Source organism: Cynocephalus volans, chromosome 10 (assembly GCF_027409185.1).
Source record: "Cynocephalus volans isolate mCynVol1 chromosome 10, mCynVol1.pri, whole genome shotgun sequence".
Classification (NCBI taxonomy): Eukaryota; Metazoa; Chordata; class Mammalia; order Dermoptera; family Cynocephalidae; genus Cynocephalus; species Cynocephalus volans.
The window spans coordinates 96,568,613-96,633,916 of record NC_084469.1 but is presented as its reverse complement, the minus strand read 5'-3'; the positions used below and the strand labels follow the sequence as shown (position 1 = coordinate 96,633,916).

The 65,304-nt window shown below is 53.8% G+C and overlaps 2 protein-coding genes across 4 annotated transcripts; one reads left to right on the top strand and one right to left on the bottom strand.

Moving 5' to 3' along the window:
- Positions 1 to 23,874: 23,874 nt before the first annotated feature.
- Positions 23,875 to 39,064, bottom strand: LOC134387514 (basic proline-rich protein-like). The gene is made up of 8 exons (XM_063109969.1): positions 39,052 to 39,064; positions 37,466 to 38,813; positions 37,331 to 37,401; positions 36,879 to 36,962; positions 35,337 to 35,696; positions 34,918 to 35,019; positions 24,848 to 25,264; positions 23,875 to 23,981 (listed from the first exon to the last, which is right to left on the bottom strand). Exons 1-8 carry the CDS (start codon positions 39,062 to 39,064, stop codon positions 23,875 to 23,877), a joined length of 2,502 nt encoding a protein of 833 aa, XP_062966039.1.
- SEMA6B (semaphorin 6B) lies at positions 37,670 to 65,084 on the top strand. Of its 3 annotated transcripts, none has more exons than XM_063109603.1 (17): positions 37,670 to 37,895; positions 52,845 to 52,988; positions 53,175 to 53,298; positions 54,680 to 54,740; positions 54,891 to 54,953; positions 55,286 to 55,387; positions 55,810 to 55,900; positions 56,364 to 56,483; positions 56,783 to 56,871; positions 58,912 to 59,129; positions 59,984 to 60,115; positions 60,334 to 60,483; positions 61,002 to 61,184; positions 61,271 to 61,420; positions 62,208 to 62,285; positions 62,414 to 62,472; positions 63,162 to 65,084. In XM_063109603.1, exons 2-17 carry the CDS (start codon positions 52,868 to 52,870, stop codon positions 64,082 to 64,084), a joined length of 2,664 nt encoding a protein of 887 aa, XP_062965673.1. In that variant the 5' UTR covers positions 37,670 to 37,895; positions 52,845 to 52,867; the 3' UTR covers positions 64,085 to 65,084. The 3 variants fall into 3 exon arrangements, with proteins under 3 accessions (XP_062965673.1, XP_062965674.1, XP_062965672.1); XM_063109602.1 differs by lacking the exon at positions 37,670 to 37,895 and adding an exon at positions 51,940 to 52,117; XM_063109604.1 differs by lacking the exons at positions 37,670 to 37,895; positions 61,271 to 61,420 and adding an exon at positions 51,939 to 52,117.
- Positions 65,085 to 65,304: the final 220 nt, after the last annotated feature.

Here is a 65,304-nt window from a genome sequence, read left to right as displayed (position 1 = left end):
AGTAAAAAGCAAGATGTAGGGTACAGACAGGCCTCTTCTAGTCTACAGTTTGGACTTGGGAGAGGTTGGGCTGCCAAGGTCCAGTACCCTGCATCATACTTAATGAATTGCCATCACTAAACTGAGAGAATTTCAGGTGATGACAAATGTAAAGAAAATACAAGAAGGTGATGGAAAAGAAGGTGACCAGGCAGCTTCTTTAGCCAGGGTGGTCAGGGAGGACTTCACAGAGGAGGTGACATTCGAGCTGGGACCTGAAGGTTGAGGAGGAGTTGGCCCTGAAGATGCATGGGAAAGGTGTACCAGGCAGAGGGGACAGCAAGAACAAAATCCCTGGGGAGGTGACAACAAGCCTCAGGTGGTTCCAACACAGGGTGACCAGGGCTGTGACAGAGGACACCCAGGGTGTTGGAAGACCCCAGAGGTGGTTTCTAGCTCAGGCAGGAGGACAGGGCAGGCTTCAGGGAGGAGGCGACTGAAATCCGGGTATGCTTTATACCCATCCAGCCTTGTCAATTGTTAGCAAAAATGCCCCCCCTCACCATGTCCCCAGAGAAAACAACACCTGAATTGTGTCATTTATTTTTTCTAAGGGGAGTGAAAGTGAATATGACCAACTCAACATCCATCCGCTTTTTAAATTTAGCCCAATGCACATGGAACTTGGCTTGGGGAAAACAAGGAGTTATAAAAATATAATTCCATTCCTTGTGACGGGCAGTGGAGTCAGGCGGGAAGAGATGGGGCAATTCAGAGGATGGGGAGATAGAAGATCAGGAGCAACCACAGAGTTGGGGCTGCTGGGATGGGAGACTCCAGGGTCCCAGATAGAGTTGCTGGGACAGGGGACTTCAGGGTCCTAGACCCGTGTATCAGGCTCACCTCCTGCCCTTCCCAGTCCATAGGTCCCCATGTCCTGCCTTGTCATCCCTCTCCTCTGCCCAGGGGACGGCCCCCAGTCCCTCCCACCTCCTCCAGTCCTGCCCCCCCCAACAGCTCGGTCCCCACACAGCCATGACCAGAGTGGCCAATCTAAAATCCAGATTCGTTCCCATTCCAGGCTGCCCCAGACCTCCCATGATTCCACACTGCCCTGAGAAAGAAGCCCAAACCCTGCTCTCCTTGTCCTACTCTGTACCCCCAGCCAGAGAAAACCACTCTCCAGCATCGATCCCACCTCCAAGCCTTTGCCTGTGCAGTAAGCTTAGCCTGTCCTTCAGCCCTTCTACAAACGGACCCTAAAAAGTCATGCATGTTGTCTTAGCCCTCTTTGTCTGCGTAACAAACCACCCCCAAATTTGGATGCTTCAAACAGCACACATCTGATGATCTCACAGTTTCTGTGGGCCAGGAACCCGGGCACAGCTGACCTGGGTCCTCTATTTTAAGGTTTCGCAAGGCTGTAGTCAAGGAGACAGCCGGGGTTGTGGTCTCATCAGAAGGCTCAACTGGGGCAGGATTGGCTTCCAAGTCTATGCACGTGCCATTCAGTAGCTCATGGGCTGATAGCTAGAGGCTGCCCTCAGGTGCCTTCTCCATCAGAGACAGACAGACAGACAGGACAGACAGACAGACAGAGAATGAGCCAGCCAGCAAAACGGACATTACAATCTTACGTCACCTAATTAACCTCAAAAGTAACATTCCATTACTTTCGCTATATTCTACTGGTTAGTAGTGAGGCACAGGCCCCACCCATACCCTGCTGGAGGGGATTACAACATGGCATGAATACCAGGAGGTGGGGATTTTGGGAGGGCCATGCTAGAAGTCTGCCTGCCACACATCCTCACACACCTCCCTTCCAAGAAGTTCCGCCCAGCCCTGGAGGTAAGAGCGAGAGCTTATCAGCAACCTGGCTGTCCAGTACCTGAGGCTTTAATTAAGGATGCTGTTTCTGATCATGCAGTGGAATACTATGCAGCTGTTAAAAGTGATCGGGCAGGGCCGGCCTGTGGCTCACTCGGGAGAGTGCGGTGCTGATAACACCAGGGCCACGGGTTCGGATCCTATATAGGGATGGCCGGTTAGCTCACTGGGTGAGCGCGGTGCTGACAACACCAAGTCAAGGGTTAGGATCCCCTTACCGGTCATCTTTTAAAAAATAAATAAATAAATAAAAGTGATCGGGCAGATTTTAATGTATAATATTATCCTGGGACTGTTGAAAAAAACGTATGTTTTTCCTGCCCTCCCCCGTCCTTCACTTACACTGCTCCAGCCACACGGGCCTCTTCGCTCTTCCCCAGTACACCAGGCTCAGCCCTGCCCCAGGACCTTTGCACGTGCTGTGCCTTCTGCCTGGAACTCTCTTCCTTCAGATCTCTTCACGGTTCCCTCTCTCTTCTCCTTCAGGCTATGTTCAAATGTCACCTTCTTAGACAGGCCCTCCCTGACAACTCTCTGTCTAAAATAGCCCCATCCCCACCTTACCTTATTTTTGTCCATAGTAGTGGACACCACTTAAAGTTATATATTTATCTTGTGAACCTTCCATCTCCCCCACTGGAGTATCAGTCCCATCAGGGCAGGAACTTTTTGTTTTGTTCCCTCCTGTTTTCCATCACCTAGCACACAGTAGGTGCTCAATAAATATTAATTGAACAAATAAATTTACACACACACACAGATTCCTTAATTAATGTCTGCTTCCCCCGTACACTGGGAGCACTGAGAAGGCAGGGCCAGATCTGTCTGTCCCCACGGTGTACCCAATGAATGAATCCCCTGCTACCTCCGATTCTGTGTTCTAGACTCTAGGGTCCCCAAGACCCCCGAGGCTGGGGTAAACTCTGATGAAGTTTGGGAGCCATAGGGGCCCTTCCAGGCCAGAGAGACACAAAATCCTAAGGTCAGCCCCTTTCTTTCTTTCCTTCCTTCCTTCCTTATCTCTCTCTCTCTTCCTATCTTTTCTTTCAGTGGCTGGCCAGTAAGGGGAAGCCCTCCTTTCCTGAACACCCCCCGCCCCAGACCTTGGATGTCAGTGGTCTCCAGCCTGCCTGTCAGTCTCATCCCTGTTGCTAGGCAACCCCATGCCCTCAGCAACCCCCGCCCCCCCATTCACACTCCTTTCTTGGTTAAACAGACAAGCTGTTCCCACCAGCCTCACCCCTAGCCCGTGCCCCACTAGCCACCCCTTTCTGAACCAAATCGGCCTCTGGATGGGGTGGGTCCCACCTCTGGATGGAGCGGCCCCGCCCCCATCTGGCCCCTTCCCTCTCCTGGAAACAGGTAAGTCTATGGCAGTTTCCAGGATTTTGTCGGTGCCGTGTTCTAAAGATGGGAGCACCTTTCCTGTGTTAGCTCGATGAATCGTCACCTAGCGAGGTGGCCCTGGCATTGTCCCTCTATGGATGGAGAAGCTGCAGCTCAGAAACACGGAGTCACCTGCTGCAAATCACACAGCAAGCGGGGGCGGCTGGACCTCGAATTTGGAGCATGTGGGGTCTCCCCCACCAAGGCTGCAGGAGGGTCCCAGGCCAGCTGCTGTGTCACCTTGGGGAGGCTCCTCCGTCTGTAGTTTCTCCACCCTCGCCCCCAGCCAGGCAGGGAGAAGGTGAAGCCTCCAGATCCGTTTCAATTCCATCTCTCAGGGCTGGCAGGTTAGTTTAGTCGGTTAGAGAGGTGTTATAACACCAAGGTCAAGGGTTCAGATCACGGTGCTGGCCAGCAACCAAAACATCATAATAATAATAATAATAATAAAATAATAAAATAATAAAAAATAAAGAACCAACACACAGGAAAAGAAAAAAAAAACTAAAGAAAGAAATAAGGAAAATCAGAGATACTCGTATTTCCCTGGATAAGGAGAGATCACCGTAGAGACCTGGGAGTGACAGAGAGCGTGGCGTTACAGGCTCCGAGGGACGTTTGGATCATCGATGTCTGAGCTGCTTTTTCTTGTATCCTTTCAGCTTTTTCTTGTATCCTCTGTATGCAGGCGGATCTTGGCCAATGCTGGAGCCCCAGAGGCCTCCCCAAGGCCACCGGCCAGCCCCTCATGGTCAGGCTGGGGTGGAAGAAAGCTGGAGCTGTGTGTGGGGGGGGATAGCAGAGGGGAACGGGGAAGAGGGGCTGCAAGCTGGCCTCTTGAAGGAGATCTACTGCCAGGAAGAAAAGACTTTGGGGAAAAGTGTTCCTGGCGGAGGGAGAAGCATGTGCAAAGGCCCAGGGGTGGAAGAAAGCCCGTGCTCTTAAAGAGGGCAGGATTGTCCTCTGGCTCATACTGGATGGGTGTGTGGGGGGTTGGTTTATAATGGAGATAAGACAGGAGAAGCCTCCAGTCCCATATACCCCAAAACACAGGTATTGGAGCCCAGAGAGGCCTCAGCCCTGGTTAGGTGCGTGAGGGGCCACCAGGCTGTGGGGAGATAGAACTGGACACAGCTGAACACTGACCAAGGGATCAGGACTGGGGTAGTGGGAGGGACCTGGGGAGCCCAGAAGAGCAGAAATGGGTGAGACAGACATTCAACCCCTAGGATAATATAATCATTTCACAAGATGATGTCATAGCAGGTGGTGGAGGTGGGGTTATTTTAGCCAGGGACAGCTGCTAGGAGGAGGTGACATTTCAGCTGAGAACTAAAACAGGAGAAGGAGCCAACCAATGGAGATACCTGGGAGAAAAATGTCCCAGGCAGAGGGCACAGCCTGTGCAAAGGCCCTGAGACAGGACCATGCCCAGCATGTGGAGGAGGCCCATGTGGCTGGAGCAGAGTGATTGAGTTTGGATGTGTTGTCCCCTCCAAAACTCATGTGGAAATTTGATCTCCAATGTGGCAGTGTTGGAAACTGAGTCATGGGGGCGGATCCCTCATGAATGGATTAATGCTCTCCCTGGGGGAGGGGGGATTAATGAGTGAGTTCTCGCTCTGTTAGTTCCCACAAGAGCTGATTGTTTAAAGGACCCTGGCACCTCCCCTCTCTCTCTTGCTTCCTCTCACCATGTGATCTGCTTGTGCTCGTCAGCTGCTGCCACTTTCCGCCATGAGTAGAAGCAGCCTGAGGCCTGTGCCAGATGCAGCTGTCCCAGAATCGTAAGCCAAATAAACCTCTTTCCTTTATAAATCACCCAGTCTCAGGTATTTCTGTTATAGCAAAACAAAATGAACTAAAACAGAAAATTGGTACCGAGGAGTGCGGTGTTGCTATTCAGATACCTGAAAATGTGGATGCAGCTTTGGAACTGGGTAATAGGCAAAGGTTGGAGGAGTTTGGAGGACTTAGAAGAAGAGAAAAAGATGAGGGAAAGTTTGGAAGATTTTAGAGATTGGTTAAACAGCTGTGACCAGAATGTTGATAGAAATGTGGACTGTAAAGACCATGTGGATGATGAGGTCTCAAATAGAAATGAGGAACTTATCAGGAATTGGGGCAAAGATAACCCTTGCTACACCATAGCAAGGAACTTGGCTGCATTGTGTCCATGCCCTCGGACTTTGTGGAAGGTGGGACTTAAGAGTTATGAACCAGAGTATCTGGCGGAAGAAATTTCCAAGCAGCAAAGCATTAAGGATGCTGCATGGCTACTTCTAACAGCCTATGCTGAGTTATGGCAGAAAAGGCATGATGTAAAGCCAGAACTTAAAACAGGAGCAGAGCATAAAGATTTGGAAAATTTGCAGCACGGCCATATGGTAGAAAAGCAGAGAGCATGCAATGGTGCAGCCCAGTGACCATTAGCTAAGAAGATTAGGACAAAGGAAAGGGATCATCAAGCAAAGGAGGAAAAGGCCCTGAAGGCATTGCAGAAGCCTCTGGGGCCAACCGTTCCATTTCAGGCCCAAAGGCCTAGGGAGACAGAATGGTCTTGGGGAACAGGTCCGAGGCACCCTCCATGGGCTTGCTGCCCAGGGCCACTTGGAGAAGCTGCTTCCAGCACCAGCACCCCAGCAGCTTTGGCTGCTCCAGCTGTGGCTAAATTGGCCCCAGGTATGGCTAGACCTGCAGCTTTGGAAAATAGAAGCCAGAAGTCCTGGCGGCATCCACGTGGTGTCAGGTCTTCAGTCTCACAGAATGCCAGAGCTCGGAAGGCTTGGGAGCTTCCACCCAGATTTCAAAGTATGCATGGAAAAGTCTGGGGGCCCAGGAAGAGATCTGTCACAGGGGTGGAGTCACTGCAGACAACCTTCGTTAGAGCAATGCCAAGCAGAAATGTGGGGTCAGAGTTGCAGCAGAGAAACCCCAACAGCGCCAGGCCTAGTGGAGCCATGAGAGCGGGACCACTATGGAGACCCCAGACCTGTGGAGCTACCAGAGTGGAACACCAGCCTGGGAGAGGTGAAGTGTGGCCTGAGACCAGGAAAGCCATAGGAGCAGAGCTGCCCAAGGACTTGGGGACCCAACCCCCACACCCGTGTGCAGAGGAGATCAAACATGGAATCAAGGTACCTGATTCACCAGCCTTGAGATTTAATGTCTGCCCTGCTGGGTTTCGGACTTGTCTGGGGCCTGTTTTTCCTTTCTTTTGGCCTATTCCTTCCTTTTGGAATGGAAATGTATACCCAATGGCTGTTCCACCACTGCATCTTGGCAGTAGATAAATTTGGTTTTGTTTTTCAAGTTCACAGCTGGAAGAACTTTTGCTTTTGGTCTCAGATGAGACTTTGAACTTTGGACTTTTAAGTTGGTGCTGGAGCAAGCTTAGACTTTTGGGACTGTTGGGATAGAATGATTGTATTTTGTATATGAAAGGAACATGAGTTTTGGGGGGCCAGGGGAGGAATGATGGAGTTTGGATGTGTTGTCCCCCCCAAAACTCATGGAAATTTGATCCCCAATGTGGCAGTGTTGGAAACTGATTGAGTCATGGGGGCGGATCCCTCATGAATGGATTAATGCTCTCTCTGGGGGAGGGGGGATTAATGAGTGAGTTCTCGCTCTTTTAGTTCCTGCGAGAGCTCGTTGCTTAAAAAGACCCTGGCACCTTCTCTCTCTCTCTTGCTTCCTCTCTCTTGCTTCTTCTCTCTTGCTTCCTGTTGCCATGTGATCTGCTTGTACCTGCCGGCTCCCTGCCACTTTCTGTCATGAGTAGAAGCAGCCTGAGGCCTGTGCCAGATGCAGCTGTCCCAGAATCGTAAGCCAAATAAACCTCTGTTCTTTATAAATTACCCAGTCTCAGGTATTTCTGTTATAGCAACACAAAACGGACTAAAACACAGAGTTGGGGGGGGGAGGCAGAGAGGGGATGGGTCAGGTTGTGCAGGGTCTTGTAGGCTGCAGGAGGACTTGGGCTTTTACCCTGAGGGAGGTGGGAGCCTTGGAGGGCTGTGGGTAGAGGAAAGATCTAACTTAGATTTTAAATTGATCATTCTGAATTCTTTTGTGTAGAAAGAAAACAAAAATCTTGGGCAAAAGTGACAAAACATTCACTGTGTTGGTCTTTGCATGATATTATTCTCTGGACTTTACGTTATTTTTAAAAACTTCTCCAAAAAAGAAACAAAAAGAGAAAAAAAAAATTCTCCAAATATAAATCAACTAATAAATGAGCAACAAGTTGAATCTTACTTGTGGGTCTCCAACTCCAGCCCAGTCCAGATGCACTGACTCTGAGCAATCCAGACCTCCCTCTGGCCTGTACCCTAAACACTTTCCTGGGGCAGGGACCCCATCGCTGCCCCCCCCACACACACCTTGAGTGTCTCAAGCAGGGAGACTGGTATCTTCCCTCAACTCACCGACAAAACGCCTCAGCTCTGAAGGCCTAATTGTGCATGAAATCCAATCATATTATCAGGCCCTGATGAGCAATTCCCGAGATTATTTAGCTCAGTGAAGTAAATAATGACATTACCCTGTTGCATTCTCTCACAAGCTCATTTTGTGGTCAGCCTAGCTGCAGAGTCCCTCCTCATTTCAGTCCAGTTGCCTGTGGGGTCTTTTGCCTCTGCACCCTGAGTGGTGGGACTGAGGGAGAGAGTGGAGAATCGTGATTCCCCAGATGTTAGCACTGGAGGGTGCATTCCTACAGATGGGGAAACTGAGGCCCATAGCAGGACCTACCTGAAGTCACATAAAGAGTTAGGGTTTCTGGAATCTATCTCCACTTCTTCTGTCATCCTCTAAGCAAAGAGTGACACTCATGGACAATCCCCACCCCCACCAGTCTCATCTCCATCCTTGGGTGTGCCAAGGCTGGACTTCAATACCAGACATGAATGACATGCAAATGAAAGAGGGGTCAGGTGTGCATGCATCCTAAATCCTTGTCTCATTGGGAAGAGCAAAGAGATGTTGATTACCTTTCTGTTATGATAAGTTAAGTACACCTGTTGAAGAGTATAAGGGTGACTACTCAAAGAACAGAAATAGAATAAATAATTTCTGAATCATTAGAGAGGAGAATAAAAGAAAATAAAGAAAATCTGACAAATTCAGCAGAAGGTTGAAGAAGAAGTAAAGAGGAAGCAACAGAAAAAGAGTCATGTTAAATAGAAAACACAATCAAAGAAGGTGATGAAAATAAATCCGAAAATGTTGTTTAATGCAATAAATATAAACGGATTAAAGTCACCACTTAAAAGACAGAGGCTCTCAGAATTAGATACATTAAAAAAACAAACAAAATCCATCCCTATGTTTTTTGCTTTTTGGATTTTTTTTTTCTTTTTTTGGTGGCTGGCCAGTATGGTGATCTGAACCCTTGACCTTGGTGTTATAAGGTTGCACTCTGACCAAATGAACCAACCGGCCAGCCCCCTATGTTCTTTTGAAGATACATCTAAAACAGAGCAATGTATAATCAACAAATAAACTGCAAGGAGAAAAGAAAAAAGAGAAAGAGATGGATGGTAACCTAAAAGGAACTTAAAGACATGTCAGCCAATTATGTGTGTGAACCTTGTTTAGATCCTGCTTGAAACAAACTATAAAAGAAATTATGACATGTTTAACATAATTGGAAATTTAAAGACTGATGGGATATTTGATGATATTATGGAGTTGTTAGAATTTTAAGCATGAGTCCTTATTTTTTAGAGATAAAAATTAAAATATTTGTGAATAAATTATATAATGTCTGGAATTTTCTTCAAAATAATACATAAATGGGGTAAAGTAAGAGGGAGCAAAGATAAAACAAGATCAGTGATGAACTGATAAACATTGAAGTTGATAATGGGCACATAGGGGGGGTTCATTATATTATTTCCTCTGCTATTTTTCTTTTTCCTTTTCTTTTTTGGTGTTATAACACAGAACTCTAACCAACTATTTCCTCTACTTTTACATAATGAAATTTTTCGCAATAAAATGTTTTAAAAAGAATGATGCAGAACCGTTTGAAAATCAAAGCATAGAAAAAGATTCACCAGGCAAATATGAAACCCCAAAGGGCCTTCAAAATAATAAACCAGGGCTGGCCAGACAGCTCACTTGGGTAGAACATGGTGCTCATAACACCAAGGTCAAGGGTTCAGATCCCCATACTGGCTAGCCACCAAAATAAAATAATAATACTAGTAATAAATCTAGTCCCTATGTGGACAGAGCTTTATCAACATCATCCACCTTATAGTCCCTTCTTCCATTCGTCAAAAGAATCCTTTCTCTTTTTGGTACCCCTGGCCCTTTGCACATGCTGTACCCCCTCTGCCTGGGCCACTTTCTCTCCCCTTACTATTCTTATCCAGCCTTCAGGTGTCAACTTCAACAGCCCATGCTCTGAGAAGCCTTCCCTGATCCCTAAATGGGTCAGTGCCTCATCTGCACCCCCACAGTGCCTGGGCACCCCCATCACCACCATCATTATCTTAATTGTGATTTCCTGATTTCAAGTCTTGGCCACCAAAGGGAACCCAGGACCCCCAGCACAGAACCTGGCATACAATAGGTGCTCAGTATGTTTTCTGGGTGAATGAACATGTGCCCCTTGACCATCTTTCCATTGTTTAAGCCTCAATTTCCTCCTCTGTGAAATGAGGCAAATCCCTCCCACACTTAGGGTGAGGTGAGGGAGAGAAGGCAGAAAAGCCCCACAGCAGTGCACACAGAAGGAGCCTCATAAATGCAGCACCCACTCACGGCTCAGGCCTGGGTGGTGGAGACATCCCCCTTTTCAGGATTAAGGGTGTCCCTGTCTCTGGGATTGAGCTCTGGCCCAGCTGAGCATAGGAACCTGATTCGCAGAAGGTCTCAGTCCAGACCCTCCATGGTTAGGGGCAGTAGCCCCTCAGAGGGTGTCACAAGTACCAGCCATGGGAGGGGTGGGGACCAGGACAGGACCAGAGCCCCAGGCCCCAGGGTTGACCCAGAGCAAAACTAGGGAAGCAGGCTAGAAGCCTCCTATATGACTCTCTCTATCTCTCAGTGTCTGTCTGAGTCTCTCTCTAGGTCTTTGTTCCTTCTCTCTGTCTCTCTGAGTCTCCCTTTATCTCTGACTATCTCTGTCTATCTCTGTGGGTCTCTCTCTCTCTGTCTCTCTGAGTCTATCTTTGTCTCTCTTTTCTTCTCTGTCTCTCAGACTCTCACTTTTTTTTTCAAACTTTTATTTTGTTGATATACAATGTGGTTGATTATTGTGGCCCATTACCGAAACCTCCCTCCCTCCTGCCTCTCCTCCCTCCCACCCAACAATGTCCTTTCTGTATGCTTGTCATGTCAACTTCAAGGAATTGTAATTGTTATGTCTTCTTCTCCCCCCGTTTTTTTTTTTTTTTGTGTGTGTGTGTGTGTGTGAATTTATTTATTTATTTTTAGCTCCCACCAATAAGTGAGAACATGTGGTATTTCTCTTTCTGTGCCTGACTTGTTTCACTTAATATAATTCTCTCAAGGTCCATCCATGTTGTTGCAAATGGCAGTATTTCATTCTTTTTTATAGCTGAGTACTATTCCATTGTGTAGATATACCACATTTTCCGTATCTACTTATCTAATGATGGACATTTGGGCTGGTTCCAACTCTTGGCTGTTGTAAAGAGTGCTGCGATGAACATTTGGTAACAGGTATACCTTCGACTTGATGATTTCCATTCCTCTGGGTATATTCCCAGCAGTGGGATAGCTGGGTCATATGGTAGATCTATCTGCAATTGTTTGAGGAAACTCCATACCATTTTCCATAGAGGCTGCAACATTTTGCAGTCCCACCAACAATGTATGAGAGTTCCTTTTTCTCCACAACCTTGCCATCATTTATCATTCAGAGTCTTTTGGATTTTAGCCATCCTAACTGGGGTGAGATGGTATCAGCACCACACTCTCCCGAGCGAGCCACGGGCCGGCCCTAGTGAGATGGTATCTCAGTGTAGTTTTGATTTGCATTTCCTGGATGCTGAGTGATGTTGAGCATTTTTTCATATGTCTGTTGGATATTTGTATATCTTCCTTAGAGAAATGCCTACTTAGCTCTTTTGCCCATTTTTTAATTGGGTTGCTTGTTTTTTTCTTGTAAAGTTGTTTGAGTTCTTTGTATATTCTGGATATTAATCCTTTGTCAGATGTTTATTTTGCAAATATTTTCTCCCACTCCGTTGGTTGCCTTTTAACTCTGTTAATTGTTTCTTTTGCTGTGCAGAAGCTCTTTAGTTTGATATAATCCCATTTGTTTATTTTTCCTTTGGTTGCCCATGCTTTTGGGGTTGTATTCATGAAGTCTGTGTCCAGTCCTATTTCCTGAAGTGTTTCTCCTATGTTTTCTTTAAGAAGTTTTATTGTTTTGGGGTGTATATTTAATTCTTTAATATATTTTGATTTGACTTTAGTTTATGGTGAAAGGTATGGGTCTAGTTTCATTCTCCTGCATATTGATATCGAGTTCTCCCAGCACCATTTGCTGAAGAGGCAGTCCCTTCCCCAGTGGATAGGCTTGGTGCCTTTGTCAAAGATCAGATGGCAGTAAGTGTGTGGGTTGATTTCTGGGTTCTCTATTCTATTCCATTGATCAGTGTGTCTGTTTTTATGCCAGTACCATACTGTTTTGGTTATTATAGCTTTGTAGTATAGTTTAAAGTCAGGTAGTGTTATGCCTCCAGCTTTATTTTTTTTGCTCAGGGTTGCTTTGGCTATGCATTGTCTTTTGATATTCCATATAAATGTCTGGATAGTTCTTTCCATTTCTGAGAAAAATGTCATTGGAATTTTGATGGGGATTGCATTGAATTTGTATATTACTTTGGGTAGTATGGACATTTTCACTATGTTGATTCTTCCAATCCGAGGGCATGGGATATCTTTCCATCTTCTTGTATGCTCTCTAATTTCTCTCAGCAGTGGTTTCTAGTTCTCATTACAGAGATTTTTCACATCCTTGGTTAACTCAATTCCTAAGTATTTTATTTTTTGGGTGGCTATTGTAAATGGGCAGGCTTTCTTGATTTCTCTTTCTGCATGTTCACTATTGGAGAATAGAAATGCTACTGATTTTTGTGTGTTGATTTTGTATCCTGCGACTGTGCTGAAATCGTTTATCAACTCCAAGAGATTTTTTGTAGAGACTTTAGGCTGTTCGATATATAGGATCATGTCATCTGCAAATGTGGACAGTTTGACTTCATCTTTTCCAATCTGGATGCCCTTTATTTCCTTCTCTTCTCTGATTGTTCTGGCTAGTACTTCCAACACTATTTTGAATAGGAGTGGTGAGAGTGGGCATCCTTGTCTAGCTCCTGTTCTTAAAGGAAAAGCTTTCCACTTTTCCCCATTCAGGATGATATTGGAAGTGGTTTATCATATATGGCTTTAATTACGTTGAGATACTTTCCATCTATACCTAACTTATAGAGGGTCTTTGTCATGAATGAGTGCTGAACTTTATCAAATGCTTTTTCAGCATCTATAGAGATGATCATATGGTCCTTGTGTTTGATTTTATTAATATGGTGTATCACATTTATTGATTTGCGTATGTTGAACCAACCTTGCATCCCTGGGATGAATTCCACTTGATCGTGGTGAATAATTTTACATATGTGTTGCTGTATTCTGTTTGCTAGTATTTTAGTGAGGATTTTTGCATCTATATTCATCAAGGCTATCGGCCTGTAGTTTTCTTTTTTGGTTATATCTTTACCTGGTTTTGGTATCAGGATGATGTTTGCTTCATAGAATGAGTTTGGGAGATTTGCGTCCGTTTCAATCTTTTGGAATAGTTTGTAAAGAATCGGTGTCAATTCCTCTTTGAATGTTTGGTAAAACTCTGCTGTGAATCCATCTGGTCCTGGGCTTTTCTTTGTTGGGAGCCTTCTGATAACAGCTTCAATCTCCTTTATTGTTATTGGTCTGTTCAGATTTTCTACGTCTTCATGGCTCAGTTTTGGGAGCTTGTATGTGTCCAGAAATTTATCCATTTCCTCCAGATTTTCAAACTTGTTGGCGTATAGTTGTTTATAGTAGTCTCAAATGATTCCTTGTATTTCAGATGAATCAGTTGTAATATCGCCTTTTTCATTTCTAATTTTTGTTATTTGAGCCTTCTCTCTTCTTTTTTTTTTTTTTTTTTTGTTAGCCATGCTAATGGTTTGTCAATTTTATTTATCTTTTCAAAAAACCAACTTTTTGATTCGTTGATCTTTTGTATTGTTTTTTTTGGGGTTTCAATTTCATTAAGTTCTGCTCTGATCTTAATGATTTCTTTCCATCTGCTAACTTCAGGTTTGGATTGTTCTTGTTTTTCTAGTTCTTTAAGGTTAAGTGTTAGGTTGTTCATTTGCCATCTTTCCATTCTTCTGAGGTGAGCATTTAATGCAATAAATTTCCCCCTTAATACTGCTTTTGCAGTATCCCACAGGTTTTGGTATGATGTATCATGATTTTCATTAGTTTCAATAAATTTTTTGATTTCCTGCTTGATTTCTTCTTGGACCCATATGTCATTAAGTAGAATGCTGTTTAATTTCCATGTGTCTGTATAGTTTCCAGAATTTCGTTTGTTAATGATTTCTAATTTTAATCCATTGTGGTCTGAGAAAATAAATGGGATAATTCCAATTTTTTTGAATTTGTTGAGACTTGATTTGTGACCTAATATGTGATCTATCCTGGAGAATGATCCATGTGCTGATGAGAAGAATGAATATTCTGAGGTTGTTGGATGGAATGCTCTGTAGATATCTGCCAATTCCAATTGGTCTAGAGTATTGTTTAGATCTTGTGTTTCTCTGCTGATTCTTTGCCAAGATGATCTGTCCAATATTGACAGTGGGGTGTTCAGGTCCCCTGCTATTATGGTATTAGTGTCTATTTCCTTCTTTAGGTCTAATAGAGTTTGTTTTATAAATCTGGCTGCTCCATCATTGGGTGCGTACATATTTATGATTGTTATGTCTTCTTGATGGATCAGTCCTTTTATCATTAAGTAGTGTCCCTCATTGTCTCTTTTTATGGTTTTTAGTTTAAAGTCTATTTTATCAGATATAAGAATAGCTACTCCAGCTCGTTTTTCTTTTCTGTTTGCATGGTAAATCTTTTTCCATCCTTTCACTCTTAGTCTATGTGAATCTTTATGGGTGAGGTGGGTCTCTTGTAGGCAGCATATAGTTCGGTCCTCCTTTTTGATCCAGTCAGCCGGTCTGTGTCTTTTGATTGGGGAATTTAAGCCTTTTACATTAAGAGTTGTTATTGAAAGGTGTTGATTTATTCCTAGCATTTTATTGATTGTTGTTTGGTTGTCTCAGGTGTCTTTTGTTCCTTGCTTTCTGATTTACTGTTTGTTTTCTGTGTTTGTTGGTTCCTTGGGTTGTAGATAGCCTTTTTGTTTGTTTCTTTTCTCTTCATGAATGCCATTTTTATTATACTAGTGGGTTTTGATTTTTCTTGGGTTTTTATGGAAATGGTAGTTATTTTTCAGCAACCAAACCCAGTACTCCCTTGAGAATTTCTTGTAAGGGTGGTCGTGTGGTGGTGAACTCCTGCAGTTTTTGTTTGTCTGAGAAATATACTATTTGCCCCTCATTTCAGAAGGATAGCCTTGCTGGGTAGAGTATTCTTGGCTGACAACCTCTGTCTTTTAGTATTTTGAATATATCATCCCATTCCTTTCTGGCTTCTACGGTTTGTGATGAAAAGTCTGATGTTAGCCTGATTGGGGCTCCCTTATAGGTGATTTGATGCTTCTCTCTCACAGCTTTTAAGATTCTCTCTTTGTCTTTGAGTTTTGCCAATTTGACTATAACATGTCTTGGAGAAGGCCTTTTTGGGTTGAATACGTTTGGAGATCATCGAGCTTCCTGGATCTGAAGATCTGTGATTTGTCCTATACCTGGGAAGTTTTCTGCCACTATTTTGTTGAATATGTTTTCAGTGCAATCTCCTTTTTCCTCCCCTTCTGGAATACCCATGACTCGGATATTTGAGCACTTAAGGTTGTCTGATATCTCTCTCAGATTTTCTTCAATGCCTTTGATTATTTTTTCTTTCTTTCTTTCTTTCTTTTTTTTTGTCTGCTTGTGTTATTTCAAACAGCCCATCTTCAAGTTCAGAGGTTCTCTCTTCAACTTCCACAAGCCTCCTGGTTAAACTCTCCATTGTGTTTTTTATTTCGCTGAATAACTTCTTCAGTTTGGCAAGTTCTGCTACATTTTTTTTTTTAGGGCATTGATTTCCTTGTACATTTCCTCTTTCAGGTCCTGTATACTTTTCCTCATTTCATCATGTTGTCTAGCTGAGTTTTCTTGTATCTCATTCAGTTTCTTTAGAATTATCACTCGAAACTCCTTGTCAGTCATTTCAAGGGCTTCTTGTTCTATAGGATCTAGAGCTTGAGATTTATTAACTTTTGGTGGTGTACTTTCTTGATTTTTTGTATTTCTGGTATCTTTTCTTTGCTGTTTATTCATTGTGGCAGGGGGTTTCACAGTCCACAGGTTTAACACTATTGACTGACTAAGATGTTGCTGTGGTTGCCAGTTTTGTATGGCTACCTCAGTGACTGCTCAGTTGGCCACTAGTGCCTTGCGTGTGTGATTGCCTCGGGTCTTGGGCCTCTCCGGGGAGCCACCTCTCTGGTCAGCTTGGACTCTGCCGGGCTGCTGGATCACGAGACAGTACTGCAGGGTTTGTGGTCTCTGCTGAGCTTCCACCTCCCGTGCTGGACTTCTCCCTGTTCTGTGCACTCTGGGCCGGGCTGCTGGGATGCGCGAAGGCACCGCAGAGTGTGTGGTCTCTGCAGAGCTTCCCCTTCCCTTGCTGGATGTCTCCATGCTCCGTGCACACTAGGCTTGGCTTGAGATGGAGCCGGGTGCCTGTGGTGAAGCCTACCTGCTGGATCACGCAGTCGTGGCCCCACAGGGTGTGTGGTTTCTGCGGAGCCTCTGCCTCCCTTGCCGGACGTCTCCCTGCTCCGAGTGCACTAGGCCAGGCTGGGAATGGAGCCGGGTGCCTGCGGTGAAGCCTACCTGCTGGATCACGCAGTGGCAGCCTCACAGGGCATGTGGTCTCCGCAGAGCTTCTGCCTCCCTTGCCGGACGTCTCCCCGTTCCATGTGCACTCGATGTTATGTTTTTATAGTTTAAATCAGTTGATTTGTGGGAGAGAGTGACACTAGGGACCGTCTATTCTGCCATCTTGACCGGAAGTGCTCAGACTCTCACTTTATCTCTCTCTCTCTGTGGGTCTTCTCTCTTCCTAGGCCTCTGTGTCTCTCTGTCTTTGGGTCTCTCTCTGTCTCTTTGAGTCTTCCTTTATCTCAAACTGTCTCTGCCTAGCTCTCTGTTTCTCTCTGTCACTGTCTATGTATGTCTCTGTCTCCTTTTATCTGTCTGTCCCCAGCCTCATCTCACCCTGTGTGAGTCTGTCTCTCTCTTCTTTCGTCTCTCTCCCCTCCCCATCTCTCCTCCAGGACTCTGCTTCTTTCTCCCACCGTCCACCGCGGTCCACATGTCACCCTCCCTACCAAAAAAGCGCTGCCTTTCTCTGGCTGCTTCAGCCTGTCCCCACCAGTGCAGAGGGGATGGCCAGGGCTGGGGTGGGACAGCCACCAGCCTCTCTGGTCCAGACTCAGGTGGGATCTTCTGACCTCCCCTCTCCTTCTGCCACTGTCCCCTAACTGGATCCCAAAGGGCCTTTGTCTTCTGCAGAAGCTTCTCCTGTCCTCTGCCTCCATTATTGCTGCTGGTGCCCGAGGCCGTGGTGGAAACCAGACATCACGGTCCCCTGGTCTCTCCCAAGTCCCTCACTCTGTTGCCCCAGGCCTTTGAACAGTGATGGGGCAGTCAGATGTATTCTCTTTTCCAGAGAACACATGAAAAACTCCCTTTCCATGTGAGAAGACCAGCGCAGTAGATGCTTCATAAACCTTTGCTGAATGAGACATTTATTGAGTGCCTATTGTGTGCCAGGCAGTATTCTAGGCACAGGGGACAGTGTGGTGTCCAAGATAGACAAAGTTCCTTCCCTCCTGGAGTTGACATTCCAGAGGGAGAAACAGACATAAACAGGGGCTGGCTGGTTAGCTCGCTTGGTTAGAGCGCGGTGTTAGTAACACCAAGGTCAAGGGTTCGGATCCCTGGATCGACCTGGCACAAAAAAGAAAAAAAAATCATGTCCACTGGGAACCTCAGAATGTGACCTTATTTGGAAATAGGGTCTTTGGAGGTGTCATTAGTAAAAGATCACAAAGATGAAATCATTTTGGTTTTAGGGTGGGCCCGAATCCAGTGATGGGTGTCCTTATAAAAGAAAGGAGAGGAAGATTTGGACACACGGAGAATTCCAGGTGCAGACAGAGGCAGAGAATAAAGTGATGTGGCCACAAGCCAAGGAATGCCAAGGTCACTAGCTGCCACCAGAAGCTGGAAGAGGCAGGAAGGGGCCTCCCCTGGAGACTCCAGAGGGAGCACGGCCCTGCCACACCTGCACTTTGGACTTCCAGCCTCTGCAACTGTGAGGGAATCAATTTCTGTTGTTTTAAGCTCTCCGTTTTGTGGTCATCTGTTACGGCAGCCCTAGCAAACTAACACACACATATAACATGATGTGAAGAAAGCAAATGGAGAAGGGAGCTGTGGTTGGGGGAGCATATTTTATCCACTGAAGTCTTGGAGGGTCTCTGTGAGGAGGCGACACTTGAGTGGAGACTTGAAGGAGGTAAGGGAAGGAGCCATGTGGAAATCAGGGAACAGCATTACAGGCAGGAGGAACAGCACGTGCAAAGGTCCTGGGGCAGGACTGAGCCTGGCATGTTGGAGGAACAGCAAGGAGGCCCGTGTGGCTGCAGCAGAGTGAGTGAGGGGGAGAGGGGGGGAAAGGAGGTCGTGGTGACCAACAGAAACCAGAACAAGTAAGTCTGGTTCTTGCACAGGTCTAGGAGAGATCTTCTATTGTTCTAAAACAATAGCAGTAACAATAACATGCTCACATTTTGAGCACTTACTATGAGCCGACCCAATAACGTCCCATTTCATCATTACATCAACCCTATGAGGTAGGGGCTGCTAAATATCCATTTTGAAGATGAGGAAACTGAGGCTCAGAAAGAGTCACAGGTGTGTGCAGGATGTGGGGCAGACCTGGGATCCAACCCATGGATCCCACCGCTCTAACCACTGCCCCATCAGGCCCATGGCTACACACTCCCAGCTCAGAGGAAAGCAAGCAGCCCAGGTGTGGGGGACTTGGGTGCTGACCCTGTCCTATTGAAGGACCTCAACGGGCCTCCCTTTCCCCTCTGAGTGCCGAGGAGTTTGATCTGTACAAGGCAGAGCATGAAGTGGTCAGGCATGGCATGGATACTCCGCCATGGCTCCCCACCGCCCTCAGGATAAAGTCTGCATTTGAGGCTCTGTTCAGTCTGGGCCCAATGCCCCTCTCTGCACTCATCAAGGCCCAGGCACACAACTTTCTTCAAGGGACTTCTTAGGGGAGTCACTCCATCTCAGTCCCCAGCCTTGCCCACTGCATCAGTCAGCTCAGGCTGCCATAGACACAGAGGTTTGATCAACAGACATTCATTTTCTCACCATTCTGGAGGCTGGAAGTCCAAGATCAAGGTGCTGGCAGGGAAGGGCTCTCTTTCTGGTTTGCAGACAGCCACCTTATTGCTGCGTCCTCACACGGAGGAATGGAGGAGAGAGCTCTGGTGTCTTTTCCTCTTCTTTCTTTCCTTTCCTTTCCTTCCTTCCTTCCTTCCCTCCTTCTTTCCTTCCTTGGTAGCTGGCCGGATGGGGATCTGAACCCTTGACCTTGGTGTTATCAACACCATGCTGTAACCAAGCAAGCTAACCAGGCAGTCCTTCCTCTTCTTGTAAAGTTGCCACCCCTAAAGGATTAGGGTCCTACCCCTATGACCTCATTAACCTTCATTACCTCCTAAAGACCCCATCTCCAAATCCAGTCACCTTGGGAGTTAGACCTTCAACATATAAATAGTGGGGGAAAGGCACAATTCAGTCTGTAGCACCTCCTGTCCCTTCCCCCACCTGCTGCTAGCAGCTCATGTTTATGGAACACATCACGTGTACTAGCACTTTTGCAAATATTAACTCATTTCATCCTTCCACCACCCTACGGAGTTGGTATGCTATTTTCTTCCATTATACAGATGGGAAAACTGAGGCCCAGAGGTGAAGTGACTCACCTGGGGTCACACTGTTAATGAAGTGGTGTGTCAGTCTCCATCCGGAATTGGAATCTACTTCATCTTCCTTTGAGCCTGCGAAAGCAATGCTCTTTGACTTTCAAAGCAAGGTTATAAAACGTGATATGCCTGCTATGGGTCAAATGTGCCCCCCAATAGTTCATGTATTGGAAACTGAATCTTCACTGTAACGGTGCTAAGAGGGCGGGAAATCCAATGATGGTATTTGAAAGGTGGAACCTTTAAGAGGTGATTGGATCGTGAGGTCTGTGCCCTCGTGAATGGATTGACCCATTTCTGGAGCAATGGGCGTGGTCTGATGGCTTTCTAAGGAGAGTCAGTGAGCAGGTTGACTCCCTCATGCTGAGCCATTTGCCATGTGACACCCTGCATCTCTGCAAAGAGTCACTCCCTACAAGTTGTCTCTCACCAGATGTGTGCCCTGGACTTTAGACTTCCCAGCCTCCGAACTGTAAGAAATACATTTTATTTCTTTATAAATTACCCAGTTTGGGGTATTCTGTTATAAGCAACAGAAACGGACTAGTAACAATGCCTTGCATCTGAAGCTCTCTCTGGGGACACTCTCCTTTGGAACCCAGCCACCATGTTATAAGGAAGCCAAGACCACACAGAGAGAGCATGGCTGGGTGTCCAGTCCCAGTCCCAGCCAGCAACCAGCACTAACCCTGCACAGTCCAGACTCAGGCTTAGAGCCGCCCCACCTAACGCTGAGTAGAGTCAAGATCAGCTGACCCTGGCCAGCCCTGCTTGGACTGCAGATTCATGAGCAAAATAAGTATTGTCAGTGTTTTAAGTCACCCATTTTCAGGATAGTTTGTGTATGAGTTCCTTGTGGCTGCTGTAACAAATGACCTCAAACTTAGCAGCTTAAAACAACATAAATTTATTATTTTAAAGCTCTGTATGTTAGAATTCTGACACGTGTCTCACCAGGCTAAAGTCAAGGTGTGGGCAGAGCTGGTCCTTCCAGGAGGCTCCAGGGGAGGACCCGTGTCCTCCTTTTCCAGCTTCTAGAGGCGCCTGCAGCCCTCGGCACGTGGCCCCTTCCTCTGTCTGCAAAGCCAGCTGTGCAGCATCTTCCAGTCTCTCTCTGCCTCTGACTCTCCTGCCTCCCTCTTATGAGGACCCCGTGAGGACGTTGAGCCCCCAGATAATACAAAATAATCTCTGCATCTTAACATCACCTGAATTGCAACCTTAATTTCATTCACGGCCTTTGCCATATTACTCTGCCTTAGACAACCTGAACACGTGGACTAATTCTTAATCATGCCACAATCCTCCTCTCTCCCACCTCAAGACTCCTTTCCATTCAGCCTTCATATCTCAGCTTATGTGTCACCTCCTCCAGGAAGCCCACCCTGATGTCTCTCCTCTAGTCCCCCACTGGAGTGCATCTTCCCCTGAAGTTCCCTCAAACACAGCACAAGGCCTAGCACACAGTTAGCACTCCATAAATGTCTGCAGCTTGCATGAGTTGAAGGCTGCTCTACTTAGGTCTGTATATAGCTCTGGCCTAATGACGATATTGAGAGCACACACAGGGACTCACAATTGGACAGGAAGGTGGGCTCTGGTGGCCGCGAGACTCCAGAGCCCTGGCCCCAGCTTGGCCCAGCCAGGTGCATGCTGCCCACAGCGGCTCTCAGGGCCTCCTCATTAAGGCAGGCTTTTACTTAGGCGGGCGCTGCCAATTCTAATTGATTGCCTACATCCCTGGGGGGACTTGAGTTCCCGAGGTCGGCTGCTGGGCCAGGTCCGGGCTGTGGCAGGTTGGAGCTTAGCTGGCTTCTGGAGAGTGAACAAGGCTGAGAGGCTGGACCTGCTACCCACCTGCCCCCCCTTCTCCAGCCCCCGGAACTGGGGCAGCCACTGATCTGCAGGCTCAGGGTCCAGGGGTGACATGACCCCTTGGGCAAGCTCCTGGTATATTTCATGTTCATGCACCTGGTTACTCGAAGAACACACACAGGCAAACCCCCAACCCACAGGCGCAGACTGAGAGGCTGTGTTCCATGATGGTTAGACTCAGGGACTCGAATAACAGCTCTGTGCCTCAGTTTTCCCATCTGGGGAATGGGATCATAATAGCATCTCCTTCCTGGGGTTTCGTGGGGAGTTAAATAAGGGAATACTTAAGAAATGCTAACTCCCAGGGTCTGGCCCATACTTGGTGTTCTATAGGGATTATTATTTAGGCATTCCACAAGTATTGATTGAGCACCCACTGCATACCCGGCCAGGTGGTTACAGCCTTGAATAGGACAAGCCCAAATTCCTGTCCTCATGGAGCTGACATTGGAGTAAATCTAATAAGTAAATATTGGAGTGTGTTCAGAGCACATCACACACACACACACACACACACACACACACACACACACACACACACACACAACCTGGAGAGGTAGGTTCTGTGATTATTCCCATTTCCCAGATGGGGTAAACAAGGCCCTGAAAGGAGATGGACTTGTTCAGGGCCCCATCGTTTCTGCAACATTCCGGGCCCCCCGTGTGGCCCCAGGGCCTTTGCTCCTGCTGTTTTCTCAACCCACATGCATCAGCTAGAAATACCAGCATGCAGGCCCAGCTCTGGCGTGCAGCCCCTTTCAGACATAACCTGTAAACCAGCAGCTCGGGGGGCCAGACTAGGGCCCTTCCACCTCCCAGCCTTGACCTGGGCTGTCCCTATCTCTGCAACCTGACTTCTAGAAGCTGTTTCCAGCTTTCACCTCCCTGGAGAAGCCTCATTACTGCTCCCAGCGCTGAGCAGCAAGAACCTGCAGCCTCCTGGGCTTTGAAACCAACACAATAAAATCAAAATCGACAACTTCCACATGGAGACACTTGGGTCTAGACCTTGGGCTGAGAGCCCCTGGCCGCCTGCTGTCGCTTTTAAACCTTCCTTTGTGGACTGAAGGGGATGACAGATTTTGGAGTCCTTTGGGAATTGCTCAAAGCATTGGGAACTGGTAATAACCGTCATTAGGATAATGATTTTAATTATTATCTAATAAAAGTATATTTAGCAGCATCCATTTCCACGGGCATCTACACTGCTCGAGGCACTTTTCATCTTTTTAAAACCTCATCACCAATCCCATATTCTTCTCTGGTGACTGCCCCATTTTTCCGCAGCAGCGTCTGGCCGCCAGTCCCTCCTCCTCCTGGGAACTCCATCCTTTTGAGGCCCCCAGGTCCCCTGCACTTGCCTGGCTCCCCTCCCACCTCTCTGAAGGCTGCTCCTTTTGAAGGTGCCACGAGGAGAAGGATTTTGTCCGCTCTGCTCCCTGCCAGATCCCCAGCACCTGGAATAGCCCCTGGCATGCAGAAGGTGCTCAATAAGTGTTTGCTGAAGGAGTGAGTGACTTAGACCTTGCCCTGGAGCTGATTTCAGAATCCCTCTCAATCTACTTGGAACCCACTCCAGTAACATCTATCCCACCCACCCCTTCTCACCCCCCCCCATTTGCAGTGTAGACCAAGCTTAGAGTTCCCCACAGGGGAGGGTAGAAACAACCCGCCCACCCACCCACCCCTAATCCCTCCATCCATCCATCCACCTATCCATGTAGCTAGCCATCCACCCATAGTCTATCCACCCACCCACCCTTGTTCTCTCCCTTCCTCATGAATAAATATTCACCCAGAAGCAGGCTGACCTCGGTCACAGTCTTTCTTCCTCTCACCACCTCTGTGCTCTTGAGCCAGGCCCTCCACCTCTCTGGCCTCCTCTTCCTGCTCCGAGCAATGGGGTGATTACTGCAGCGCAGACCTCCCAGGTTTGCACGGTGCCAGGGCCACGCTTAGCTGTTCATTTGTTGCAACAGCAGGAAAGGCTCGTGGTTAAGAGCACAGCCTGCAGTTTGAACCTTTGTTTTTCACTCTCCTGCTGTGACAGAACTTCTCTGAGCCTCAGTTTCCCCATCTGTAAAATGGGGATCATAATAGTACCTACCTCCTGGGGGGAGTTGGGGGGATGAAATGTGATTATCCATGTTGAGCGTCCAGTTTGATAAGTGCTGGTTGGGGCTGTTGCTGGTTTATGGTAACCCAGGAGGCAGCGCACGGCTGTGGAATGCCTGGCAGGTGGGTGCCCAGCTCACTGGCCCAGCCAGCTCTGGGAAGGATGCACCTGGCAAAGGCATTCACTTTGGTGACTGCCGGGTAGGTGATGGAGGCAGCTGGACCCCTTCTCCCCATGGGGAGGCTGCCACCTCTGGAGGAGGGCTAGGGGACAGCCAGCCCAACATCCTCAGCTGGGGACCCACCAGGTGCACCTGTACATGGGCAGAGCCTGCAGCCCCTCTGTACCCTGCAGAGCTCACGGTTCAAGGTGGGGCAGTGGGGGCTTTGATCTGCAGTCTCTGGGGATTTTCCTGACAGGCACAGTTAGAGAATCCCCCACTGTCAGGGAGCTCTGGGTGGTCTACACAGTCTGGGGGAGGAGACAGAGGGGGTGGTGGGGGGCCTGCTATATCACTCAGCAAGCAGGGGGACCGGTTCCTAGACAGACTTAACTTGGGGAACTCTCTGACACCCTCAATCCCTGAGTCCAAGCCTGGGGGTCTTGGAGGCTCTGAGACCATAACCTGTACCCCCTACACACACAGCCTCTCTGAGCCTCCTAAGGAGCACAGATTCAGAGCAAAGAGATAATAGAACCAGCTAATGTTTATGAAGGGTCGATACGGTCTGGCCAGTTTGAATCCTCTGAGTTGAGGGGTCCGGCCCATGGATCGAACCCCAGACCTTGGTGTTAACAGCAGCAGCTCTAAACAACTGAGCTCATGGGCCAGCCCCATGCTAAGTGTCTTATTCCCCACCCGGGAGCCGCAGAACCACAGAAACACCCACAAGGCAGGTACTGCTATCTGCCCATTGTACAGAGGAGGAAACTGAGGCTCAGAGAAGCTGCTGGGTCATGCTGGGAGGAAGCTCCCCCAGAATTTGGACTCTCGACCACTTCAGTCACCAGATGCTCTCTGGGCCTCAGTTTCCTCATCTGTAAAGTGGGTTTGCTGAATCCAGGGGGCAAGGCTGTGATGAGGGACGTGTCCCAGCAGACATGTGAAACACCCGCAGTGGGATCTGGTAGAGCAGTGGGGTCTGAAGAGGAAGGAAGGATGTTGAATGAGTTGGGGGACACAATGGAGACAGAGTGGTAGGGGGGTGGGGGAGGGTGTTTCCCATGTCTGCCATCCACTAACCTCTCTCCCACCTGGTGCAGTTAGATCTGCCTCAGGCACCCCCTGCCTGAGACCCCCCTCTTCCACAGCTGTCACCCCCAGCATCTCTGGTCACCTTGTGCCCTCTGTCCCCTCCCAGGGAACAGCGCTGTCTCTGTGTCCAGTGCTCCATATTTGCCAGCGTTGCCCAGAGACGGGTGGGTAGCAGGCAGCTCCCGGCCCTGCATGCAGACCCCTGCCCGCCCAGCCGCTGGGACGCAGATCCAGGACAATGAGCAGGCGGGAGGAGGAGGGGGACAGGCGGGGCTCGGGGCCTTGGGGGGCCTGGGAACGAGGCGGCTCAGGGTTTGGTGTGCAGGGAAAGGGGGTTCCAAGAGGGGGGTACTTAGAGAAGGGGGATCAGACGGAAAGGAGAGGGGGCAGGAGGCCTCCAGGGAAGGGAGGGGGCTTAGCCCCTCCCCCACAGCAGCTCCAGAAGGGGAGGCCTCCCCCTCGCCCGCAGCGGGCTCCTGCTGGAACAGGTGTGGGGGTTCTGCAGGCAGGAGAGAGGGACACAATCCCTTTCGGAAGTGAAGTGACACAGGCCTGCTCCACTATAAATACGGACACAGCTGACAAGGGGCGATAGGGGGGTGCTTCTGAGGGAACCTGGAGGACCCAAGAGGAGGGAGGGCACTGCTTGGGGTGACCCTGAGCTCTGAGGGCACGGTCAGGTTTCTGGAAGCACAGGAAACCTGGTGACTTGATACACTCCTGACCCTGGTGTCCAGGGGCCCCAGGAGAGGACAGAGGAAGGCGACCCCACCCCCAAGGCCTCAACCTGCCCAAGCCCCGCCCCCTAAGCCTCCTCCCCTCTCTCTCAGCCCCTCCCCTTGCTGAGCCCCCCCCACTTCAGCCTTTCAGAAGGGGTCCAGGGACAGTCTTAATAGACACCCCGCGCCCAGTGACGGGCCTCCCTGGTCCTTCCAACGGCAGCAGGAGCCTCATATTTTGTGACATGAATGGCCAAGAGCGTTCTGGGGTGCCCCGTGCAGTTCCAGGCCCTTCTGCTGGTGGGTTTCCCACAGAATATCTGCAGAGACCCCCTACCTCACCACCAGTCTTAGGCTGGGCTCCTCACAACAGGAACCCTGCCAGGAAGACCCTTCTCTCTCAGTACCCGCTTCAAGTCCCAGCGTCCACCTGGCACCTGGCTTCCCATCTGCAAGCCTGGGTTTCCCAACTTTAAAATGTGAAATGGGTAAAAATTCTGACTGTATTTCTTCGTCTCCTCATTCATATTATTCAACAAACATTTAACGAGCACCTACCGTCTACAAGCCTGTGCTGGGGGCCAGGGATATAGCAGTGACCACGACAGAGCTAGCCCTGCCCTGATGAGGCCCACAGTCTAGTGGGGGAGGTGGTCAGTGGGGTGATGGGGGTCACAGGGCCATGGTGGGGGGGCACACAGACAGCTGTGGGGGTCAGGGAGCTGGGGGGACCAGGAAGTCTTTTTGCATGGGGTGTCATCTAAGCTGAGGACTAAAGGAATAGTTAAGGGCCTGGGAAGCGTGTTCCAGGCAGAGGAAACAGCACGTGCAAAGGCCCTGAGGCAGGATTAAGAGCCCTGGCTAGCTGTGTGACCTGGACAAGTGACTCCCCTTTCTGAGCCTTAGTTTCCACAACTAAAGGGCTCAGCACGTCATCTGCATACAATAGGTCCTCGATAAATATCTGCCAAATGTCTGTGAAGGAATTCAGACTCTAGAGGATGATCAGGAAAGAGAAGGCTATGACTCCTGTCTGGGGGTGGGTGGGCTGGGACAGCTCATGACCTCTTTTTCTGGCCAAGGCCCCCTCTTCTCCTGGGCCCCTCCTCCTGGCCCACCGGTCCCCTGCCAGCTGTCCCTCCATGTGTGCGCTGGCCTGTCAAGAGCAGGCGCCTGTTCCGGAACACCTGATGCCTTGCTTCCCAAGGATTTCAGAGGGACAGGTCCTCGGAAGTTCAGCTGCCACTCCGGCTTAACCCTGGAGCCAGGGCGCCAGGTCCTCAGAGGCCCGACGCCATCCCTCTTGACCCCATAGAGAGCCCTGGCACTGCTCCCACCCTTAGCTGGAAAGACCTTGCTTCAGCTCCTAGCTCTGGCATTGTCTGGCTGTGTGGCCTTGGGAAAATGAGTCAACCTCTCTGGTCACCTCCACCGTCAATAATAACAACAGCCAACACATCTTTAGTCTTCTCATGGGCCAGGGGTTGTCCTAAGAACCTTTCTAAGAATTAACTCTATTCTCATAACAGCTCTCTGACTTCCCAAATATGGTTGAGCCCATTTTACAGATGCAAAAATTAAGGCACACAGTGAGAGGTTATATGACTCATGGGGCAAAATAATTAAATCATCAGTAACCATGATAACACATATTGTGTGCTCACCATGTACCTAGCGCTAAGCCTCAATGCTTTATGTGGATGAATTCATTTAATTCTCCCCAAAACCAAATGAGGTTGGGGGAACTGTTAATATAAATTCCTCGGTTCTTTTTTTTTTTTTGCAACTGGCCAGTAAGCCCTTGGTGTTATCAACACCATGCTCTAACCAAGTGAGCTAATGTGCCAGGCCCTGCCCTGTTCAGTATGACAGCCACCAGCTGCATATGACTATGTAGATTTAAATTGAAATCAATTAAAATGAAATAAAATTAAACATTCAGTTCCTTACTTTCACTAGCCACAGTTTAAGTGCCCAGTGGCCACATGGCTGATGGCTACTATATTAGCACAGATTTTGATCATAGCTGTAATCACAGAAAGCTCCGCTGGACTCATTCTGGGAGGACCCCTTTCTGCTTGACTTCTCTCCTTGCAATCTGATCAGAAGCCTGGCCCTGGGCAGTTCCAGTCAACTGGTAGATTTCTGTTTGGTAGAAAAGAGAAGCCCAATTATGGCTTTCTTGCAATATAGATCATTAACTAGTTTCTATCCAGCCTAATTGTATTCTTTAAAAAAAAAAACAAAAACCTCCATAGACACCCAATTCAGCAAATACTCTTAAAACCAGCTTGACCATTTTATTGGCTCCCTGAATAATGAGTTAATAAATCACTGACATGTTTATTTGACATTTGGGTGAGTCAAGTTTTCAACTTTTTGAGAACTGTCCATTGACATCCCTGTTTTGCCAATGGGGAAACTGAGGCCAGCTCCCTGACTCCCCCGTCCCAAGCCCAGGGGTCTAGTCATTACACACCTGGTCCTCTTCATCCAGGCTCCCTCTCACCTCCCGCCCAGCTTCCAGAAGCAGCTCTGAGAACCTGTCTTCCTCCTGCTGCAGTCAAGAACCAGGTCAGCCGAGCGCTGGGACATCAAAGAGAATCTATAAATACAACTGGAGGAGGAAAAATAGACACTTTTCTGGCCCCTCCCGTCTTCCTTTGCTCCCACTCCAGATTCTTCCTGGCTGGGCTTCCACCCCAAGAGCTGGGATGAAGCCCCCAACCCCAGGGACCCCCTACTGCAAGGCAGTGAAGGGGAGCAGCTCATAGTGCCTCAGTTTCTGCAATGAGCTCAGCCTCCTCTGACCTCCCCTCTCCCACTAGGCATGTGAAAGATGAGGGACATCGCTGGGCCTGTCCCTGTGAGGTGCAGATGAAATTCTGAGCTCGAGGTGAGGATGACCAGTTTGTCAAACCTTTGAAATCTTTCTTCTCGCAGGGAACATGTAGGGCATCTGCTCTATCTATGCTGGGCTCTGGGAAGCCATCAGGGGCAGGGCAGACAGGTCACACTTAGCCAGGACAGTCCGGAGGGCTTCCTGGAGGAGGAGGTGATATGATCCTAAAGGAGGATGGGAATGTTGGGGGGTGAAGAGCCAGGTCGGGGAGGGCCTGGAGGGGAAGGAGTCTGGGGTGCTCCTAGATTCTTCCCTCTTTCTTACCCCCAGAGTCCCGTGTCTTTGCATCCAAAATGCCTCTGAAACCCACCCATTTCTCTCCATCTCCACATCCCTGCCCTGGTCTGGGCCCCCATGTTGCTTCCTTAGACTACTACAGTCACTTCCTCGCTAGTCCCCTCGGGCCACTTCTGCCCTGGATGCATCACTCTCCCCAAGGCAGCCAGAGGTACCTTTTGAAAAGTTGCATCAGATTATCTCATTTATCCACTATAAACTCTCCCATGGCTCCCGAGTGCCCTTGAAATAAACCCAAACTCTTCCCCGTGTCCACGGCACCTCCCTGCACAGTCCTGCGCCAGGGCCTTTGCACGTTCTGTCCTTTCCTTATTACTTCCCCAAATCGGCTCCTACTCCTCCGTCAGGTTTCAGCTCAAGGTGTCACCTCCTTGGAGAGGCCCTCACTGATGCCCCCAGAGAGCTGCTTTCCCTCACTCTCTTTCCTTCCTGGCCCTTATAATGATCTGAAATCATTTTAGTCACTGACTTTTTTCTTATTGTCTGTCGGTGGGTGCCCCCAAAGGGCAGAGATGCTACCCACCTTATTCATCTCCTTCTCTCCACCTATACCTTATCTCCATGGGCCTCAGTTTCCCCATCTGTAAAGTGGGGGAGTCTGTGACAAGTTGCTCCCAGGGGGGAGACTGCTGCCCTCTTTTGTCACTAAAGATACTATTTCCCTTGCAAATGCCTTGCCTAGTTTTGTAGACTCTTGTAATCGATATGCTAATTGATGTGGATTTTATGTAAATAACACGTGTGTTTATTTCTCCCCAGGAATTCCCCACTGGCCTAGGGGATCCGGAAGCTGGGGAGGGGGTGGCTGTCTCAGCTCAGGTCCCTTGGGGACCCACTCACACTTAAGGTGAGGGTGGGGTAGCAGTCTCGGAGTGCCTGGAACCTCTCGTACCCCCTTCTCCTGCTGGCCTCGAGCATTTGCCTACAGGTGGGCAAGTCTGTAGACCCTGGAGGTGGAGGTGGGGGTGGGGGGACAGAAATCTGGAGACCCAGGGGAAGACTGAGACAGAGACAACAAGACAGTAAGATTGAGAGATGAGGGAGAGGGTGGAGAGACGAAAAGAGAAACAGTCTGAGAGACAGAGAGAGGCCAGGAGAGAAACAGGGAGGGGGGAGGGCAGGTCAGGGGTCCCCTGAAGCCCCCATCACACACTTGGAGCAGAGGCGTGACCTTGCCATCTCCATCCTGGTCATAGTCTCTTGGAATCTTCTGGAAGGGGAAAATGAGTCCAGACCAGGGGATCCACCAGCTCCCCCACAATTCCAGGGCAGGGCTGGGATGAGAACCGTGACTTCATGGGACCCTGGTGTCAGGGAGGCTTCCTCCACAGTCGCCTGAACCTTACCTAATACCTCATTGTCTTTACTGAGTGCCTAACGTGTGCCAGCTCTGTGTTGGGCAGAGCCGGGACACAACTGTGACCAAGACAGCCCTGGTCCACACCCTGGGGCTCCCAGTCCGGTGTGGGTAGGATTCAAGCTGAGATGTTTATACTGAGAATGAAGGAAGAGAGGTTAATGCGGTAAACCTGGGAGGAGAGGGAGGCAGACAGCCAAGAAAAGGAAACGGTCTGTGCAAAGGCCCTGAGGCAGGGAAAAGTTTGGGGCCTTTGAGGAGCTGAATAAATTCCAAAGACCCTGTCCCCTCCCCAACTTCCCCTCCTCCCTTGCCCCCTCTCTCCCCCTCACTGACTCTGCTACAGACACACGGGTCTCCTCGCTGTACCTCCCACATGCCAGGCTTGGTCCTGCCCCAGGACCTTTGCACGTGCTGTGCCCTCTGCCTGGAGCTCTCTTTCCCTACATATTTGCAGGATTTTCTTCCTCCCCTCCTTCAGGTCTCAACTCAGATGTCACCTTCTCAGTGAGGCCTCCCTTGACAACCTGTTTAAACTCTTCCCCCACTCCAGAACACTCCATCCTTCCTTGCTTAATTTTGCTCTCTAGCATCATGGGACCCAGAATAGATTTCTCTCATTTATGTTGTGTCTTGTGTGTTTCCTCCCACTAGAATGTCAGCTGCACCTGGACAGAGACTTTTTATTTTTTTGGGTGGCTTTTGGGTGGCTGGCCGGTATGGGGATCTGAACCCTTGCCCTTGGTGTTATAACACTGCACTCTGACCAACTGAGCTAACCGGCCAGCCCAGGAGACTTATCTATTGTGTTCACTGCTATGTCTCCAATGACTAGAAGAAGCCAGGCACCCAGTAGGTGCTCAATAAATACTTGTTAAATAAGTTCATCCTCTCCAGCTTTGAGCTCTGAGTTCTGCCAGGACAGGTCTGGCTCTGTCTCAGTCACCGTTATGTCCTCAGCACTGCCCAGTAGAGCCCGGCATACAGTAGGTGCTCAATAAAGTTAGTCAAATGAACAGGCCAGTAAGTGACAAGACCCACAGGCTTGGTTCTGCTTCCCGAAGATGTTGAAGGTGTCAGAGCCGAGGCTGGGTTTGTTCCAGCAGGGTGTGAAGGGTGTGGGTGTGAGCCACCAGCCCCTCCACACCCTGACGTCAGTGTCACCTGCGTGGCTGGCCCTGGTGGCAATGACGGAACCGCCACTAGCTGAGGTCATTCACACATGCACGTCCTCCACCATTGCTGGCTGTTTCTTCTGTCGTTCTTTATCCATAACGGTTCTGATTTTCTTCCTTTTTTAAAATTGTGGCAAAATATACATAACATAAAATTTGCCGTTTTCACCATCCCTAAGTGCACAGTTCCATGACATTAAGCACATGCACATGGCTGTGCAGCCATCACCACTGTCCATCTCCAGAACTTTCTCATCTTTCCAAACTGAAGCTCTGTCCCCATGAAACACTCACTCCCCATCCCCCTCCCCAGCCCCTGGCACCCCCTTTCTACTTTCTGTCTCTGTGGATCCGACGACTCTAGGGACCTCCTGTGAGTGCGATCACACAGTGTTTGTTCTTGTGTGACTGGCTTATGTCACTGAGCACAAGATCCTCAAGGTTCATCCATGTTGTAGCGTGTGTCAGGATTTCCTTCCTTTTTGTGTCTGAATAATATTCCATCGAATGCATGGACCACATTTTATTTATCTGCTGATGGACGTGTGGGTCGTTCCATCTTTTGGCTAATGTGAGTCACGCTGCTGTCAACACTGTCGTACATGTGTCTGCTCTAGCTTTCTGGTTTTATTTCTCTGTTGACAATGCCCTGAACAATCCCAGGAGCATTGAAAGCTCCTTCTCACCACTTCCAAGGGAGGATGAAGGTTGGGGAAAAGCACCAAGAGGAAGAAACATGGAACTTCAGAACCTCTCAGACGCAAAGGAAACCCACCTTTATTAAGCACCTACTGTGCACTGAGCTCCGGCACCTTTAGAAACGCTCTCACGTTAAACAACTTGCCCACAGCTGGCGGGTGGCCAAGCTGGGATTTGGGTTCCATTCTGTGAGCTGCCGAGAGCACAGCCTTTCCACGGCTTGCTTGCCTGCTTCTAATGACGGGGAGCTCACCACTCCATTATTGGTTAAAAAATGAATGAACAAGATGATTTTAGAGGAAAGAAAACAAGGGGGAAGAAAAGAGCTGCTCTCCCTCCCCAACTTGAGATGGTCAGGGAAGGCCTCTCAGAGAAGGGGACATTGGCCAAGATCATGAGGATTGGCAGGGAACAGCTTCCCAGGCCCAGGGAACAGCCCGTGCAAGGGCCCTGAGGCAGGACTGCACAGGTTGTGTTCACTAGGCTGAGACGGAGAGCCCAGGGCAGGGAAGGTTTGAACAGAGAAAATGTGACAATGGCCCCCACCTCCTGCCCTCTTTGTGCCTCAGTTTCCTATCTGTAACCAAGGACAGAGCCCAGGGAGCTTGAAGGTCCCTGGATCCCTCTCAACTTCCCAGGGATGGGGACCAGGATGGCACTTGCCTTATTTGCATATGTAGATGATGCCTTGGGGGAGGGAGATTCTGGGATAACCCAGGACACACCCGGGCCTTTCTGGGGGATCTCACTGGTTCTGAGCAGGAGGAAGTTCTCTAATTGCTTTAATTTCCACTCGCAAATCAAGTGGCAGATCCTGCTACTTATTCTCTAATTTAATGTGTCCTGGGTGTAAGCGGGTGATTTTAGTTCCAGCCAGACACAGCCTGAGCCACAGCCCTGGGGTCTGAGGGGCTAGAGAGGGGGGTCTCAGGCTAGGCAGCCCCCCGCTGCTGCCCACTGGCTGCCTGGCTGAAGGCCTACTGTGCATCTAGGCCTCATACTCATTCTCTTCTCTCTACCAGGGCTGGGTGGTAGAAAGGGACTCCGGCAAACTGTTGGCTAGGTGTCCTGGATTCGAATCCCTGCCCTGGCTCAAAATGTGCAAAGTGCCTGGAGCTGTGTGGTGCACACAGTAGGTGCTTAATAAGTGCACCTAAGGTTTTTAATTCACTGGATACCCCTCTTCATTCCTGCAGAGGTGGCCCCCATCATGCCATGTTTTGCTGATGAGAAAAGTGAGTGACCCTGGGCTCGTTCCCATCTAACTGAGCCTCAGTTTCCCCCATGATACAATGAGGGCGGGCCCTGGCCAATTCTCAGCCCCCCCACTCATTCATTCATTTGTTCATTCATTCAACACCTTTATTGTGTGCCTATTGTGTGCCAGGCCCTGTTTTAGACCCCAGGGATGCTGCAGAGACCAAGACTGACCCAGGCCCTGCCCTGGCAGAGTTGACTGTCTGGGGGATGGATCAGAAGAGAAATAAGTAAATGCGTAAAAGAAATCCAGTTGGTAAAAAGTTCAGCAAAGCCATCAAAACAGGGTAAAGGGAGATTGGGAGGGGTGATTATTTAAATGAAGGGAGGTTGAGGGAACATTTGAATTGAGACCTGGAAGAGGTGATGGGGGAGCCATTTGGAGATCTGGGGGAAGAATGTACCAGCAGAGGACACAGCATGTGCAAAAGCCCTGTGGCTGGACTGTGCCTGGTGTGCCGGAGGAACATCGAGGACAGAGGCCCCTGTGGCTGGAGCAGAGGGATAGAGGGGCCAGGGGGAGCAGGCGGGGCCTGGGGGGACTTCTGGGTGAAGGGGTGAAGGACAGGGTCATGGCCGAGAGGAGCCTAGGCTCCTAGACACACACCAAGGTGGAACCAGGCTGGCTGGTTAGCTCAGTTGGTTAGAGCATAGTGCTGATAACACCAAGGTCACCAAGGTCCGGGGTTCGATCCCTGTACTGTCCAGCTGCCAAAAAAAAAAAAAAAAGACAGAACTGCCATCTGGTTCTTCCCTGTGTCTGCCCTCTGGCCCCCCATTCGTGCCCATGTTCCTGAGATTTCTGGATAACCCATATTTATTGAGTACCTACTGTGTGCCAAGCACCTGTTCCAGGCACTGGGGAATTCAATGGAGAAGAAAAAGGTGCTGTGGGGGAGACAATGTCTGCCTGAAAGACAGATAAAGCTGGTAAGGGGACAGAGAGAAACAGTGTTGTTGTAGCTGGAAGGTCCGGGTGGGCCTCACGGCGGAGGTGACATTGGAGCCGAAACTCCGAGGTGCAGGACAGGCTTGGTAGGAAAACTACACACACACACAGACACTGTCTGCCCCTTTACAGCTGTATCCCCAACACTCCAGAATGGAGTCACCTCCTCCTCCAGGAAGCCCCCTGGATCCTCAGAGGCACCTGCAATGGGGTTTAAGATGCAAGAGAGGAGGGTCCATGCCAGGTTCTGGGGAAACCAGGTGGGGGCAGGCAGGTCCACAAGACCCCATTCACTCTTCCCAGGTCCCAGGTCACTTGCCTTAAGAGTCCTCCAATTAGGGGATCCCTGAACCCCTGGAAAATCTTTAAAGGACAACATCACAATATGTTTAAGATCTGGGGTTCAAATCCTGGCCCACCATTTCCTGGCTCTGTGACCGGGCAATCCACGTCTCTCTGGGCCCCAATTTCCACACTCAAAAATTGGACAGTAACAGCAGCTATGTTCTCGAATCGTGGGGCTACATTCAGTAGGCGACTACTATATAGTAGCTCATCATTATCATGATTAATATATGCACAACATAGGACATTTTCTGGGCAGCAGGCCCAGGGATGCTGTGTGGACTCTGGAAAGCGCTACACCCTCTCTGGGCACCCGAGCCCCCACATCTCAGAAGCTCCAGGAGAAATTTTGAGCTTAGGGAAGAGTCCCCAAGAGGAACCTTCCCCCCCTCGACCCCCAGCCAAGAGGCAGAGGTCAAAGAGCACGGGGTGAGGAAGGGTCAGAGCCTCACCAGCACCATCCCCCCCACCCAGAGGCTCTAGGCGGTTAGCTCCGCGGAGGGACCAGCTGGGCGGATTTAGCTGTCGCATCTGCCGCCTGAGCAGCTGCCGTTCTGGGGGGGGGCGGGAGGGGGATTGGGGACGAGGGAAAAATCTGTCCGAGGAGAATCGCGACTGCGTGGCCCAGCTGCCTGCTCGGGCTGGAGCGACACCCCAAATCCTCTCGGACCCCAGGCCCCGCCCTCGCCGCGACCGCCCCCACGTGCCTCCGGGGGAGGGGGCGTCAGGGAGGCCCTGACGTCACATGCGGCCTCAGCCAATCGGAGCTGCCTTTTCCGGAGCCCCTAGGGGATTCCCTGGCCAGAGCTGGGACCAGGGGCGCGACCGGGGAGCGACGACCCCCAAACGTGGGCTTGAAGAGGGCACGCACCTGGCCGGGGAAACCGAGGCCAGGGGCTGCCGGGGGAGGGGGCGGGACCCAGGCGACCCCTTCCGAGCGGCTGCCCACCGGCTTGGCCCCAGCCGGGCCCAGAGAGGGACAGGGACCGGCGGGAGTCACACAGCGGGGCGGCGAGGCAGGGGGCGCCGATGGGAGGCGCCAGGCTGTAAGGGCAGAGCCCCGCCTCACCCCATCCCCGGGGCTCCGAGGCCTCCTGATCCCCCTCGGGGTCTCCCCCTCGGACCCGGGGCCGCAGCCCGGGCCGCGCTGGGACGAAGGTGTCGGTGGCCGCGGGCGCCCGCAAAACCCGCACTGGAATCGGCCCGGCCGGAGCAGGACGGGAGCGCAGCGCTGCCCAACCCCAGGGCCGGGAAACTGAGGCCCAGCCAGAGTGCCACAGCTAGGAGGGCGCTGCTGGCTCCGGTGACCTCGGGCGAGGCCCTGCCGCTGCCTGGGCCTCCCTGGCTCACCCGGGGGGCGAGGCTTGAACTTCTGCCACCCTCCTCCAGGTCAGGGCTCAGACAGTCGGGAGCCCCGGGCTGGGGGAGGGAGTAGCCCGGCCTGACCTTGCCCTGGTCCAGGGCATGAAAGACCCATTCATGTCCGCTGAAGCCTGGGTGGCAGCTGAACCGGCCGGCGGGGGTGGGGCCTCCCTCAAGGCCTTTGTCCAAGCCCATCCCTCTGCCTAGAATGCTCTTCCCGCACACCCCGACCCCCACCCCAGCGTCCCTCCAGATCTGTCTGTGGTCCTTCTACGTCCCCAGGGTCACCTCCTCAGGGGCCTCCTGCGCCCCCAGCCAGCCATGGTGACCTCATCTATCTCAGCCAGTGACTATACCTTAAGTCCTATGGCCCCTGGTTTTTCTATCTAACTGGCTAGCCTGGAGGCAGGAGGCAGGGTCATCTTGCAGACTGTTCATTCAGTACCTGGCACACAGTAGGTGCCCAATAAGTTAATGTTGAATGAATGGGTTTCAGAAGTACCTGTTGGGCCAAGGCCTCAGGTGAGGGAGGGCATGCTGGGGTGGGCACAGCACAGGTCATGTTGTGGCGGTGGGAGGTGCCCACCCTGGGTGCCAAGCTGATGTGCTGGGACTCAGCCCCTCCATGGTGGGGCAAGCCTCAGTCTCCCTGTGTGGGCAGGACACAGGGGGTGGGGGCCAGACCCAGGCAGGTGTCTTGGCTGATTTGCCTGGGACGCTGGGGTGGCCGGAAGTGGTAAGGGCAAAACCACTGGCAGGAAGGCCTGGCTACTCCTGGAGGTTTGTGGTCGTCAGGGTGGCCCCAGGCACAAGTCCCCACCCTGGAAGATCCGGGCTGTCTCTACAGAAGACAGGGATCCTGCAGCTTGCCCAAGGCCCCTAGTGTCCTGGGGAGCAGGGTTCAAGTCCTGAAAACCACGTGCCCAGCACACAGTCTGTCTGAGCCTCCTGGACTGTTGGGAGCAGGGACAGGACATAGTGGCCCCAGCACACAGTACATGTGCCAGAAAAGTCATTAAATACAAACGTAAAATGTTTACAGAGTGCCTACTGTATACTGGAGATGTGGAGGGGAACAGTATGCCACCCCGACCAGTGGGGGAGACATCCTCGGTCACATCCACCTGGAGAGATGCTTTGGACAGAGAGGGACATTGAGGCACAGAGAGTCCCCTACTGTCCTGAGTTGCCCAGTGGATCACGGAAGTTACAGGGAGGTCTCTGGAACCTCAATGTTCTGACTTGGGGTCTCAAAGGCAGGGGACAAGGGAGCTTCCCACGGGCAGAGGGGGACATGCAGCACCCCTGGGCACTGGGGACAGAGGGACAGCCTGACGGAGCACTGTACCTGGACATTTCTGCAGCCAGTCTGCTCAAGTTCAAATGCTCATTCTCTCACTCTCTAACCCGGTGACCTTGGACAAGACACCTCCCTGTGCCTCAGTTTCCTCGCATGCCGAGTGAGCGTCGTCAAACATAACGCTTGTGGAAGGAAGGAATGACCTCCTATCGGAGGGGCCATCCGGACCACGGAGTTCCATCGGAAGTTGGGGCGGCCCAGTGAAGCCCACCACCTGGACAACAGCAGGGTGACCCCGTTGGGTCGCCCCCCCACCCCCACCCCCAAGCACCACCCACCCTGCTCCGCCCTCCGCTCCGCGACGCCCAAACTCCGGGCCGGGTTTTCCGCGGCTCCAGCCCGGCTTCGGTGGGGGGTGGGGGGGGCAGCGACTGGGGGAGGGGGGGGCGGAGGTGGCGGAGCCGCGAGTCGCAGCGGCGGCCGCGGCGGGCGGAGGACATGCGGCCGCGGCGCGCCCCCGGTCCGGCCGCCGCGCAGCGCCCCCCCCGGAGCCGACGCCAGCGCGCCCGGGGCTGGGGCTGAGCCCCCTCCCCCAGCGCCGCGCCGCGGGCCCGGGGGCGGGGAGATCGCGCGCCCCCAGCCCCCCTCCCCACCCGGGATGCCCGGCTGAGCGGCCCGGCCGGGACAGGTGCGCGCACGGACCCCCCACCCGCGCCCTCCCGCCCTCGCGCCTCCCGCCCGCGCACTCGCGGCGGCCGCGGCTCCGAGGTAAGCGCCCCGGGGCGTCTGGGAGAGGGGGCGGGGGGCGCAGGAATGGGGGTGTCTGTCGGCACGCCGCGGGGGGGCTGAATGGTCGGCTGGGGGGGCCGGGGCAGGCGCGACCACGGGGGTGCCCGAGGGCCTGGCCACTGGGAGGGGGACGGATTTGGGGCCGGGGAGGGGGTTCGGGGAGCGCTGTAACGGGGGGCTCCACCAGCAACGCAACTGGGGAGAGGGACTGGATTCTAGGGGGGTCTCTGTAGGGAGCGGTATCACGGGGGTCCGGTGGCATCGCTCGGAAGGGGCTGGATTTCGGCCTGGGGCGCCGATGAGGCTCCATGATGGGGGTGTCTAACGGCACCGCAGCCGGGGGGAGGGGGCCTGATTGTTGACTATGTGAAGCTATAATGGGGGTTCTGTCGGCACCGCAGCGGGTGGAGATTTTGTCCGGGGGGGAGCCGTAGGAGCCACAAGAACGGGGGCTCGCGGCTGCGCCGCTGGGGAGCTGGATGGGGGCCCAGGTGGGGGGGATGGGGCAGGCAGGGGGCCCGTGGGCCGGGGGTAGGGGGTGGTGTTGGGGGGCGGGGCCCTGAGAGCTAAAGTCGAGGGCGACCCGGGACTGGTGTGGTGGTCCCGGCACCGGGAGGCCCCTCCGCCCCACTCCGCGGTCCAGCCGCCGCACCTCGGGCACCCCAGTCCGCTCCAGCCTCCTGCCCGGCCCAGAACAGAACGAGTCCGGGGCCCGGTGAGGGGGAGAGGGTCGCGGTGGAGGGGAGAGCAGGCCGGCCGGTCCGGATCCCCCCCGCTGCAGTGGCGGCCTGGGGGTTCGGGGCCCCCCAAGAGCTGACAAAGAGACAAAGAAAACGTCTCTCTCCAAGCGCGCCGGGCGGGGTGGGGGCGCTGAGTGTGGCCCCCCTCCCGCGGGCGCTGATTGGTCCCCCGGGGCGGGGGTCACGTGCCCCCCCTGTCCTGCTCTCCGCCTCTGGGAACCCTCTGAGTTTGGGGCACCTCCCAGAGGGGGCGCTGTTGTAGCCAACCCGCACCCCTGCCCCGCGGGTAAATGCTAGGGCTGGGAGTGTATGCAAGGGTCCTGGGGTTGGGGCGGGACTCCCAGACCCTCACCCCCGATTTGGCCCTCTCTGGCTGAGGTCTTTCGCATCCTCACCTGAGGTCGTCATCTTTGACCCCTAGACTGGAGGGGAACTGGGGCTTTGGGTTAGGGGTCGGGCCCTCAAGCTTTGTTTAAGGAGGAAGGGGGTGTGACTAATGGCTGGTGCCGAACGGGACCCCAACCCCACTTGCAAAATTGCATTTCTTCGTATTTTTTCTGGGCTCCCTCAGCTTCCCAAGGGGTCCAGATTCCCTCTTCAAAATAAAAATTCAGTACCCCTGGGGCATCTGCCCCCCTACAACGGACTCCCCCAGCCTGTTTCCCACATCCTAGTAGGTGCAGTTTCTCTCAGGTGATGAATTCCAGGATGTATCTGTACAATCGCTGCGGCGAGATCGCTGGGGGTCGAGGGTAGGGTCAGGACCCACTGGTAGGGAATCCTAAGCTCTCCAGGAAGTTGGCTGGGGGTCACTGCCACCTACCCATAGGAGACCCTTTGGATATTGGATAGATAGCAGCGTGGCACAAGCCTCATTAAATTGTAGCGTGTGCACCCTGAACCAGCCCATTCCCAAGAGCAGGTGGGAAACTGAGGCCCAGGGAGGCTGCGGAATGACCAAGGAGGGAAGCCAGACCTCTCTGCTCCAAGGAGGGGCTGCCAGGCGGGGTCGAGGGGGAGAGCACCCTCCCCCTATCAGCTGACACCCAAGAGCCCTTCCGCATCCTGCCCCTAGACAAGGGTTGTCCTGGAACCCTCCCCTCCCCCTCTTTCTTCCCCCTGCCCCTGGACTCTGGGCTGTGCAGGAATTAGACCTGGAGAGGAGGAGCCTGGCTTTGTGGCCTCAGGCAGGTCCCTAGCCCTCTCTGGGCTGCAGCCTCCCCAGGAGATGCTCTTTGGTTTTAGGACTTGAGTGGAGGAAAATGAGACGGGCAGAGGACCCACAAGACCTTCTTGGGTCTGGAACTGCCTCACTTTGTCTCCGCCTCTGCCGGGCTGAGCACCCATGAATCTTTAGGGTCCTTGATGCCTCCTCTGCTTGGGGGTGAGAAGGTGTCTCCAAGCAGAGGTACCAAGTCGCCTGGGTGGGGCCTTTCCCCTTCCGGACCTTGGTCCTTGCCTCTCTCCAGTAGGCTGGAGATTTGGGCTGTAGGAAGGTCTGACCTCTGCAGGGCTCAAGGCAGGAGTTGCTGGGGTGACCAGGGACTGGGCCTGGAAGATATAAATCAAACTGCCCTTGGAAAGGTGACCGTGACGTCAGCTTGCAGGACAGGTGAGCTGGGTCTCTGGGGACTGAAGGATGTACTGGTAGCTGCCCGTCTCCTGGGAAGGAGGGTGTGTGTCCCAAGCTGACCCTGGGGTGTGGCCCTGCCCTGTGCGGCCAGTCCTTTACCGGACGAAGCTGAGGGCCCAGAGAAGATGATTCTGGGGGGAGAGACTCCCAGGCCAGTGGGTCAGGATGGGGGGAGTAGGGAGGGTTGCCAGGAGGAGAGGGGGACAGGCATTCCAAGCAGAGGGAAGCAGGCATAACCATGGCCAGGTGTGCTGGGGGAGCCCTGAGTGGCTGAACTATTTTAAGGTTGGGACACAGTGAACAATGAGACCTGAGAGGTGGGCAGGGACCTTAAATACCCAGCTGAGGAGTGAGCTTTATTCCAAGGGCAATAGGGAGCCATGGAAGGTTGTAGAGCATGGGAGGGACATGAGTAACAATTCAGATCTTGAACAGCTGTGAAGGGTAGCTACCAGGAGACGGGCTGCTGGAAACCATGTGAGCTGCTTGGAGGAGTGGTGAGCCGCCTGTCCTGGGGGGCAGGCAAGTGGGGTTGGACACCCATCTTCCCAGAATCCTGGAAATATAATTCCAGTATTGGTCAGGCCCAGGTGACCCTCTAGATTTCTTGTCCATTTCCAGGTACCGTGTGCTTTTGGAATGCCGTCAGGGTGATTCCGAAATGCTAAGCAGTTTAAGGAGCTGCGGGTTCTCAGGCTCTGGTTCTTCCAAGAGACAGCTGTGATTTGGTTTGGCTGTGGCTTTCTCTTGGCCACTGTGGCTACATTCCTTCTGCTCCCTGTCCTCATTTAGCAGCCATAGGAAAACTGAGAATCAAATAGCCCAGGACGGACGCCCAAGCCCCAAGCCCCATGTCCTTTCGCTGAATTAGGTGGGAACAGATCCTCCACCCTAGACCCCTCCACCCTTGTGAATGGTGCAGGCTTGGCTACCAGAGCTGGGTCAGGTGTGTGGCCGGAGGAGCCTGGGCCTGAGCCCCAGTCATTCCCTTTTATTATCACAATCATTCACCTCTCCTCCAGGGATGTGCCGATAAAGTGGCAGACATTAGAACGCATTAAGGAGGTGACTTGGAAGGCTGGGGACCCCGCCTACAGCCCCTTGGGCAGGGACATGGGGGCCCCCACTAGCCACCCTGGATGCCCATCCACCATCTGTCCCCAGGGCCTGCTGGGAGATAGGCCCGGTCTAGTGAGGACTACATTTCCCAGGAGGCAGTTTGGTCTGGCTAAACCTCCCTTCCAAGGGCAGACCTAGGAGGGAACTTCCCGAATGCAACAGCACAGAGCATTGTGGGTTCTCAGGGGGGCCCTAGTTTAAGGCAATCAGGGAGATCAATCAGTAAACAAATGCTACCAGTGGCCCTCCTGTGACGTGCCCCATGCCGGGTGACACTGGGATCCCAGAGAGGGAGCCTTAGCTCTGGTGTCTACTGGGCCTTCAAGGGGCTTCCAGGCTAGTGGAGGGGAAATAGGGGCAGACACTGGCTCTCTCTGCTACGTGGGGTCAGGGCTGAGGTGTAGGGAGTGACTGGGCCTGGGAAAGCTGGGCTCTGCCTCATGGATCAGGGAAGATGCACCAAGAAGGGGCATCGCAGCTAGGGCCACGATGGTTGTATAGGAGTTCACCAGGGGAGTGGGGGGGAAGCCACAGGTTTTTTGATAGTTGTAGAAGAAACTCCTCCTTTCCGAGGGTCCTGTCTCCTCCATTCCCTGGAGGCCAAAGAGCCAGAGCCTCTGGGGCAGTGGAGAGAGCCTCTCGGAATGTTTGCCCTTCGAAGCTGCCACAGCAGTTGGATCAGACTCATCTGAGTTTGAATCCATCACTTCACTGACTCACACCCCCTCTCTGAGCCTCGGTCTCCCCATCTGTAAAACAGGAATCCTGTTCTATCTCTCTTAAGGTTGACCATTTAAACAAGAGGATGCAGGGGCTGGCAAGTTAGCTCAGTTAGTTAGAGCAAAGCCTTGTAACATCAAGGTCAAGGGTTCGGAGCCGTGTACCGGCCAGCTCCCAAACAGCAAGAGGATGCAGGCAAGATGCCAGGCACAGTCCTGTTGTTTTTCTAACTCCAGAAAAAGGAATGCCTTTGAAAATCAGAAACTTGGGGCCTCTGGCCCTCATCTCTCTTGGAGCTTTGGGGGCTTTGCTGTCATTTGATGAGTTGACAGATGTTTAATGAGCACCTACTATGTGCTGGGTGCTGGGGACCCAGCAGTTTCCAAGGGAGACTGGGCCCTGCCCTTGTCGAAATCACAGCCAGGTGGGGACATGGCCACTAGCTAGTAAATCAAGTAGAATAACTGCTCTGAGGACAATAATACTGGATGATGGGGCTGAGAAGGGCGGGGCTGTTTTATCTGAGGGTGTCAGGGAGGGTGTTTCCGAGGAGGTGACATTTAAGCTGAGACCTGGAAAACAAGAAGGAGCCTATCATGCAGCGATCTTGAGGAACAGTATTCCAGACAGAGGGCACAGCCTGTGCAAAGGTCCTGGGGCAGGACTGTGCCTGGCGTGTTGCAGGAACAGCGAGGAGGCCCGTGTGGCTGGAACAGAGTGAGTGAGGAGGAGAGAGGGGGGAGGGGAGGGAGGGGAGGGGACAGGGCAGGTCGTGCAGGGACTTGTGGCTGCAAGGAGGACTTGGGCTTTTACCCAGCAGGAGGTGGGAGCTATGGAGGGCTGTGGGCAGAGGAGGGTCAAGAGTTGACTGAGGTGCTCACAGTCACCCCCTGATGGTTGCTGTGGGGAGGACGGACTGTGGGGGGCGAGGGTGGGAGCTGGGGGACCAGGACCGCAACTGTGCTGGCCCAGGTGAGTGATGGTGGGGGCCAGCCAGGCAGAGGCAGTAGAGGGTTTTTGAAAAGAAGTGGCAGATCCAGGGCGGATTTGGGGAGTCAGAGCTGGGGAACTTGCTGATAGATGGATGTGAAGGGCTAACAGCCCCTTTCTCTGGGGTCAGAGTAGTGCTATGCTTAAGATCGTGGGGTCTGGACCACATGGCCTGGGTTCAAACCCCAGTTTGGCCATTTCCTGGCTGTGCAACCTTGGGCACATCCCTTGCCCACTCTGGGCCTCAGTTTCCTCGCTATAAAATGGTCAGAAGAGCCTCTCCCACCTACCCCACTGGACTAAATGAGGTGCTCCCTGTAAACCCCTGTAGCACAGGGTTTGGAACACAGTAAATGCTCCACAAGTGTTTCCTGTTCCCCTTCGAAAGTCTGAGCCCCACACTCTGGAGAGAAATGAGGCACAGATTGAGGTGGCAGATTTCCTGAGGTCACCCAGCAAACTGGGGCCACCTGCCCCTAGCTGTTTTTTTCTCCACTGTTGGACAGTTCCCACGTCCCATCCCCCAGAGCTGACATCGCTCTGCCAGTGTCTCTGCCATTCCTGACCCCTGACTCACCAGGACTGTGGTCCACTCTGACCCCAAGGTCTCCCCCAGGACCTATTTCCCACCTCTGTCATCTTCAGGTTCATTCACCAGGTCTGCCGTTCCCAGCAGCACTTGGCATGTCCTGCCTGCCTCTGCCCACCATCACTCAGTGATCTTCCCCTCCAGGTCTCTCATTCCGGTCCTGTTCCACCTAGAGATAACCGTGTCCTCCCAGACTGCCTCTCTGAGGCAGTGACTGGAGGAATTCTGGGTAAGGGGCTCAGCAATGGGTGGGAAGGGCTCCGACAATCCCAAGTTGTGGGGGGCCAGGGCTCCCCATCTTCTGCCCCTAGAACAGAGACCTTGAGGGCAGGGACCATTTCTCTTTTGTCCTTCTCAAAGTGGAGCCCCTATAACAGAGCCCTTCTGTCCCCCAAAACTGGGCCCCAAGCACAGGCCCTGTCTGGGAATCTGTGGGTGCCCGATGCCCGAACCCCAGCCTGGCTCCCCTCAGATCTCCCAGCCCCCTCAAGCCGTCCCCTCCTGGGCCCCCTAATTACCCGTTGGGTATAAATGACACTTTAATTTCCTCTGAATGGTCGCCACAACCCCCCCCCATTCCTAATTATAAGTTGTTGCTTCCAATTTGCCTCCTGGTGGCCCAATTTCCAAACAGTGATTAAAATTAATTACCCTGGAGCCCCCCCTCCCCTCCTGGGCCGGGAGCCCCAGGGACCTGTCCATGTCCCTACTTGAGGTCCTGCCTCTGCCACCTGGTCTCCCCCCAGCTCCCTGAGTGTCCTGGGTACAGGGACACCCTCTCTCTGGATCTCTGCTTGGTTATCCATAAAATGTTTATTTAGGCTGTGTCACCATCATGGACAGATGGCACGTGGTGAGCATTCAGCAAATGTCAGCAAGAGGCGGTATAGCTTCAAATCCCAGCTGTACCCTTATGTGCTGTGTGACTTCAGCCAAGTGGCTTAACCTCTCTGAACTTCGGTTCTTCCGTCTCCGCAGTGGGGATGATAGTGCTGGTCTCTGAGGGTTGGAAGAGCTTGGCTAGCGCCTAGTGTGCAGTACATAGGGACTTCCGAAATCTTTTCTTTCCTTTGGTGGCCGGCCAGCATGGAGATCCAAACCCTTGACCACTGTGTTACAACATCACTCTAACCAACTGAGCTAACCGGCCAGTCCCTAAATCTTTTCTTAAATCCCTTCTCTCCTGGGCTGCTGGGCGGTGGATGTGGAAGACGACTCAGGATTCTGAGCTCCAACCTCTTCCAAAGAGATGCTCAGCATTAATTGAGTACTTACTGCATGCTGGGCTCTGTGCCAAGCCCCCGACATGCATGATTTCAGTCACGGCTGAATCCTTGGCTGTACTGGCACACAGTAGGTGTTCAAGAAGTCTGGAATGAACATATCCTTGCAACTATTTTATAAGTGGGGGCTCTTTCTGGGACATTCATTCAGCTGTTATTTGTTGAGCGCCTACTGTGTGCCAGGCTCCATGCTGGGCACTGGGACACAGAGGTGACAGTCCCCCCTCCTCACATGGAGCCAATATTCTCATCCCCGTTTTGCAGAAGAGGAAACAAGCCCAGAGAGGGGAAGGGTCTAACCCGAGGCTGCATAGCAGTCAGTACATTTAATAAAGCACCTACTATGTGTCACTCATTTACCCCTTGTGTTAACCCGATGGGGACTGTGATCATTTCACTGATGGGGAAACTGAAGCTCTGGGATCTGAGGACTCAGGAAGGAGGGTCAAGAATGGAGGGGGACTTACTGGCCGCCTTCCAGGCTGGGAATGGATGAGTTAACTGGCATTGAATAGTCGTTGGGGAGCAAAGAGGCCTCTCCTCAGCCCCCCACGGCCAGGGCCCCAGGGACTTCCTCTGGCTTTCCTGCCAAGTTCCTAGACAGCTCCGGAGCCCGCCTGGGCTGCGATGGGGGCGACCGAGGCAGCTGGAGGAGGCAGCTGTAAGCAGAGCCGGTAACCAGACCTGGACGGCATAGGGGCCCGGCTGCCGGGCAGGGTTACTCGATCCCCCCGGGGACATTGGGCCCCGGAGCCAGAATCCTGGGGCAGCCAGGCCGACAGGGAGCTCCTTCTGTGGAACTGGAGACAGGCATCCGCCCCTGTCCTTGCAGTGGCAGATGGAGAAACAGAGGTTCCAAGCCTGGCTAGGGTCACTGAGTCCCTTATCATGGCCCAGAGAGGCCCAGAGAGGGTGAGCTGCTTGCCTAAGGTCACACAGCAAAGTCACATAACCTAAAGTGAATGGCTATTCTAGTGCTTTATTTTATGGACAAGAAAATTGAGCCTCAGTATTTTCCTGGAATAGGGCAAGCACCCTGGAGGACCTTTCTGTGACATGCCAGCTTCCCACCCGCTGTGACTTTCCTGCTCTTTCTTTAGCTGCTCCAGCCTCCAAGCTCGGCCTTTGAAGTTCCCTCCACATGGAGCGCCCTTCCCCCCACCTTCGCAGTCGCTTCCTTGTCAATCCTCAGTCCTCAGCTCCAACGTCCCCTCCTCCGCGAGGTCCTCCTGTGCCCCACTTTCCCATCTTAGTTGCATTTTCGTCTCATCGTGTTTATCATTGTTGGAAGTTACAGAGTTTTGTTATGTGGTAACATGTGTTACCTCCGTCTGGGATTTGTGACTGTCTTGGTCACTGCTGTGTCTCCATACCTGGAACACCGTCTGGCACACAGCTGGTGCTCAATAATTGCTTGTTGAATGAGTGAATGAATAGCTTCCAATTTGGGGTATGGAGAGCCAGAGCTGGACACAGGTGCTCCCAGGGGGGTGAGGTTGGGTGGAGCTGTGGGAGGGATCGCAGCTGGGGGAGCCCGGGGAAACTGAGGCAGAGCCAGGGCAGTCAGAGAAGGCACATAGGTACATATGTATACAAGAAAACGTAGTATATAGGAGATCGCTAGTCTCCCCAGTTTCAGACATCCATTGGGGGTCTTGGAACGCATCTCCCACAGATAAGGTGGGACTACTGTCTTTCTTTCTTTCTTTTTTTTTTTGGCTCCTGGCTGGTAAGGGGATCCGAGCCCTTGACCTTGGTGTCACGCCACCGCGTTCTAACCAACTGAGCTAACTTGCCGGCCCCTGTATTTCTACTAGACAGCACTGGTCTAGATTATGTCCTTTTTTCCTCACCATTGTGCTTTAGGCTTGGACTTACGATACCCTGTAGTTTACAGATGGGGAAACCAAGACACAGAAAGGGAAAGTGGCCGTCCACGGTCACACAGCTGGTAAGAGGCAGAGCTGGGGTTTGAACCTAGGCCATTCAGTTCTGAAGTCTACGCTCCTAACCTGGGGCTCTTCAGCTGGCATTGTCATCTGTCTATCCTCATTCCCGGCCTCAGTTTCCCCAACTGGCCAGCAATGTTGGGCTGGGCAGGGCAGGGCAGGAAGATGGTAGACACGGCATTGGCCAGCTTGGTGCCCACAGTTAACTGGGATCTTTGGAAACTGTTTGGGGGTCAAAAACCATTGGGGGGTGTGGGGTCCAGGCAGCCACTTCCTGGGGGTGTTGTGCACACGCTCAGACACACGGTTGTATCACACACATGGGGACTGCCTGCCCACTGCTGGGGCACATTTGCGTGCTATGGTTGTGTCTGTGACTACATGTGAACACACAGACACTGTTATAGACCATGGACACGAAGGCTGATGCTTAGTTCATTCACCTACAGCAAGCAATTATTGAGCACTGACTGTGCCAGACCCTGCGGGGATGCGTTGTTGGTCAAGACACACTGAGTCCTGCCCTTATGAGGTTCTCAGTCCGGCTCCGAACAGGCCCTTGCACGGGTGATTATTTTATGTTGGGGGGATCCGTGCATGAAGCTGAGCTCCTCAGACTTTTCATGCACACACTTTCCTGTGAAATCTTGCTGAGAATGCAGGCTCTGGGGGTGCAGGGTGGGGCACGGGATTCTGCGTTTCTAACTACTCCCGAGCAGTGCTGATGCTGCTGGTCTGAGGCCCACACTCTGAGGAGGTGGCATTTCAGAAGAGACCTGAAGCGAGGAAGTGAGGTATCTGGGTAAAGACCATTCCAGGCAGAGGCACAACCTGTGCAAAGGTCCTGAGGCAGGATCGAGCCTGGTGTGTTGGAGGAACAGCGAAGAGGCCCGTGTGGCTGGAGCAGAGTGAGTGAGGGGGAGAGATGGAGGGGGAGGGCAGGTCGTGCAGGGCCTTTAGGGCTGTGGGGACGACTTGGGCTTTCCCCTCCCTAGGAAGGTGGGAGCCATGGAGGGCTGTGGGCAGAGGAGGGGCAGGAGCTGGTTCAGGTGCTCACAGGCGCCCTCTGGTGGCTGCTGAGGGGAGGACAGACTGTGGGGTGCGAGGGTGGGAGGTGGGTGACCAGGGTGAGGGGACTGAGCTGGTCCAGGCGGGAGATGATGAGGGCCACCAGGGGTGGACCGGGAAGCGTGAGAATTCCGGGTAACCTAGCAGGCAGGGCCACAGGACTTGCCAGTGTTGGATGCGAGGATGAAAGAAAACGGGGTGGCGGGAAGAGTTGTGGGTTGATTCTCCGGTGTGGCCCGAGCCGTCAGGGAGACAGGAAGGACCAGGGAGGAGCGGCTGGGCTGGCAGCGCGCCAGCTGTCAGGTGTCCCCGATTTGATCTACAGATTCAGCATCATCCAGTGAAAGTCCCAACAGGTTTTTGTTTTATTTGTTGTTTGTTTTGGAACTTCCAAGCTGATCCTAAATTTTATACTGAAGGTCTGGGGGCCAAGAAATAGTCTGAAGAACGAGGTGGGAGGACTGGACTGTTCCAGTAGGAAATTCGAACCGAGGATGGGGTTAGGGTCACAAGGCAGTATGGGACTGGGGGAGACGGCCGGGCCCAGCGTGGCTGTGTTGAGGGTGAGACCCCCTGAGGCCCCCGGCGTGGAGACGTCGAGGGGCAGCTGGACCTCGTGTCTGGAGCTCAGGGGAGACCCGGGGTGGAGACAGGACTGTGGTCGTCGTCGGGTGTAGACGGTGTTAGAATCCCGAGAATGGAGAGGCTCTGGGTGGAGGAGGGAAGAGGCCTGAGGGCCCAGCCCTGGGCCAGAGACGGAGAGAGGCAGAGCTGGGGGGTCTCAGAGAGGCTGCAGCACTTGCCAGAGGTCATGCAGCTTGTGAGAGGCAGAGGCGGGATTCGAACCTGGGCAACAGTCCCAGGACCGCCTCTGCTCACTCGCGCCCACTAGTGGTCACCCCGGGCAATGGCCCCTGAGGATGGAGTGGGGCCGGGAGAGTGAGGGGTCTGGGCTCTCCTGAGAACGCAGCTCCCAGGGAGAGAAGGTGAAGTACGGCAGAATTTCCATCCCCAAGCCTCAGTTTCCACATCTGCACAGTGGGATTGTGTGAAGAGCTGGAGTGGCAGTCGGGGGGGTCAGGCAAAGAGACCCTGCCACAGCGTGAGGCCCCCTGGGTGGAGGCTGTGTAGCTTTCTGACTCTCTCCCACCCCTCCTGACCCCAGTCGCAGGAATGCATGTCCCTAGGGCTGCAGGCCCCCATGGGCACGCGCATATGTGGCTGCCCAGCGCCCGCCGGCCACGCGGCTCCCTGTGGCCAGGTGCTGGGCAGCCCCAGCCTGGCAGGTGGTGGGGCCCCTTCCGGGCAGGCGGGCGCCGCGTGGCTGCTGGCAGAGGTACCTCGAGTTTCATGGAGAGAAGCAGATGGTCTTGGGGGATGGGAGAGGCGCTGAGGTCTCTGGTAACCCCAGGTCTGGGGATAAACTGGGGCCAGGTGCAGTGGGTTGGTCCTGAAGTGGTCCATACCCCCCCCAAAAAAAGAGCGTTTGGGGTTCAGTTCTGCATTAGAGTCAAAATAAGTAAAGTGGACTGAGCAGGTTCCAATCTCGGCTCTGCAGTTCCCTGGCTTTGGGCAAGTGACTTGGTTTCTCTGTGCCTCGGTTTCCCCTATGTAAAAGACCTATTCACAGCACCCACCACTTGGGTGTGATGTACAGAATAAATGAGTTAAAGTATTTATGACAATGCCTGGCACATAGCAAGTGCTTTGTAAGTGTTTGCTGTTTTTATATTTATTGAGCTCCTCCTCTATGCCAGGTCCTGTGCTGAGTGCTGGGGACACAGTGGTGGCCAAGACACTCAGCCTTGCCTTCTCAGGCCTCATGGTCCTGTGGGAGAGACTGACAGTTAACCAGGCAGTTACAAGACAGAGTGATCGTGGCAGTAAGAGGGGTGCACAGGCACTGTGGGAGGAGACCCCTGCCCAGCCTGGGGGCTGAATCTGGGAAGGCTTCCTGAAGGTGGTGTCTGAGACTTGAAGGATGTGTTCACCAGGTTACTTGGAGGAAAGGAGGTGTTCCAGGCAGAGGGAACAGCATGTATGTGCAGCTGTCCAGAGTTAGGGACAGAAGGGAGGGGATGAGCTGGGACTTCATTTCAAGGGCACTGGGGAACCATAAAAGAGTTTAGAGCAGTGACTGTCAACCAGAGGTGATTTTGCCCTCTGCCCCCCAGGGCACACTCGGCCATGTCTGGAAACGTCTGTGCTTGTCACGACTGGAGGGTGCTCCTGGCATGGAGTGGGTGGAGGCCAGGGACGCTGCTCAGCACCTGCAGTGCCCAGGACGGCCTCACTGCAGAGAGTGATCTAGTCCCAGATGTTGACAGTTCTGTTGATGGCGCAGAGGGTGAGAAACCACAGTTTAGAGCAGGGAGGACCATGTGAGATTTGAATTCTGGAAAGATCCTTCACTACCAAGTGGAAGATGCGCTGGAAGAGCAGGACTGGAGGTTGGGAGACCCGGTAGGAGGCGGGAACCAGGCCATGGCCGCTCAGAGAGGACTGGACAGCAGGGAGAGGGACCTGGAGGGAGTGCAGGAGCGATGGGCCTTGGAAGAGAAGGGGGCAGGAGGCAAGACCGGCACGTGGGTCTTGGACTCAGGGACGATGGGGCCGTCCGTAAGTCGAGGATCTGGTAGGAAAAGCAGATTCGAGGCAAGAGCCCAGGTGGGGTCTCGGGGGTCCTGGGGTGGGCTTGCTGGGCTGAGAGCCAGCTGTGGACGGAGGGAGGAAATGCACGCTCTGTTCACCTGCGGTTACCGCTGCACAAAGTTAAGAAAACCAGGAGGCAGGTGGTTATGACACCAAGGTAAGGGTTCAGATCCCCGTACCAGCCAGCCACCAAAAGGAAAAAGAAAAAACTTTAAAACAGCTTCCATTCAGTGGCCTTGAGTCTGTGCTGTTACCCGCCACAGGCCTGTGAGGTTGGTACCATTACCAGACCCATTTTACAGATGAGGAAACAGGCCCAGAGAGAGAGAGTGACCTGTCCGAGGGGATCCAAACCAGCAATTGCACTTTTGGGTATATATACAAGGGAATCGAAAGCAGAGACTCGCAGAGATACCTGCTCACCCATGTTCACAGCAGTGTTATCCAAAGCAGCCAAAAAGTGGAAACAACCCAAGTGTCATCAACGGATGGACGGATAAACACACGTGGTCCATCCATACAATGGAATATTAGTCAGCCTTAAAGAAGAAGGAAATTCTGACACGTGCTACAACATGGATGGACCTTGAGGACATTGTGCCCAGTGACATAAGCCAGTCACACAAGGACAAATACTGTGTGATTCCACTCATAGGAGGTCCCTAGAGTCGACAGATCCACAGAGACAGAAAGTAGAATGGGGGGTGCCAGGGGCTGGGGAGGGGGCTGGGGAGTGAGTGTTTCATGGGGACAGAGTTTCAGTTTGGGAAGATGAGAAAGTTCTGGAGATGGATGGTAGTGATGGCTGCACAGCCACGTGAATGTGCTTAATGCCACTGAGCTGTGCACTTAAAAAATGGTTAGAATGTTTTATGATGTGTGTATTTTACTGCAATGTAAAAAAAAAAAAAAGGCACATGGCAGCCAGAGCCTCAGGCAGGTGTTCTGGGGAAGGGTCAGGAGGGCCAGTAGCACGAGGGTGGGGCAGCCAGCAGTGGGGTGGGTGGTCAGGGACCTTGAGTGCCAGGCAGAGGCTGGGGCTTAGACTCAGGGGTGTCACTGGGAACCATGGCTGCAGAGCAGGGGTGGAGCCTGGGAAGGAAACTCTTAAGGAAGCAGGGCCATGTCCCAAGCACACGTGGGATCCGAGCGTCCGCTGACTCACAAATCCTGGAAGCGCGGGGTCATGGGAGGAAACCCTTCTGGTCCACGCAAGGCCTTCCTGTTTTTTGGCCCTGAATGTTCAGAGGCAGGCACTCCCGGGTCGATGTTCCCAAATCACCTTCACCTCCAGGGGCTTGGAATCCCCAAGCCACAAGGCCAGGGAAGGGCTGGGAGATGCCACTGCTGCTCAGATGGGGAAACTGAGGCACGGGGCCTGCCGGAGACTTCCCAGAAGGACGAGGCTGCTGGGATTCTCATTTGGGGACTCCAGGACCTGGACTACACCCCTTTCTGGTAGGGGGTGCCCTGAACTGTGGCCTTTAGGCATAGTTCCAGAGGGTGAATTCCGCTAACATTTCATGGCTGAGGGGGCTGGGGGGCGAGTCTCCACTCCACACACCTGGAAGGTTCTACAAAGTTACCTGGAGCCGGAACAGAAAGCAGGCTCCCTCGAGAGGTAGTGAGGCACCTGTCACAGAGGTATTCAAGCAGAGGACAGAAAGGCTGGACTTGGGGAGGGAGTCAGATGTACTAAGGCCACCGAGGCCTCTGGCCTGCTGGAGTATTCTGTAATTCTAAATCACCGCGGTTCCCAGGTTGTGGTTTATAAAATTCCAAGAGCCCTTGGTTTTTATTTTTGAGCCTTTGAGTTTAAGATTTTGTGTTTTCGTTCTAAGAATTCTTAAATATGTGTTTTGAGGTTGAATTTTTAGCAATAAACTTTAAGATGTATCTATTATCATAATGATCATTATTGTTAGTTTTTAATCACGAATGCATTTTTGTTGGAAGTCGTTTCCTGGGTTTTCAGTTACATGTGGTCATAAAGTTGTTCTGATAATTAAATAAGTGCTAGGTATTATTATTATTATTGCCATTATTGTCATTATTTTTTTATTATTATCCCCAGTGGGGAACTTTTCTGGGAATTGACGAGCCAGGTGGAAGCTCGCGCGCGCCACCTGCCAGCTGTTTTCGGGACTGCAAGCCCCATGCTCACCTCCCCGCCCCTCGCCTGCAGGTGTCACCTGCCCGACCCTCGCCATGTGGACCTGGAGAGCGTCCCCTCCCCGCCTGGCCCTGCTGCTCTTGCTGCTGCTGCTGGGGGGCGCCCACGGCCTCTTCCCCGAAGAGCCGCCACCGCTCAGCGTGGCTCCCAGGGACTGTGAGTGGGGATGGGGTGGTGGGGGGAGGTAAAGTCCCTAGGGAGGGTCTTGTTCCCCCAGCTGCATCGGCTGCCCCACCCGGGGGGCTCACCGGGCCAGGAGCCACCACTAGAAGGGGCATGACCTCGGGCCACCCCCTCCTCACCTCCGGCCCTGACTCATACCCTTCCTCACTGCTCCCCCAGATCTGAACCACTATCCTGTGTTCGTGGGCAGCGGACCTGGACGCCTGGCCCCCGTAGAGGGCGCTGACGACCTCAACATCCAGCGGGTCCTGCGGGTCAACAGGACGTTGTTCATTGGGGACAGGTATGGGGGACTGTTTGGTGGAGGGGGGGTGTGGGGAGCAGGTGATGACATGTTTGAGGGGTTGCATGATGACCTGTTGCTTGGCTGGGGTGTAAATGTGTGTCTCTGGGTGCCGAAGGCTGTATGGTTAGAGCCTGGAGCCGGCTGTTACTAGGTGGGGATTGCTGTTGGGTCAAAATTCACTGGGTGCCTATAAGGAGTGTTGAAGGGGCACCCTATGGGAGCAGGGGTCCAGTCAGGGATGAAATAACTACACATATGAATGTGTAATTACAAAGTGTGAAAGATGTCATGGGGTGGTCTGGAGGGTTTCTCTGAGGAGGTGACATTTGAGTGGAGACCTGAATGATGAGCCAGTTGTGGGGAAATCTGCTAAAGGATATTCCAGGCAGAGGGAACAGCCTGTGCAAAGGCCCTGAGGCAGGACCATGCCTGGTGTGTGGGAGGAACAGCGAGGAGGCCCGTGTGGCTGGAGCAGAGAGAGGAGGAGGAGAGTGGGAGGGGGCGAGGCGGGGAGGTGCTGGGGTCAGGTCGTGCAGGGCCTCGTGGGCCACAGAGAACACTTGGGCTAACCTGGAGGAAGGTGGGAGCCATGGAGGGCTATAGGCAGAGGAGGGATGGGACCTGACTCAGGTGCTCACGGGCGCCCTCTGGTGGCTGCTGTGAGGACAGACTTTGGGGAGCAAGGGCCAGCGCAGGGATCAGGATCGAGGCGACAGGCCTGGTCCAGGTGGAATCCATGGAGGGGAGACGTGGGCACATTCGGGATGGAGTCTGCAGGCAGAGCCGACAGTACTGGCTTCTGGTTGGATGGAGGATGGGAGGGGAAGAGGAGCTGAGGGTCCCTCCCAAGGTGTGGTCTGAGCGCTTGGAGGGATGGAGCTACCCTCAGCTGAGGTGGTGGACTTGGAGGAGCAGGTTTGGGGGGCCGGTTAGGCCCAGTGTGGCCGTGTTGAGTGTGAGAGCTCGTCAGCCCCCCACCTGGAGACGTCGAGGGCCCCCGAGTCTGGAGCTCAGGCTGGAGACAGGATGGTGGCATCGTCGGGAGGGTAGACGGGGTTTAGAGCCCCGAGAGTGGACGAGGCTGCCCAGGAGGGCTGTGGGTGGAGAAGGGAAGAGGACCCAGCCCCGGGCCGGCGACCCCAGCAGGGCCATGGAGAGACGGGAGGGAAGCCAGGCGAGCGTGGCGTCCGGGGATCCCAGTGAGGATGGTGGGAGGGAGGGAACCAGCCGAGGCGGATGCTTTGGAGAGGACAGGAGGGTGGAGTGGCCGCTGGACCTAACACGAGATCACCAGTGACCTTGAGCAGGGCCGTTTCCTTGGTATTAGCGGGCAGGATTGGTGGAGGCCCCCAATTCCCTAACTCTGCCCTTCCCCCAGGGACAACCTGTACCGCGTGGAGCTGGAGCCCCCCACGTCCTCGGACCTGCGGTACCAGCGGGTGAGGGAAGGGCACAGGCCGGAGAGGGGGGACAGGACCTGGGGGGACCTGATGCTGCGCTGGGGAGCCAGGTGGATTCGGCCCTGCCCGGCGGGCATTTTTAGGGCTGTTGGGGACCCCACTCCCCTCACCAGCTGTCTCCGCCCACAGAAGCTGACTTGGCGCTCCAACCCCAGTGACATAGACGTGTGTCGCATGAAAGGCAAGCAGGAGGTGAGTGAGCCCTGGCCACGCCCCCGCCACGCCCCAATCAGCCCTGGCCACACCCAGAGCGAATCCTCCTCCCGCCTTCCCAGTTAGGACCCTGGTGTTGCCATGGTTATGCCTAGAGCCTGGCCACGCCCCCAAAGTGGTCCTCGGTCACGGCCACGCCCCCAGTCCTGGCTTTGCCTACACAGCTGATGCAAAGTATTTCCTTGTCTTGGTCCCTCCTTTGGTCCCCAGCCAGTCCTACGTAGTGGCCACGCCCCCAAAGCGCCTCCCAGCCCCGGCCACGCCCACGCCCGAGCCACGCCCACACTGACTCCCCCCCCCCCACCCCCCAGGGCGAGTGTCGAAACTTCGTAAAGGTGCTGCTGCTTCGGGACGAGTCCACGCTCTTCGTGTGCGGCTCCAACGCCTTCAACCCGGTGTGCGCCAACTACAGCGTGAGTCCGCACCGTTCAGATGCCCTGCCCACCCCAGGTCCGCGCTCCAGCCTCTGCTCACCTGCCCTCCCCTGGCCATGGCCTTTCTCCAGGCCAGGTCACCTCCTACAGGAAGCCTTACTGAATATGCCCTCCCTGCCTCCTCCCCGCAGGCTCAAGAGGGGTCAGTAGTTTCCAAAGGAGGCCTGTATAGGGGTCAGGGAAGCCGTAGCTACTGAAGCTGTGAGAGCCAGTTACAGGACTAATGAGGTTCAACTCTTAGACCCATTAACAGATCAGTTAAGTGAGGTCCAGAGAGGTTAAGTAACTGGCCATGGTCATACAGCGATTCATGGTGGAGCCAGGATCCCCCCTGGAGTGGGGGGCTGGAGGAGCTAGGGGCTACCAGGGTATCGGTCACTCAGGCCCTGTCCCTCCTGCAGATGGACACACTGCAGCCTCTTGGGGACAACATCAGTGGCATGGCCCGCTGTCCATATGACCCCAAACATGCCAATGTCGCCCTCTTCTCTGGTGAGTATCCCCCACCCTCTGGGCAAGGTCTGGCATTTTCCACTCTTGGAGTCCAGATCATATAGAAGGCAATGGGGTGACCATTTGTCCAGCTGTGAAATGGGTGGAATCTCAGCCCAGGTTTGGGGCTCAGCTCAGGTCAGTGCTTGCCTGGAGTTGGTGATCAGCTGGGGTCAGGGGCTCAGTTAGGGTCAGGGCTTGGATGGAGTTGGGGTTTGGATGGGGTTGGAGCTCAGCCTGGAGATGGGGGCTCCTTAGGCTCAGTTCTGGAAGATTGAGTTGTTTTTTTCACGGCTGGCTATACGAGGATCTGAATCCTCGCCCTTGGTGTGTTATAACACTGCACTCTAACCAACTGAGCTAGCCGGCCAGCTGGAGATCAAGTTTTGACCCACCGAGCCCCCTGGCCTCTCCGATCTCATCTCTCACCTGCCTTCCTCCCCCCACCCCATCCCCAATCCAGACGGAATGCTCTTCACAGCCACAGTTACTGACTTCCTAGCCATCGACGCCGTCATCTACCGCAGTCTGGGGGACCGGCCCACCCTGCGCACCGTGAAACACGACTCCAAGTGGTTCAAAGGTGAGGCCAGAAGGGCAGTGAGCCCAGATCTGGCAGGGCTGATTGTTATCAAATCCCCTCACCAGAATAAGAGTCCCAGAGGAGCCAGGGAGGGAACTCTCACCCTATTTGGGGAATCTATTGGCCTCTTTGAAGATAAAACTAGAGGAAAGATTTCAGTTGGATCGCAAGTAGATGCTGCTGGAACCAGCCTAGGTCTCCCCTTCATCACAAAAGGGGCCACCCAGGCTGATGTGTTTCTAGTCCCAGAAACCCCTTGTCACGTCAGGGGCTGGGACCTGACCCCTCCTCTCCTACAGAGCCCTACTTCGTCCACGCGGTGGAGTGGGGCAGCCATGTCTACTTCTTCTTCCGGGAGATTGCGATGGAGTTTAACTACCTGGAGAAGGTGAAGCCCTGCCCTGCCCTGGTCCCCACCCCCCACCCCCATTGCCACTGAGTCCCAGGCTGTGGGACATGGAGCTGAGAGGTTCTGGTCGTGGGAAGTGGGGGGCACAGATGAATCCATGAATCCACCAGGGGCAAGAGGGTCTGGCCCTCCACCTCTGCTCCTCAGGGTCCCCCCAAGCCAGACTCAGGCCCCTGAGACTGAAGGTACTTATGAAGCAGCCTTGGCGCACCCAGCCCTGGTGAGGGACATGGGTTTGAAGTCAGATACCCCTGGTGCTGTTGCTATTCACCTGTCCGCCCACCCACCTACCAGGCATTTATCCATCTTTCATCCACTGTCTACCCACCTACCGTCCCACTCAGCCACCCTCCCACTTACCTTCTATCTGCTCTTCAGCCCACCCACAGGTCCATCCACCATTCTTCTGCCTGTCCATCCACCCATCTGTCCATCCCCCACTCATGCACCTGTTCACCCATTTCTCCATCTACCTGTCTGTTCGCTCGTTATCACCAGCCATCCATCGATCTATCCTACTTTAACAGCTCATCCTTCCACCATCCATCTCTCCATCTACCTGCCCAGCTTTCTATGTATCCAGTTATCTAGCCCCCCCATCTCTGCCTCATAACCTGCTCACCCATGTCACTCAACTTGCTGTCCACCCACCCGTCCATCCACCTACTCATCCACTGATTTGTCATTATCTCCTTCATTTGCCCATCCATCCACTCTTCCTCCATGCAGCCATTCATTCAGGTATTTACCCATCCATCCCCCTACTCATCCAACCCCCATCCGCCCATCCACCCATTTATCTGACCACCCAAGATGGTTGACCATCCCTACATTCCTATATCCACCCACCCATCCACCCATCTACCCACCCGCCCACCCATCCATCCATCCACCCGTCTTTAAATCCACCCACCCATCCCCCCATCTACCCACCTACCCACCCATCCACCCGTCCACCCATCTACCCACCCACCCACCCACCCACCCATCCACCCACCCATCCACCCGTCTTTAAATCCATCCACCCACCCATTCATCCGCCCATCCCCCAGCCTCCCATTCATCCACCGACCCAGCCATCTACTGACCCACCCATCCACCAACCTACCCACTCATTCATCCACTTATCCATTCATTCATTTATTCATTCACTAAGCCATCCATCCATCCATCCATCCACCATCTATCCAGAAGCTAAGACATATGATTCTGATTGTCATGGTTACTATTCTCACCCACCCGCACATCCATCCACCCACCCGTTCATTCGTTCACTTATCCAACCATTTATTTATTTATTTATTCATTCATTCATTCATTCATTCATTCATTTATTGGCGGCTGGCTGGTATAGGGATCTGAACCCATGGCCTTCGGGTTATAAGACTGCTCTGTAACTAATTGAGCTAACCAGCCAGCCCAGCCATTCATTTATTCACCTACTAAGCCATCCACCCACCCGCCCATCCACCTATCTGCCAATCCTTTGTCTCCTTCTTCATTATCTCCTTCCTTAGCTGTCACTCTTCTGCAGATTCATTCATTTATCCATCCATCCATCTATCCACTCATACCTTCATTCACGTATATCCACCTGTCCATCCATCCATCCCATCCATCTGTCCAACCCCTCAGTCTATTCAGGCAGCCAGGCCGCAGTGAAGCGCACAGACCACCATTGCTACTACTACGGTGACCCTGGGCCAGTCACATCTCTTTCTTGTGCCTCAGTTTCCCCGTATGTGCAATGGGGATATCAGTGGGCCCTCCTTTGTTGAGCTTTGGGAAGAAGGTAAGATGTGAGAATAAAGCGCGACCCATGGGTAGAAGCGATTATGATTCTGATTGTCATGGCTGCTATTCTCAACCCTCCCCCCACTTCCTCTGGGGAAGCTGGTGCCCAGAGAGGGACAGTGACTGGCTCAGGTCCCACAGCCTGGGTGACGGGCAGCACAGCCTGAGGGTAAGCCTACCCAGAATGCAGAGCTCAGGCCACCGTCTGTCCGCTGTCACCGTCAGGTGGTGGTGTCGCGCGTGGCCCGCGTGTGCAAGAACGATGTGGGTGGCTCCCCACGCGTGCTGGAGAAGCAGTGGACGTCCTTCCTGAAGGCGCGGCTCAACTGCTCTGTGCCCGGGGACTCCCACTTCTATTTTAACGTGCTGCAGGCTGTCACCAGTGTGGTCAGCCTGGGGGGCCGGCCTGTGATCCTTGCCGTCTTCTCCACCCCCAGCAACAGGTCAGTGGACACCAACGGGAGCAAACGGGGGGCTTTGAGGGGCATGGGCAGAGAGGTTCCGTGTTCACCCATAGGATATTCCCCAGGCAAGACTGGACCCACGAGAGGCTTCGGCCCCAGGCTGGGGTGAGACCAAACAGACACTGGCCCTCCAAAGCCCTTTGGTCAGAACTGGGCAGGTGGGGGGACATCCTCATCCTCTGCCTTTGGGAGAAGGGGGCAAGGAGGGCTTCCTGGAGGAAGGGACATTGGAGCTAGGCTCTGAGTATGAGATGGAGGAGGAGGGAAGAGCATTCGAAGTTGGAGGAACAGCATATGCAAAGGTCCTGAGGCTGCAACAAGCTTGGTGCATTTTAAGTAATAGTGAGGACGCTCATGGGACTGGAGTGGAGGGGGCGGGGAGAGTGACGGATGCGAGGGCAGCGAGGAGATGGGACAGATCAGGCAAGGCTTTGTGGGCTGCGGACAGGAGCTGGACTTCTTAACCTGAGAGCACTAGGGAGCCATGAGAGAGTGAGGGGAGGAGAGGAACAAGGTCCGAGTTGCATTTTTAGAAAGTCCCCTGGGAAATGGGTTGGGATGGGGTAAAAGTGGCAGCTTGGAGACTGGACATCCAGACAAGGAACGAGGGGGACCTGGACATGCGGGTGGCCTTGGAGGAGCTGAACTATGATCCAGGTGGAGAACTATTCAGGACGTGGTGCGACTGGATTTGGCAGTCAGGAGAGGGAGGCATCTCTGGCCCCGGGGACTGAGTGTCCAATAGCTCCCAAGGACAAGGACTCCTCCACACGCTTGCCTGAGGTGGCGCCCACCATCAGGCTCACCAGACTCTTTCATCTAAACACCCCCAGCATCCCTGGCTCGGCCGTCTGTGCCTTCGACATGACACAAGTGGCTGCCGTGTTTGAAGGCCGCTTCCGTGAGCAGAAGTCCTCTGATTCCATCTGGACACCGGTGCCAGAGGATCAGGTGCCGCGGCCCCGGTGAGAGCCCCCTGCACCCTGGAACAGGTGCCCACATAGAGTCCTGGGGGCTGGGACTTCCAGGTGGTTATTTAGCTGTTGCTGAGTTTAGCTGTACCCATTACTCAGATGGGAGAAACTGAGGCTTTGGGGGTACAGGAGCAGGTTCCCTGCCTGGTGATTGGGGCCTCTTTGTGGGGACCCCCAAGTCCTCTCTGACCTCTACTCATCCCCTGCAGGCCCGGATGCTGTGCGTCTCCCGGCATGCAGTATAACGCCTCCAGCGCCTTGCCCGATGAGATCCTCAGCTTCATTAAGACTCACCCCCTGATGGACGAGGCGGTGCCCTCGCTGGGCCACGTGCCCTGGATCGTGCGGACCCTGATGCGGTCAGTCATGGGGGCCAGGGGGTGGGGATGAGAGCCCAGGCAGGGTGGCAGGGAGGGACGACTGGGCAGATTGGGAATGGGAGGGGAGGTGAGGCACAGTCCTGGCTGGAGGCACACACTCATTACGGGGGGGCCCGTGGCTTCTGGAGCTGCTCCGAGTGCTGGAGATCAAGAGAGAGACAGGTAGGGGGGAAGAGTCCGAGAGACAGACAGATGCACACACATCAAGAGAGAGGGAGAGAGAGACACATACAAAGTGTCAGAAGGACACCAAGACCAAGAGACACCCAAAGAGATGAAGAAAGACAGGCATAGGCCCCAGGGAGGGTTTGGTTTGGGGGCCAGGTCTTCTCCTGTGTTTCTGGTGTGTGCCCACGTGTTTTGCATGTTTGATGGCATGTCAGTGTCCGTGTGTACCCAGGTAGCCACACCCATGCCCATGTTGGTGGTGCACTGTGGCCAGGGGATCCCTAAGGACCTAGGGGCCTGCCTGACCCCCACCTCACCCTGGCCTCTAGGTATCAGTTGACCCGAGTGGCCGTGGATGTGGGCGCTGGCCCCTGGGGCAACCAGACCGTCGTCTTCCTGGGTTCCGAGGCGGGCACCGTGCTCAAGTTCCTCGTCCAGCCCAATGCCAGTATCTCGGGGACTGCCGGTCCCAGTGTCTTCCTGGAGGAGTTTGAGACCTACCGCCCAGACAGGTGAGTTTGGGCAAAGGTGGGGAGGTGGGACCAGCAGCCTAAGAGGTGGGAGGGTGCCCTGAGCCCCACCACCTGCTAACCTCCAGGTGTGGACGCCCCGGTGGAGGTGGTGAGACGGGGCAGCGGCTGCTGAGCCTGGAGCTGGATGTGGCCTCGGGTGGCCTGCTGGCGGCCTTCCCCCGCTGCGTGGTCCGTGTGCCCGTGGCCCGCTGCCAGCAGTACTCGGGGTGTATGAAGTAAGTGGGTGCCCCCTGGCTGGGAAGAAAAGGAGATGAGCACAGGGAGGAGGGGAGAGCTGAGTTCAAGTCAGAGGCCCTGAGGGAACAGCACATGCAAAGGCCCTGGGGCAGGACCGAGCCTGGCATGTTGGAGGATCAGCCAGGAGGCCCGTGTGGCTGGAGCAGAGTGAGAAGGGGGATTGAGGGAGGAGGGGATGGCAGGGAGGGAATGGAGCAGGTCGTGCAGGGCCTATGGGCTGCAGGGAGGACTTGGGCTCTTACCCCAAGGAAGGTGGGAGCCATGGAGGACTGTGGGCAGAGGAGAGACAGGACCTGGCTCGGGTGCTCACGGGCGCCCTCTGGTGGCTGCACTAGGAAGGACAGACTGGGAGGGTGAGGGCGGGAGCTGGAGGACTGGGGTGGAGGCATCTCCCTGTCTCTAAAACAAATGGGAGGAAAGGTCAGACGGGTGTGGAGTGCTGGCCCGCCCCGGGGCTCGGTGTGAGCCCTCAATGTGGAGAACGCCCGCACCCCCTTCTTCCACCGTCATTGCAACAATGACCCCAAAGCAAAGAGTCAAGGGCACAGACTCTGCTGCAGGCCTGCCTGGGTTCCAATCCCAGCTCTGCCACTTGGGCAAAGTGAACTTTCCTGAGCCTCAGTGTTCTTATCTGTAAAATGGGGAGTGAACAGTCCCCACCTCGAAGATTTGTCATGAGGACTCTGGCAGTTGCTCTCAGGGGAAGGTACCTGGGACACTGTCAGGGCTGCTGATTGACCCCACGGGGTCCCGTGTCTGCTCTAGGAAGTGTATTGGCAGCCAGGACCCCTACTGCGGGTGGGCCCCGGACGGCTCCTGCATCTTCCTCAGCCCTGGCACCAGGTACCGGGGGAGAGGACGGTGTGGGGAGGGCTTGTGTCTGATCCACCTGGTGACCCAGCTCCTTCTCCCAATCCCTCCTCCATTGGGAAGGGGGGTTTCTGCTGACTGTACCTCCCTCCCCCCATCAGAGTCAGCTTTGAGCAGGACGTGTCCGGGGCCAGCACCTCAGGCCTAGGGGACTGCACAGGTAAGTAGGGGGAGGGGAGGCCAAACCGGGACACTCCGACCCTATCTCCCACCACCAAAGGGCAGAGGGAAGAGGCCTGGGGACCTGAATCCTGGTCCTCAAGGGTCCTCATGCCCTTTGCCACCCGTGCCCAGGTGGGTGGGGGGAGTGGCCTCCATCGGGGCTCTGGGAGGGAATGGGGTCACATTTCTGGGTAAGGAGGTAGATGAAGGACAGGCAGAACCCAGAAGACACATGCAAGAGTCAGACAGACAGATTCTAAAGGGACAGAGAGACACTGTGAGGCAGACAGATGGACAAACTTTGAGAGGACAGACCCCAAAGGAACAGAGAGATGCTGAGACATGGACAGACCAGCTTTGAAAGGGACAGACACATCACAAGGTGGACAGAGAGACAGACAAACGGAGAGAGGACAGGCAGATGCTGGGGACAGATGCCAAGAGACAGACCGGCTTTGAAATGGACAGTGGGGCTGGCTGGTGAGCTCAGTTAGAGTGGGGTGTTGATAACAGCAGGGTCCAGGGTTCACATCCCTGTACCGGCCAGTCACCAAAAAAACAAAACAAAAAGAAATGAACAGAGACACACTACCAGACAGACAGACAAGAGGCCAGACAAGCCCGAGGCGGCAGGAGGGGTGGACTGGGTGCCCCCGCCAGCTCTTCTCACTGGGTCCTCCCGGCCAGGGCTCCTGCGGGCCAGCCTCTCCGAGGAGCGTGCGGGGCTGGTGTCAGTGAACTTGCTGGTGACATCGTCGGTGGCGGCCTTCGTGGTGGGCGCCGTGGTGTCCGGGTTCAGCGTGGGCTGGTTCGTGGGCCTCCGGGAGCGGCGTGAGCTGGCCCGCCGCAAGGACAAGGAGGCCATCCTGGCCCACGGAGGTGGAGAGGCCGTGCTGAGCGTGAGCCGGCTCGGCGAGCGCCGGGGGGGCGGCCCCGGGGGCCGGGGTGGGGGTGGCGGCGGGGCCGGGGGTCCCCCCGAGGCCCTGCTGGCGCCCCTGATGCAGAACGGGTGGGCCAAGGCCACGCTGCTGCAGGGCGCCCCTCACGACCTGGACTCGGGGCTGCTGCCCACGCCGGAGCAGACGCCACTGCCGCAGAAGCGCCTGCCCACCCCGCATCCCCACCCTCACGCCCTCGCCCCCCGCGCCTGGGACCACGGCCACCCCCTGCTGTCCGCCTCCGCCTCGTCGTCTCTCCTGCTGCTGGCCCCCACCCGGGCCCCCGAGCAGCCCCCCGTGCCGGGCGAGCTGGCCCCCGACGCCCACCACTACGCTGCCCGGCCCGGCCGAGCCTCCCACGGCGACTTTCCACTCACCCCCCACCCCAGCCCAGATCGCCGGCGGGTGGTGTCAGCACCCACGGGCCCCTTGGACCCAACGACAGCCGCCGATGGCCTCCCCCGGCCCTGGAGCCCACCCCCGACGGGCAGCCTCCGGAGGCCGGGTCCCCACGCCCCGCCGGCCACCGCCCTGCGCCGCACGCACACGTTCAACAGCGGTGAGGGCAGGCCCGGTGACCGTCACCGCGGCTGCCATGCCCGACCGAGCACGGACTTGGCCCACCTCCTCCCCTATGGGGGGGCGGACAGGACTGCACCCCCGGTACCCTAAGCCGGGGCCCCCCCGACGCCTTGGCAGTGCCAGCCGCGGGAACCAGGAGCGAGAGACGGCGCCAGGACGCCAGGCCCGGGCCAGCTCCGAGTGGGTGCTCAAGACCCCCACCCTGCCCGCGTGGGGGGCCCCCTCCACCACACGGAAGCACAAGGAGCTCACCCTCCCCGCAGCCGGGGCCCGCAGGACACTGAGACAGTTTGGGGGTGGGCGGGCGGGAGGAATTTGCTACGGATTTGCGGTTGACCTTATGCGCGTAGATTTGGGTTTTTTTGCAGTTTTGGGTTTCTTTTGCAGTTTTCTAACCAATTGCACAACTCCGTTCTCGAGCTGGTGGCTGGGGGGCTTTGCAGTGGGGAGAGGAGAGGGGCCTCAGCTGCAGACCCAAGCCCCCAGCCCCGACCCCCCTCGAATGGTTCCCTCCTCAACCCAGGCTCCTGGCGTGTGTGGGTGTGTGTGCGTGTGCATGCCGTGTTCGTGTGCAAGGGGCCCGGGAGGGAGGCGTACGTGTGCATGCCCGTGAGGGCTGCTGGTGGCGTGTGCGGCGGCGTGGGCCACACGTGGGGTGTGTGTGTCTCAGTGACAGCGTGGCGGCCCCAGCAGCCTGGGCGTCGGCTGAGCCAACGCTGGAGCTTCCAGAAGGCCAGGGGCTTCCAAGATGCCGGTTAGGACTCTGAACCCCACCTCTATAGAGGGCAGGGGGACAATGCCGGGGTTTCAGGCAGGGAGACAGATGGGGAGAGCCTGTCCAGAAGTGACATTGGCAGCAGCTGTCTAAAGGGCTCCGGGGTCTGGGGGGCGGTGAAGGCGGGTGGGCCCCCTGTAAATACGGCCCCAGGGTGGTCGGAGATTCCCATGCCACCCGTTCCTTTGTGACCTCCTCCCTTTGACCACCAGCTGATCATGCATGCCACGTGGCCAGCTGAGTCCTGGACCCTCTCTGGAGTTTGCCTTCCCCGGCCCCCTCCCTATCAATAAAACTCTGTTTACAACCACCGGCCCCCATGTCTCTGGGTTTGCTCTGTCATTCTAGGGGTGACCAAGGGCAGTTGGGGGCATTCTTGTGACCCATGGCCAGGTCAAAACAGAAAACAAGGGCTGGCTGGTTAGCTCAGTTGGTTAGAGCATAGCCTTGTAACACCAAGGTGAAGGATTTGGCTCCCCATACCAGCCAGCTGCCAAAAAAAATCCCAGAAAACAGGTATGGAAAGGTGGTGGTG

Bases quoted from the DNA above. Each gene is read 5' to 3' on its own strand.
- LOC134387514 (XM_063109969.1), bottom strand. The intron at 37,402-37,465 runs GTGGGTGGTGCT...GCTGTTGTCCAG, and splicing joins GGAGCGGAGGGCGGAGCAGG to GTGGTGGGCTTCACTGGGCC. The intron at 35,020-35,336 runs GTGCGTGCCCTC...GCCCCCCCCCAG, and splicing joins GCCTCGGTTTCCCCGGCCAG to AACGGCAGCTGCTCAGGCGG.
- SEMA6B (XM_063109602.1), top strand. From the start codon at position 52,015: ATGGGGAAACTGAGGCACGGGGCCTGCCGGAGACTTCCCAGAAGGACG. The intron at 53,299-54,679 runs GTATGGGGGACT...CCCTTCCCCCAG, and splicing joins ACGTTGTTCATTGGGGACAG to GGACAACCTGTACCGCGTGG. The intron at 62,286-62,413 runs GTACCGGGGGAG...TCCCCCCATCAG, and splicing joins TTCCTCAGCCCTGGCACCAG to AGTCAGCTTTGAGCAGGACG.